This window comes from Mus caroli, unplaced genomic scaffold, assembly GCF_978045245.1.
Source record: "Mus caroli unplaced genomic scaffold, Mus_caroli_1 scaffold_7, whole genome shotgun sequence".
Lineage (NCBI taxonomy): Eukaryota > Metazoa > Chordata > Mammalia > Rodentia > Muridae > Mus > Mus caroli.
In genome coordinates this window covers 107,907,588-107,974,757 of record NW_028227262.1, presented here as the reverse complement: position 1 = coordinate 107,974,757, position 67,170 = coordinate 107,907,588, and the positions used below count along the sequence as shown (strand labels likewise).

General features: G+C 41.2%; 3 protein-coding genes across 7 annotated transcripts; 1 reads left to right on the top strand and 2 right to left on the bottom strand.

Annotated features, from left to right (window-relative positions):
* Nucleotides 1–10,680: 10,680 nt before the first annotated feature.
* Nucleotides 10,681–40,505, bottom strand: Trpv5 (transient receptor potential cation channel subfamily V member 5). Its single transcript, XM_029478297.2, has 15 exons — nt 40,242–40,505; nt 35,969–36,066; nt 35,716–35,838; nt 35,126–35,263; nt 34,289–34,387; nt 33,894–34,066; nt 33,614–33,760; nt 29,853–30,065; nt 19,569–19,655; nt 19,398–19,474; nt 18,994–19,159; nt 18,742–18,808; nt 16,800–17,068; nt 13,277–13,383; nt 10,681–12,001 (listed from the first exon to the last, which is right to left on the bottom strand). The coding sequence occupies exons 1-15, from the start codon at nt 40,349–40,351 to the stop codon at nt 11,704–11,706; spliced, it is 2,172 nt and encodes a 723-aa protein (XP_029334157.1). The 5' UTR covers nt 40,352–40,505; the 3' UTR covers nt 10,681–11,703.
* Nucleotides 40,506–44,096: 3,591 nt separating this feature from the next.
* Sofu1 (sperm-oocyte fusion factor 1) lies at nt 44,097–45,389 on the top strand. 2 transcript variants are annotated; one of them, XM_085839706.1, is made up of 3 exons: nt 44,097–44,142; nt 44,240–44,375; nt 44,916–45,389. In XM_085839706.1, the coding sequence occupies exons 1-3, from the start codon at nt 44,107–44,109 to the stop codon at nt 45,089–45,091; spliced, it is 348 nt and encodes a 115-aa protein (XP_085695832.1). In that variant the 5' UTR covers nt 44,097–44,106; the 3' UTR covers nt 45,092–45,389. The 2 variants fall into 2 exon arrangements, with proteins under 2 accessions (XP_085695832.1, XP_085695833.1); XM_085839707.1 differs by lacking the exon at nt 44,097–44,142 and having other exon boundaries at nt 44,267–44,375; nt 44,921–45,389.
* A 737-nt stretch (nt 45,390–46,126) lies between these two features.
* Kel (Kell metallo-endopeptidase (Kell blood group)) lies at nt 46,127–62,943 on the bottom strand. Of its 4 annotated transcripts, XM_021165250.2 has the most exons (18): nt 62,920–62,943; nt 62,517–62,658; nt 62,056–62,232; nt 61,495–61,619; nt 61,042–61,188; nt 58,252–58,314; nt 57,976–58,164; nt 57,392–57,540; nt 56,389–56,518; nt 50,364–50,474; nt 49,133–49,231; nt 48,870–48,947; nt 48,389–48,489; nt 48,151–48,261; nt 47,935–48,002; nt 47,557–47,726; nt 47,134–47,229; nt 46,127–46,288 (listed from the first exon to the last, which is right to left on the bottom strand). In XM_021165250.2, exons 1-18 carry the CDS (start codon nt 62,941–62,943, stop codon nt 46,127–46,129), a joined length of 2,142 nt encoding a protein of 713 aa, XP_021020909.2. The 4 variants fall into 4 exon arrangements, with proteins under 4 accessions (XP_021020909.2, XP_085695829.1, XP_085695830.1 ...); XM_085839703.1 differs by lacking the exons at nt 56,389–56,518; nt 57,392–57,540; XM_085839704.1 differs by lacking the exons at nt 56,389–56,518; nt 57,392–57,540; nt 57,976–58,164.
* Between the last annotated feature and the right edge of the window lie 4,227 nt (nt 62,944–67,170).

The window sequence follows — 67,170 nt, the reverse complement described above, 5'->3', positions numbered from 1 at the left end:
CTCAATGTCACTTAAGCCCCAGCAGGGGCCCCCTGGAGATATGATGTGTAAAACAAGGTGTCAAAGTCCACAGCCTGCCCCTGGGTGAGCCACAGTCCTACAGGCCTTGTTTTCCCCAGCCCTGCTTTGGCTCTGTTGCTTCCTTCTTCGGCTCTCTTTCCCACCAACCATGAGGTCATCTTCCTTCTAAAACAGAACCTCAATCTTCTTAATCTCACTCACTGTTCTGCATCTCTTTGTCTGCAGAACCAAAGAGAAGGAAGACTGAAGAAGTGTACACAGCACTTGAAGCCAATGAGCTCTGCCAAACTATGCAGCAAAGGTGGGTTGTTAAGGTGGGTTGGCTTCTAGAAGAGAAAAGCAGAGAGAACAATTGATTTTTAGTTGTGGCAGCTTCGATCCAGCTTCAATGCTGTTGGAAGCTTGACTTTGACTAGTCACTGATTTGTAAAAGTAGTTCCTGATTTGTAAAACTAAAGACTCAGTGTCTTAAGGGCCCCTGTTCCCCTCTTCTTTCTCTATATTTTCAGACCACCCCTCTTCCCTTCAACTTCCCCAAGCTGGAATGAAGGCATTTTCACCTGGAGGAGCTTCTTACAAATGGATCTTACCTTCTCTGGTCAAGTCTACATGACTCTATATAAATAACACTGGCAGGTGCTCCACTAGGGAGGGAGACAAAAGAGAAAGCCACAGGCTAAATCAGGGCAAACATGCTTCTGATCACCTTCTAGCTCAGGGTAGCAGAAGTGTAATGATTTCCAACCTTGTCCATTCATAAAATTCTATAAAGCAAAATGGGGGGGGAGGAGACAAGGTGTGTAGCTCCTCTAGTCAAACAAGAGTAAGCAGACTTACTATTATAGGGTAACGTCTGAATTCTAGGTTCACATCTACCATCTGTTTCTATTCTTCATGAATTATCTGTTTACGTAGCCAAAGATTTGGAGATGTGGATGAGGTACTAGGAGTCTAGAAGAAATAGTATTGTTTAGGGCTCAGGCAATGGTCTTGAATTTCTTTGTGGCTGCTCCACCCCCACCCCCACCCCCACTTTGGAAAGGGTGTATTTGATTCTTGTCCGAGCCTTTCAAAAGCACATTTTATCACTGATCTTTCCCCCGATTTGCTCCCACCTGCTCTTATTCTTTTTCTCTCTCCACCCCAAGAAACTCAGTGAAAGGGCAGCCTATGAGGTGATAAGAACTCTTTTAAATTCTATTTATTCAACGCAAGCACTCAGTGAAACACCCCATCACCTCCGTCATAAAACTAAGCAAAATGCCAGACTTGTTAAAGAGTGGGGGTGATTGCTTAATGTGCATAGACATGAAGAAAACTGTGGGAAGAAGTTGCTTCTTCTTTTTAACGATACTAGTCTACGTGGAGGGATGAGGAACAAACATCAGAGAGCAAGAGGAAATGTTCTAGGGGCTGGAGGCATATGTGAGGTTAGGGGAAGATTCTGAGCCCTGGAATCAAGATGCAAGTCCCCATTTCTCACAGGTAGGGGATTACAGTTCAATCTGTGATATAAGGGAAACTGGGCTCCATTGGGAGGATGTTCCAAAAAACAAAGGAGCACCAAGATGGGGCACAAGGCCTGGGGAGATTCTGTGCTGGATACTTGAGCAGGGTGTGGTAGGAGACTGAGAGGAAAGTGAAGAGGCAGCAACTAAGGGGGCCAAGAAAAGGTTACCCAGCTAGGAACAAGGCAGGGCCTGAAGCCAAATAGCACATTCTCTGGGTAGCTGTTGGGCAATTCTGGGTCTACCTAGGCAGAGAATGTGAGGTCCCTAGTCAGTCACTAAAATAACAGGAAATAGAGAGAAGGCGGGGTGTGGGGGGAGACCTTAGTTATTCTGCAACTCCTGCCGGTCTGTCCCCTCCCTGCCACTAGGCACAATTCCAGGACAAGGGACAAGGGACTGCCCCATATGTAGATCTCTATGTATACTCGAATGTGGATGTCTGAACATGCTACCGGTGCTTATTCAGCTTAGGTGTACCAGAACATGTATGGAGCTCTGGGAGCTAGGAACAGAGTATGAGATGAACGGAGGTGAGCTGAGTGAAGTATGCAATAGCTTCCTGATAGGAATCTACTTGCACAGTGCCTCATGCTGTCACTGGGAGACAATTCCCACACAGGGATCCCATTTGCCTTCCTTTGCTCCCTTTCCTTCTTCTGTCTCCAAGGTATGCAGCTATCTAGGCTGGGCCATAAGTCCTGGCCCACAGATCACAGTGTACAAGGGAACCATCAGAACACGGGACTACCAGTGAGAGTTAACATTGAAACCACCACTGTGTGAGTTTTTGACCAAGGGCATCTGACCATTATGGAGGACATTCTCCTAAGGTATATTGAGAGATACACAAGTAGCCCTGAGCTTGGCATTACTTCAAAGTGTCACTGGGTTTCAGAATTTGTCAAGAATGTAGTGTCCCACATAGGTGGGTTGATTCTCCACCTGTCCATATGGTCGAGGGAGATAAGTCTTTCCAGGCGTTCATAAGCCCTGGATTATCTTCCTGCTCTGAACTACTCAGGCCTATGACCTCAACTGGACAGCCTGAGAATTGACTTCCTTGTCTGTAAAGAGGAACATTCATCCTGCCCTGTTAACTTTATAGGGCTGTTGTTAGGATTAAAGGTGATAATGGACATGAAAAGATTTTATATACTATAAAGTAAGGCAGGAATGCAAAGCACTGACATGATCAATGTTGCTTGGATGGGAGTATTTGAAAATGAAGAGTCTTAAGAGATAGCTTTATCTCAAGTTGCATAGCTTACAATGGAAGCACTGGCTTTGAGGCCAAAAACATTTGAGTCATAAAGTCAGATTTGGCTAATTTCTGCTTGGGTGATCTTGAGCAAATTGTCCACCTGTCTGAAACTCAACTTCCTTGTCCACAAACTGAGCACAGCAATAGTCACTTCACCTTTGGCAAGAAACTCACCTTTCTTTGGCCTTTCATTACCTGTTTGTGAATGAGTATAATAACAGTTAACTTATAGGCTTGTGGGAATTAGACATGACAGGTGTACAGGACACCTGGCCACTGTTAAATATATACTAATAAATAACCCATTTTGTTTGATACCTTAGTCTTTGGAGACTATCTTCTGCCCTAGAGCCCTTTTGGAGACTAGCTTAACTTCCATGAAATGGAAGTCCCGTTCCATTTCCGAGGTGAACATATCCAAACGTTGATTCTTAGCACCTATACAGGTAAATTTCTCTAACATTCATTGTAAATGTCTTACCTCATCCGTCCTGTGGAGTGTTTAAATATGACGATTAAATATGACCATAGGTAGAGGAGAAATTCTTTTTTTATTAGATATTTTATTTTTTAATTTTATTTTAATTACGTATTTTCTTCATTTACATTTCCAATGCTATCCCAAAAGTCCCCCATACCCTCCCCATCACACTCCCCTACCCACTCAATCACACTTCTTGGCCCTGGCGTTCCCCTGTACTGAGGCATATAAAGTTTGCAAGACCAATGGGCCTCTCTTTCCACTAGCCTAAGTAAGTCTAATATTTCCCCATAGGCTCTTCTAACCAGATCAGCCCTGTCCAAACTCAAGAGGATATCTTAAGCCAACGGTTCTCAAGCCTCCTAAGGCTGTGACCACTTAATATAGTTCCTCATGTTGTGCTGACCCTCAATGATTATTTTCATTTCTACTTCATATCTGTAATTTTGCTACTGTAATAAATTGTAATGCAAGTATCTCTGTTTTTGAGGATCTGTAAAAGGGTTATTCATTTCCTCCAAAGTGATAGTGACCCACAGATTGAGAACTGCTGCCCCAAAGTAGTCTATACTTTCATCACCAGCTCATTCAATGACGTGTGGCCCAAATGCTGTGCTATCTCCTTCCCACACTTTCCAGCCAGTTCCATCATGTTCCATAAGTCTAGACTCATTGATGATTGTGTGTTTCATCTCTCTTCTCAGGGTGCACAGCGAACTACAGCACAAATGGCTTTCCTACCTTTACCTTTCTTCCACTTTGAAATCCTCCAAGGAAGAGGCCAAACCACAGTGTATTCCTACTTCGCTCCATTAGTGCCCTTGGCATAACGAATGTTGAACTCCATTTTGTAAAAAACAAACTGTGTCACAGAACTTGCAAGTCATTCAGTATGTATATTTACTTTCCAGGGTAAAGTTAGGTAAGTGCAGACAAAAAGAGACCAGAATATGGCAAAACTACTATGGAGAGGTGACCATGGGAGTTGGGCATGTTGATCAATCCACAACCCACATACAAAGAAGTGTCTGGCCATCTGCTCCTGAAAGATTTATTGTCTTGAGGTGAGCAGGGTGCAGCAGATGGGATGAAGAGGGCGGGGTGCATGTAGTAAAGCCACCTGTGTCTCCAGCTACTGCCATCTTTTCTGATGTGAGCTACCCCATCACAGGTACCTCTATAGACCTGTGACAGAGTGATAAAATGTAATCCTTGACCTCTGGTGCTATGGTTCAAGGACTCAGGTTTTTTTTTTTCTATGAAGGAAGAAGAGAATACTGAGAGTTTCATGAAAGGAAAAGAACAAAATAGCCACAGTGGCCTTCTCTGAAATTGTTTTATATGGGCCGAGAGGAGAAAAAAATGAGAGCCTAGGAGAAGGATGGAGACTAAGGAGTCCCTAAGGAAGAGGAGCTGATCATGCACTGGGGGTTATAGTTTTTGACCCTAGATCTCAAGAAAGGCTTTGAAGGACACAACCAAGGACATTTCCCTGATATTTCTTTGATGTTTCACTATTCTTATTCCTTATTCCTGAATTAAGGAGGCAACTGGGCACTGAAAAAGAACAGAAGGAATGAGGACAGAGCCTAGCCCAGGCCAAGACATTACAGTGCTACCTTGCATCATATAATCTTAACCTGCATGCTTTCACACGCATGCTGCTGTTTTGTCATCAGAACTGTGCCAGGTTGACAAGCCAGAAATCAAGATGATCACTGACTTCTGTCCAAGTTCCCTCAGTTAATCCCATTAGCAGAACAAGGGTTTGGAATTAAGTCTAGTCCTTAGTATATGATTCCTGAAGGACCCAGCTCTACATCGGACCCTATAAGAACAAGGAAGGAAGCAATTGTTCTTGAGCTCACTTCGCCTATGTCTACGACCTACAGTGGTCGCTGACCAGAACAATCCACAGTGGGACTAGGAGACGGAGTCATGATACTGTAATGAAAACATTGTGTTAGTCTTATAGTTGACTTTCTAGCTGGGTGAGGAAGGTGTCAGGACTTTGGCCTCAGAAGGCAGGGAATGAGGGCAGTTTGATTGGATAATATTCATCTGCAAGAATCTTTAAGCAGAAGCCTTCTACTTGGCACTGCTTGGGAAGCAGCAGACTCACATTCTATTTCCAGCTGCAGCTCAGCCTTGCATAAGCCTCTGCACCCTCAGGCCCAATTGGCTCTAATTGCCACCTCCTCAATCTTGGTATGACAAAGAAGACGTACAAGAAGAGTAAAGAAGGTGTGTCTAGTCCTTCCCCAGGTGGCTCCTGACTGGCTGCTATGCCAAACAGAGAGAATGGGCCACATAGCCCAAACCTCTCCCACCAGGGGGACTACTTATCACCTGTTCCAAGTGTTTCTTTCCTTGGATCGGTTTTCACCTTTCCCTCATTACCCCTTAAGAAACAAGCATGTCTTGACAAAGAGGTAAATAGTTCATGCCCCTTACAGCATAGTGTCCTCTCAGCTTTTCGAAGCATTCCTAGAAGGGCTAAAGACCCAATGCTTGGCTTTTCTCTCCATCTCCTTTTCTGCCCATCGTCTATGACAAGTCCACTCTACTCTGAGGTTTTATTAAACCAGCCCCCCCCTTCCATTTCTCCCCCATTTTAAATTTGTATCTCTCAATTCTAGTCCGTCATATTTTATCTTGCATTTCTTTAAGCATGCCAGCCCCACTGGTGGTACTCTGATCCCTGGCCTTTTCTCCAAAGACTGAAGACAGAGCCATTATCAGGGGCAGAGTCTTGTCAAATCAATAATATACTTTGCAAACACCTGAGAGGGAACATCTTCTTAAGTTGAGCGACACCTGTAGGAACAAAACATTTTCATCCCTCCCCTGCCTCTGGCCTGTAGGACATGCAAGAGCAAGCATTTCCTGCATTCTCTCAGAAGGAACCAGAAAGGGAGCAGGGCAGGAGAGGCCATACTGGGACAGCAGGGTATCTTTCACTCCATCTTGCACTTGCATCTCCTCTACTGCTGTCTAGGGAGCCCATAAAGCAGGTAGTTCACTCCGTTCCATGCTTTAGCCCTTCAGGTCATGGGGCACTTGCTACATCTGCAGAGCCTTTCTATTTTCTCTCCTCCTCTTGGGCCCTTGAGGATGGACTTGGAAGCTAGTAGCTCAACCAAATGCTTCTCACAGAGAGTATCATTACACATGTGTAGGTTCCAAAAGTTCCATCCAGAGACCTGCTGTGAAATTCTTCTGACTAATATCCCTCACCTTTCTTCTTTTTCCTTTCTCCTTCCCTATAATCCTCTATTTCTGCTGTCCTTTCTTTCTTCTTCCTCCTCGTTCTTTCTTCTCTTAATCATGTGCACATATTCACAGAGAAGTATGTTGAAGTGAACAACAAAATGACCACTAGTAAGTTCCTCATTTTTAAAAGTTCATTCAGGATATTCCACTCATGTTATGTGCATCTTTATTATAACCTCACTCAAAGGCAAGAAGTAAAGAAAAAATTAAACAAAATTAGTTCATGTATGTGGAGGCGGGGGTAGGAGAACTTAAAACAGGTCAATTATTCATAGATTCAGTTAATGAATATTTATTTTGTAATGCATGGTACCATGAATTGTACAAGGTCCTGAGAATACAATAGTGAATAAAATGAATGTTTCCCCTGTGCCACTTATAGTCTAATAAGAAAAATAGATATTAAAGTCCAAGAGAAAATTTAAGTGATCTGGAAACAAAATGGATGTGTTCTAATTTCCCTTGGGGGTAAGGGATTAGATACACACATACACACACACACACACACACACACACACATACACACATATATACAAACACACATATACCCAGAACATACAAACACACACACACACACCCAGAATACACACACACATACACAGATGCAGATACACACACACATATATATAAATTCACACATATACCCAGAATACACTGCTTTTTAAAGGTTGAAGGAGAATGGATTTCAAGGGTAAGAAGATCTGTAGAGTCCTGACAAAAGGAAGAAGTACAATCCAGGAACTAAAAATAATTCATTGGATGAATTACATTAGGAAGGAGAGAGATGCCCATAGAAGCTGCAAAAGTTTAAACAAGGAACTGCTTTACCAAAGGCCATTATTTGTACCAGGGGTTACATTGTTACATTTCATAAACAAATTTTGGATATAGTGTATACTAGGGACTTGAGTTGACCAAAATCACATGCAAACAGAGCGAGCAAGACTATGATCCTGTCATGCAGAAGTAAGGTGTTGGTGGCCTATTTTATGAATGGCAACAGTTTGAAGAGTTGAAAACAAATTTTCATTTTTTGTTTTTTGAGTTGTGAAACAGGATCTCACTTTGTAGCTCAGGATAACTTTGAATATATATTCTTATTGTCTTTGCCATTGTCTCCTGAGTTTTGGGGACTATAGGTGTACACCGTTACACTTGATTTAGGAAGAATATTTTCTAATGTTACAATGATATGAAGTAGTATTCATAACATATCTAATGATTAAAAGAAAGAATTGCTTTTCAAACATACTATACTTTGATATTCTTAAAAGTATAGATACAAGTTCTTTGTCACACTGAAGATATCTTTGGAAGCACATGTAACAAATTTTTATTTGAAATATCACTAGAGGAAATATATAAGGAACTAAGGTTTGTGCTTCATTAGAATTAGTTTACTTTAACAGAAACGTCATAGGCTGTCTATCCATGGGTCTTGAAAATGCTGGATATGAGGGTTGAGACAGAACATTAAGGATAATTCTCAGAACTGTGGTTTTGGGAATCTTGCCTATTATTCTGACACTTCACATGGTTGAGAATACTGGAGAGAAGCAGGTTTGATGATGAAGAAACACTGAGCTTGAGATGCCTCTAAAACATCCCAGTGGAACAAGTCTAATAGTGGAACATCTAAGTTGATCATGTCTGGAGTTCAGAAGACAGATGTGAGATGAAGATAGACCCTTCAAAATCATGAGCTTACATGTGGTGATCTATGGCAGTATGAGAGATCATAAGAAACAAAAAGCCCTGTAGACCAAAAATTATATGTTGTGGTAAAACAAAATCAGCCAGACTGGTAGGAACATGAAGAATCTTGAATAGTCTTTTGTAATTTATAGAGTTCAACAAAAACTAAGATGATTGAGCAGGTTTACCTTCAGGGAGATAACAAGAGTGGAGTCTGTAGCATAGAGAAGACTAGATCAAATCACAAATGGCTGAGAAATCAGAGGAAGCCAGTAGATAGTAGAACCAACTCCTAAGATGTTTGGCGTTGATCAGGGAATAAAAATGATGGGGCAGTTGTCAAAAGGAGTGGCCGTGAAGGAGAGTGTTTAAATAATACAACATACTTGCTTGGAAAGGTAGTGGAGGAGAGTTGACACAAATAAGAAAGGCCAGAAGATGCAATGATAGGCACATCACTCATATCTGAAAATGCAGAGGGATCTGGATCTTGGACAATCTAGAACACTGATGAAGTTTAACTATGCATAAGATGGAAGTGCTTCTACTATGAAAGAAAATAAAACATCATCATGACTCAGCTCTGTCAAGTTCCATACCACCAAAGGTCTGTGCACAGTTTTATGATAGTTCACTATTGGGCATACAGCTTTGAATATGTGAATTGGAATGCACCTGTCTAAAATTTCCCAAATCTTATTTGTTCCTTTACTTACTTAACAGCAACAGCATGTTTGGCTCTCTGGCTGAGGTGATGAGAGCAGGGTGTGTGGAGTATGGTAGTCTCACAATAAAAACAGGAGCCTATGGGTTTTTTTTTTGTTGTTGTGTTTTGTTTTGTTTTGTTTTATTAGATATTTTCTTCATTTATATTTCAAATGTTATTCCCTTTCCTAGTTTCCTCTCTGAAAGACCCCTATACCCTCCCCCTTCCCTGCTCCCCAACCCACCCACTCCCATTTCCTGGCCCTGGCATTGGGGCATATGATCTTCACAATACCAAAGGCCTCTCCTTCCATTGATGTCCGACTAGGCCATCCTCTGCTACATATGCAACTAGAGACACGAGCTCTGTGGTTACTGGTTATTTCATATTGTTGTTCCTCCTATAGAGTTGCAGACCCCTTTAGCTCCTTGAGTACTTTCTCTAGCTCCTACATTGGGGGTCCTGTATTCCATCCAATAGATGACTGTGAGCATCCACTTCTGTATTTGCCAGTCACTGGCATAGCCTCACAATAGAGAGCTATATCAGGGACCTGTCAGCAAAATCTTGCTGGCATATGCAATAATGTCTGGGTTTGGTGGTTGTTTATGGAATGGATCCCCAGGTGGGGCAGTCTGTGGTTGGTCCTTCCTTCTGTCTCAGCTCCAAACTTTGTCTCTGTAACTCCTTCCATGGGTATTTTGTTTCCCATTCTAAGAATGAACGAAGTATTCACACTTGGGTCTTCCTTCTTCTTGAGTTCCATGTGTTTTGCAAATGGTATGTTGGGTATTCTAAGTTTCTGGGTTAATATCCACTTACCAGTGAGTGCATATCATGTGTGTTCTTTTGTGATTGGGTTATCTCACTCAGGATGATATCCTCCAGATCCATCCACTCGCCTAAGAATTTCATAAATTCATTGTTTTTTAACAGCTGAGTAGTACTCCATTGTGTAAATGTACCACATTTTCTGAATCCATTCTTCTGTTGAAGGACATTTGGGTTCTTTCCAGCTTCTGGCTATTATAAGTAAGGCTGCTATGAACATAGTGGAATGTGTGTCCTTATTACAAGTTAGAACATCTTCTGGGTATATGCCCAGGAGAGGTATTGCTGGATCTTCCGGTAGTACTATGTCCAATTTTCTGAGGAACTGCCAAACTGATTTCCAGAGTTGTTGTACCAGCTTTCCATCCCACCAGCACTGGAAGAGTGTTCCTCTTTCTCCACATCCTTGCCAGCATCTGCTGTCACCTGAAATTTTGATCTTAGCCATTCTGACTGGTGTGAGGTGGTATCTCAGGGTTGTTTTGATTTGCATTTCATCAGGAGCCTATGTTTCACCATCAAGAAAGAAAACTTGCAAGGTAGTACCTAAGAGATAGATGGTCCTATAGAAAAAAAATTATTGGGCCATTCAAACAAAGGAAAACATGCCTCACCACTCAGAAAATACATCAGGATTCAAATAAGATGCTAACATGTTAGACTCTGAGACTCTGGAAACCAGAAGGCAGGGCAATGACAAAAACTACTCTATTAATAAAAGAATGAAAAGAGAGACTCAATATCTTTAGTCTTTAGGGAAAGGCAAATCAAAGCTACAATGAGATAGCATTTCACACCCACTAGCAGAAGCAGTAAAATGCTGAAGGCTACTATGGGAAACAGTATGGTAGTTTATCCAAAGAATTAAACCCAGGGTTGTCATGTGACATGTCAGTTCAATTTCTAGGCATATAATTCTTTCACAACACCCAAGAATTAAAAACAAGGGCCTCTATAGACATGCACACTTTTATTTTCATAGCAGCAATATTCCCAATAACCAGAAGATAAGAAAAGCCATTGCTACATGGATGAATAAAATACGGGGTAGGTATATTCAGACTTAAAAAGAAATGAAATTCTGATACTTTTAGAGAAGAGAAGAAACCTTGAAACTACCTTACTAAATAAAACAAGGCAAGTGCAATGGAATGTATCTTGTACAATTCTCCTTAGATAAAGCAACTACAATCAATTCCCAGAGAGGAAGTAAAATAATGGTTAGTGAGGACTAAAGGAAAGGCCTAGTGGAGAGTTACTGTTCAGTGAATGGGAGTGTCTGAGATGAAAAATGGTTGTAGATGAATTCTAGTAATGGCTATACAATAGGCTGAACATACTTTATACTGAAAAAATGATGTTTTATATAATATATAGTTTTTGATATAAGAGAAAAATTAAAGAAAACAGGATAAGGAAATATTTTTTCCATAGTTTTCTACATGGGATTTGCTAGCTGGGAAGAGAATCCCTGGAAGGGTAAGGAGATAGAAAGGATGTTCATGGTATGATGGTTCTTTCCACATTATGCATTATAAAATTAGGCAAGTCTCCTGGCTTGCTGCCTTCTGCCTTCTGTTCAAAGCATAAGAAAGATGGTCCAGATGTCAACCAGAGATGTCAATTAGCCCCCATTTCATATCCTCAGTTGCCAGGCTCTCAGGATATGAGCTTTAGAGAAACTGAAAAGGTACATACAACACTTGATGACCATTGCCCATCTCTGCAAATGCTCAAATGTGAAATGTGAAATATTGCCTCTTAGAGAATCTTTTGTGTATATCATCCAACTATCCATAACCATAGAATTCAGATTCTTGCAAAGCAGCTAGCTCTCTTCTCCCTGCCCACCCTCAACTACCCCCAACCCTCTCTCTCACACCTTGTCCTACCTGGGGCTAAGTCTACAGAAACAGGATTCTCTTCAGAACTGGTAGATCTCCTCCCCATCCCCTTCACCAAGGTCTAGTCCAAGATTCAAATGTCCCAGGGTGTTTCGACGGAGAATTTCCCATCCACGGTGGCTATTGCTGCTTAGGGATGTAGTCCTGGACAAAGGAGGTGTTTGGAGAACCACAGAGCCTCTAGCTAATGTCCCAGTCTCAGTCCCAGAAGGTTGTTTCTCAGATAGCTGCTCTTGTACTTCCTCTTTGTCTGAAGATTTGAAAGCTTCCACATATCGAAGTACTCGATAAGGATTCTGTTCCTGGTGGTGTTCAACCCTGGGAGGAAACAGAAAAGACTCATTAGAGGATGGTGAAGGTAGATCATAGAGAGAAGCAGAGGAGAGCATGGCAGAAATGAGATATTAATAAAAGGAAAGACAAGAAATGAAGCAAGAAAAGCATCTAGGAATGGAAGCGGCAGAAGAGAATGGACTGAAAGCTAACCTAAGAATGAGGTGAGAGAACTAAGGAAGTCAGCTTTGGAGAGTAATGGAATACAGGATGTGCTATATGTGGCAACATGATGGGGGAGGGGGGAGAAAGAGAGAGAGAGCGAGAGTGAGTGAGCGAGAGAGAGAGAGAGAGAGAGAGAGAGAGAGAGAGAGAGAGAGAGAGATCAGAGAGTCATGAGCTTTATATTGGTATTCAATTCAAGGAGTACAAAAGAGGGGTGAGGAAAGTCAAGAAATAAGGAATTATTCACAGTCATCTATAAGATGGAACACAGGGCCCCCAATGGAGAAGCTAGAGAAAGCACCCAAGGAGCTGAAGGAGTCTGCAACTCTATAGGTGGAACAACAATATGAACTAACCAGTACTCCCTGAGTCGTGTCTCTAGCTGCATATGTAGCAGAAGATGGCCTAGTCGGCCATCATTGGGAAGAAAGGCCTCTTGGTCTTGCAAACTATATATGCCCCAGTAGAGTGGAATGCCAGGGCCAAGAAGCAGGAGTGGGTGTGTAGGGGAGCAGGGCCGGCAGGAAGGTATAGGGAACTTTCAGGATAGCATTTGAAATGTATATAAAGAAAATATCTAATAAAAAATAAATAAATAGAAAAAAAAAAAAGAAATAAGGATTACCCAGGCATGGTGGCTCACGCCTTTAATCCCAGCACTTGGGAGGCAGAGGCAGGTGTATTTCTGAGTTTGAGGCCAGCCTGGTCTACAAAGTGAGTTCCAAGATAGCCAGGACTATACAGAGAAACCCTGTCTCAAAGAACAAGGAAAAAAGAAAAAAGAAAAAAATAAGGATTGTCTATGAAGAAAGAAGTTTGAGGCAAGCTCAAAACATTGGAAATGAGGATAAGGAAGTAACATGAGTAAACATGAGTAAAACAAGTGGGACAACCCATATACGCACCTGAGCCTTTACACATACCTTTTCACACACCACTGCCCTGTAGTAAACACAGCTTGCTATTGTTTTCCAACCCCCCAACAACATTGCATGTCTCCCTATCTCTCAATCTAATGCAATCCCATAATGTTTCCTGGTTGCTCTCACTCTCAGAAACTCCGTCTGCATGTTTCACATTCATACTGTCACTCACCGTAAGAACCAGCGGTCTCCCAGGCCGTATTCGCAACCACAGATACCAGAGCGAGGCCACAGGAAACGAGGCATTTTCCTCTCTAGCATCACTGTGGTGGCTACAACCTGGAAGGAGATAAGGTAGGGAAAGATCTCAGAAAGAGCATGAAGAGCAGAGAGAGAGAGACCAAGTCTACCAACAACAGAAACAAAAACCCAACCAGTTCAAGGAAGACCCTGGAGACCAGTTGTAAGGGCCATAGTTCATCTATATCTAAACTTGTTCTACAGCCATGCTAACCTGGCTATCTCATTAAAACAGGACAGAGGATATTTTTGCTTTTAAAAGAACAATAAGTTCTACATTACTATTTATATTCACAGAAAGTGACTCATTCCAAACTAATGTGATTTCCCCTCCCCCACCATAGGAAAACAAACAGACCAATGACATTGACTTAATACAATTACTAAATAGGATCTGTATGATATCAGGAATGAAATGAGGCAGCTCCAATTCAGGGCCTTCTTAGCAAATTAAAAACCCATATCTTAAGAAGGAAATGGTTTGATTAATGTCTGTGTGCTTGGCAAGGAAATTTCTAGTAGCATGTCCCATGCTCTGTCCTTTGTCCTGCCCTCATTAGTTAGCTAGATGAAACAGACATCAAGCTTATCAAATGTGCCTGTGACACAAAACTGGGAGGATACATAATCTGCGGGGTGACAAAAGCAATATAAAGTGATTTCACCAAACCGGAATGCTACTTTGAAGCCAACAACACCAACAGAACAAAATGACTGTGCACTTAGAGTGGGCCAGTTGTCCATCTGGTTGAAAAACTGACTTCATCGTACATGTGGTTGACAATAGGTAGTATGTCTTCCATAAGAAAAAGCTTCTTCTGACACTGGACTGGTCCCACCATATCAGAAGCTATGCTAGCATCAAAAAGATTGTGAGCAGAGTGTGCAGTCAAGAGGGCTAGGGGGAAGAAGACTATAGATGCAAGGAGCTGCCAATCCCTAAAATAGCCAGCCCTTGGTGACACGGCCTTGTCCCTCTTCTCTCCCTTCACTTGGTCCCTTAGTTGTAACAGGTTCTCTTGAACCTCAGGACTTCCAATCACATTGTTCTCTTCTGGGTAGCTGTTCTTCTTTTCTTAGAAATGACTTACGGCTCTTCTTCACTTAGGCTTCCCTTGATCCTTTTGTTCTACCAGAGGAGCCGATGGTTTTCATCCAGATTACCAACTAGTCACTTTCAGTTACCTGGTTATAGTCAGTGGGGCTTCAGAGTTAGTCTCTTCTTCCTAACAGACTGGAGATGAGAGAACATCATCTCCTCACTGCTGCTACTGCCTCCACTATCCAGCCCTTGACTTTGTCTTAAATTAAAAGAATAAGACTTTCACCTATGTTTTGTTACAATCCCCTGGAAATTAAGATGAATTTTCTTGGGTCAAGTATGTTTTTAATTTTATTTTTTGAGGTGTTGGGAATTCAACTTCCAGCCTTGGACATGCTAGGCAAGCAAACTACGATCCAGCCATATCTCTAGTCTAAAGTTGTTCTTCTAAAGCATGCCTGGTTATACAATGTCAGGATGGACCATCTAGAGATTGCCATATCCAGGGATCCATCCCATAATTAGCCTCCAAACGATGACACCATTGCATACACTAGCAAGCGTTTCCTGAAAGGACCCTGATATAGCTGTCTCTTGTGAGACTAGGCCGGGGCCTAGCAAACACATAAGTGGATGCTCACAGTCAGCTATTGGATGGATCACAGGGCCCCTAATGGAGGAGCTAGAGAAAGTATCCAAGGAGCTAAAGAGATCTATAACCCTGTAGGTGCAACAACATTATGAACTAACCAGTACCCTGGAGCTCTTGACTCTAGCTGCATATGTATCAAGATGGCCTAGTCTGCCATCACTGGAAAGAGAGGCCCATTGGTCTTGCAAACTTTATATGTCCCAGTACAGGGGAATGCCAGGGTCAAAAAGTGGGAATGGGTGGGTAGGGGAGTGGGAGGGAGGGTATGGGGGACTTTTGGGATAGCATTGGAAATGTAATTGAGGAAAATACGTAATAAAAAATAATAATAAAAAATAAAAATAAATAAATAAATATCAGCCAAAAAAAAAAAGAGTCTTGAATGGAACTTGAGTCTTCAATGCAACTTGAATGGGACCATTAGAATTGTGTAAAGCAGTATGCTCCGCCCACACTCTCTCAGATGGATTGCACTTCTTAGGTGTTTTGTCAATACAGTGGGGATGATTTACTTTAGAAGAGTGAGTCAGGTTGAGCATGCAGAACATGAATACTGATGGAATGTGTAAGGTAGAGACTGAATTCTAAACAGATATGTAAATCTATTTTGATTTTCTAAACTTCCCAGTTTTAAGAATTAGCTCATTCACTTCAACTCTTTACAAAAAGCTGTTTAGGATTGATTTAGCTCTCTTTGTGGCTGAGCACCTTCACTAATATAAACCCTGACTTGTGTCCTATTCTAGTTCAGCTAGCTAGTCTTACCCATATTTAGCATGTGTCATAAACATTCCTCCTTTGATAAGAGAATTTCCTAACTTTCTACTTAAATCCCTCAGTTTCATCTCTTCTCAGCACAATGCACATTTCTGTATCAATTTTACTTCTATGAGGGTTCAGCCTCCTGTGAAGTGATTTCCTTGGTGTCTAAATTTTCTGTAGCTTGGCACTTCAACTGGAGCAGAGTATGTCTTTGATGGTTGTGTTTATGTCTCAAATCCTAGACATATAATAGGCTTTGAAGACCACTGCTACATACCCACTATATATTTACCTGAAGGGTAAACAATTGTTAGATTCAAATACTTATATAGTATTTATGTGAAAGAATATGTGCTTTCTGATACATACAAGGGAAAAGTCTGAGGCTTAAGAGTAGAATTATAGCAAGATAGGTTTTAGTTCACTCCAATATGAATGCTTCTAATAATAAACTTTTCACAATATAGAAAACTCCTATTCTCTGAAACTGCACTCAAATATACAAGATAATAAGGTCATAATTAGACAAAAGAATATGCTGAATGACTCTCACACCAATACATAATTATGCTGAGAAGCAGCTCAATTATTTCTTAGAAGTATTTGGAATGTAACTCCTAACTCTAGTATTTGATTAGCTTATTGTGATACAAAGAAAAGATATAATAGGGATTTAGGGATTTATACAATCTAATAGAAGAAAAAGTCCAAATTTAAGAGCTATGTTATAAAGAACAAAATATTCTTGTTCCTTGTGGATTCAAAGACTACTAGCTCTGCTTTTTACCTGAAATATATGGTCAAACTCTGTGCTTAGATCTTCCAGTGTATCATGCTTATATCCCTCAATCAATTCACACATACTTCAGGTTTATATAAATGTAACTGAAACGGTAACCTCTTGGGGCTCTTCTGTGACTCTATGAAGAGTGGCTCACAATAAACACATCCTACTGTAATGTTTCTGTCCCTTTGCAGGACTAACACTAATAAACTTACTTGTGCTCTCCAGAGCTCGTCCCTCTCCTGGGCCACTCGCCAATGAGTGTCGCCCATCATGGCAATGAACAAGTTGAGCATGAGCAGTGTGGCGATGATGGCAAAGGTGGCATAGGTAACACTGTACATGAAGGGCAGATCCACTCTGTAATTGGCAGGTCCATCAATGATGGTGAGGAACAGCTCAAAGGTGCTGAACGTTGCTGTGGGGTAGTCGGAGAATTCCCCCAGATTATCTGGATCCTCTGTCTGGAAAATGATATAGAAGGCTGCTCCGCCCAGGAAGAGCAGTTGGGGAATTAAATTGTCATGGTAAGTAAGGCCTTTGTTACCATTAGTTCAACTTCTGATCTATATACATCTATCAGTTTACACACATGCACATACTACTATACATCAATAATGTAATTATCTTAGAACTGGCTTATCCTAAGAATCCTGATTATATCCACTGTTATGGATAATGATAACACTCAGCCATTTATCAAAAAGAATTACAGGTGTACGTATATGCATAATAAGTTACCTAACAGATTATTACCTTTTGGAAAACCAAATATTTGAAAGATAAGTCATTAAAAGAATGTTTTGGATCTAGAATGATTTCAAAGAACGTTGTACACGATAAGACTAAAAGAAGAGTACCCTTTAATCTTCATGACGTCTAGTTAACTATCCATTACTCTGAGACTTGCTAGGCTAGCTTTGACCATCACAGAAAAGTTATCTCTGACTAGTGTATAGCCTACCATATGGCAGATTATCCTGGATTCTTACAACACTAGACCCTTGACTTCTTTCTGTATGGCACACTGAAAAGTATGACAAGGTGATTTCAAGCCCATACAGAGAGTCTCTATGAACCACAAGCCTCCTTAAATAAAATCACAAGCACAGTCAGTGCACCAGCAGTGACCAATTAGAGGATCACAGCTATAATCTTTAGGAAACAACTCTGTTGCTGGTTCTCCTGATAGCAGTCTGCATACGGCTGAGGGAAGAAACCTTCTATCAGGCTTCACAGGTCAGAATACTCCAAACAGACTGTCAGTTTGATTCTTTCTCACTTAAGGTCTTAGTATTTTTTTTTTTTCTAACATTTTCTGGGAAACCTCACTGGCCAGAGAAATTTTTAGAGATAGTAATAAAGACCTGAAATGATGGAGGAGAGGGTTCTTCAGAGATCACTTTTCTTGTGCACCCTCTTCACTACTGGGTGACCAGTTACAGCCATGGGAGATTTAGTTAGATATTCTAAATATCTAGATATTTAGTTAGAAAGTTTTTCGTGAATCAGACCTTAGCCTTCCTCCCACCTATATAAACTCCCTTTGAACCACTTATGCTCCCCCCTGTTCTCTCTGCTGGTCTTTCCTTCCTGTGCTGGACTTTCTCTGTTACTTGACACTCTTCACTATATCTATTTGTCCCCATTCTCTGTCTTTCATTGTCTGGATTTCTCTTTGTCTGGACTCTCTGCCATGTCCCAAATTCTCCAAACTCTCATTCTGAACATCTGTTTTATAAGTCTTTCCTTTATCAATACTTTAAGAGACTATATAGAGAAAGAGGACACTTTCTGTCTTATTACATACCTTTTATTCCTCTTTCTGAACTGTAAAAATAGCACAGTATAACATGGCATTGTTCCTATTTGCATAATGTTTAAAAGATCTACAACTGTTCAGTGTTTCATGTCTCTCTTTTTGCAATATTCCTTTAAGGGACTTGCAGCACAGTTAGCTGACATGAATCTTAACAGCACAGAACTCATTAAGTCTACCTTCCAGGTCAACCTGGGTGGTCCTTTTCTTTGAACTAAGGTGTGTTTTAGACGTACTTTTCCATAGGGAATGACAATAATGAAACCAAGTGAATGTGGGAACTGAGAAGGCAGTTTTCTGAAGAGCTGCATCTAACAGTCTAGAAGTAGTGATGTTACCTGAGGCAAATCCCAGGATGACCATAGCCATTAGCCAGCAGAAGCGCAGTAGGTCTCCAAAAATCATCTAGAGGAAACAAAGTAGAGGAAGAAAGATGAATGTCTCTGTACAGCTGTTGCTAACAGTCCTAAATATCCCGATGAAGCCCTCAGCTCTGCTCTGAGCAATCCTTTTTTTTTGCAGCTATTGTTACCTTTCCATCTGTGAAGGCTCTGAATCCAAGTCAGAGAAACATTTAGGAAAGCACTGACCTTCTGAATCATGATTGTGAAGGGCCCCAGCATCTGGAATCCTCGGGCGAAGTACATGACACTACACCAGCCCAGCACCAGGGCCATGGACATGGGCACTACCTCCCCATTTACATTGGTAAGCCTCATCACCATAGTCAGTAGCACAAGGGAGGCATATGTAATGCTGGAGTGAGAGCAGAAAGAAAAAAGTTAGGTATGAGCTGTCAATATTCTGGATCTACTGTATGATGATGGTGAGCTGGCTGACACCCACACATTCAGGCCAAGTTTTAACAGCTGAAACAAATCAACTAGACAGAAACCCCTGGAGTGTCACCCGATATCTAAGTCTTAGAAAATGAACTGGAGACTTGCAACATTCTTGTAAATGGAATCAGGGCCTATGAGAAAAAGACACTCACATGATGACATGGAATGGACCCCCAAGAACTGTTTGTCCAAAGTAGCGAGAGGCACCAACTCTGAAGATGTCTGGGATCTAGGGGAAGATAATAAAGCAAAAATAATATAGACTGCAATTCAGTATGGGACCTAGGTGAATTGCTTTATCCCGAGACCCCCATGCTCCTCACCTCTAGGAGTAGAATAATCACAGCCCCAAAGACTGTCACCAGCTCCCCGACCAGCCGGATCTTATCCTGGTAAGTCACATATGCTTCCTATGAAAGGAAATCAAGACAAGAAATATTTCCTGATATGAAGAGTTGTATGTAATGGGATTAGAACAGTTGGATTCTTTCCATGGCAGGATCTATCATCACCATCTCCTAAACTCTCTTATTCACTTGGCACACTTTGTTGTTTTATTTTATTTTGCTACTTCATTAGACAGGATTTCACAATGTAGCCCAAGCTAGCCTTGCCATTTGTGCCTACTCTGTAAATCTGTAAAGATGTATGCAAGACAAGGAAAGCTCTTTTATTTTTTCCCCACGAGCACTTTCCCCCCATTATAACTTTTATTCTGACTACCTCTGTGATCAGGACATGAGGTAGGTGTTCAAGGTTTTCATGTGCTGTCTCCTTCATATATGCTGTGAGTAATCATTTCTCTATATACTGAGCAACAGAGAGCACATTTCATAGCACCAAAATGGCCAAATGAACGACTGAGTATGGCGGTACTTGCCGGCAATTCCAGCCTTCAAGAGAATGAGATAGAACAACAGAGCACAAGGCAAAGCCAGTTTGGGGTACACTGTGAAGTCTTGTGTGATGAGGTAGCAAAGTAAAATAAACAAGACAACAAAGCATGTCACGTGAATAAGAGAGTTTAGTAGATGCTGATGATGGTTTCTGTCACGGAAAGACTCCAACTGTTCCAATCTCGTTGTGGCTCCCACACCCTTTTAAGACATCATAAGCATATCTCAGAATTCAGGGGCCACTATAGGCTACAAACTTAATACCTCTGATGAGACCTTGAAACATTTAAAATGTCTGAACTTAAGGGCTCTCATTTGTAAGATGGAAACTGCAATCCTCACCTCCTGGAGATGGTGGAGTTGGAGTGTACTTTAACCAAAAAAAGGCCACAGAAGTATTTATTGTGGTTTTACTATGATTTGGCAATACAGAATAAGGTAGAAATGAACCTAGACACGAGTTTTAGTTTTCTGGAGGGACTCGGATTATTCTGAGAAGACAAGACAGTTCTGGGGTCGAGGTCAGATGAAGGCTATCTTTAACTACTACATCATGCAGATGTGATGATGGAATTCTTCATTAGTGATTCTTACCTAGTTAGAAGTCATGAACTCACTTGAGAATATAAGAAAGTTTTCTGGAAAAAAATATGTACAATTTTAACATGGAATTGTTATGTCTAAGCCTTGGAAATGCTTTGGGGCTGCTTCAGGGTTTCTTGTTTGCTAGTTATATGTTTTCTTTGCTTATTTTGTCCTCATCCCTGGCAACACTTTATCTCTACTGAAATTCAGTACGCAGAATATGTCCTTTTATTTATTTACTGCCCTTGTAGAATCTATCTCTTATTGCAAACCATGTCAATTCATTGTAAGAACTTAGGTAAGTAGAGGAATAAATAATAAACACATTAACTGAGAAATAACTTTAAATACAGAAAGTAGACCAGTCGATCTGTTTCTGCACAAAAATTTTAAATTATTTTTAAAACGTTGTATCTTGGTGAGTGGGTCTAGACCAGTGGTTCTTAACCTTCCTAATGTTGCAACCCTTTAACACACTTCCTTGTGTTATGGTGACCCCCAACCATAAAATTAATTCTCTAGCTGTTTTAAAAACTGTAATTTTGCTACTAGTATGAATTGTAATGTAAATATCTGTTATGCAGGATATTTGATATGAGACCCAAAGAGGTCATGACTGATATAGATTATGTCAACTTTTTCTCCCTTCAGTCTCTCCAGAGACAGAGACAGGAATGATAGTAAACATTTGTAATCCCAGCAATCTTGAGGTAGAGGCAGAAGGACTGTGAATTCAAAGTCAAGTCGTAACAACCAAGAGGTGGAGTTGGGAGGGTTCGGAGTTAAACCCCATTGTTTTACTGCATAACAAATCTGAGTCCTTCCTGGTCAATCTGAGACTTTGTTTCAAAAGAAAGAATGTGGGAGGCTGTAAACACTGCTGACAAAAGAAGTCACAGAGCTCTGAAGACAAGAGTGCCCCTAGAGGTCAGTGCAGCAATAATACCATTTATAGAAAAACAGGGATCCAATATCTCTAGGTTTCCCCACCCTACCCCAGCAACGCCTCTTCTCTCCAGATTTGTTTTGTTTTGTTTTGTTTTGTTTTGTTTTGTTTTGTTTTGTTTTGTTTTGTTTTGTTTTGTTTTAAATATGAAGACATTCCCTTCCACAAATCCAGCAGTCAGATAGGCATCCAGGGACTGCAAGTTTTTGCTTGAGCACCAGGCTGCCCTTTCTCCTAGAGTCTGATCTCTTAAACCTGGCTACAGAATGTGGGGTCTTCTGTGAGCCCACTAAACAAAATAAAGGGTTTTCTTTGTTTTCTTTAAATATATATATATATATATATATATATATATATATATATATATATATTTCTGTGCGTGTGTGTGTGTGTCTGTGTGTGAAATATGTCATAACAATTGTATTAGGCACTTAATGTATTGGCCTTCTTATTGTTTTATTACTGACATAAAACTTTTTTTCATCTAGAATGAGTATTTTTACAGTGTAAAGAAATGGCAGTGCTTTAAAAATGAGAAGAGACCTTAAATTTTAATGATACCTCTCTGATGATCCAGGAAGTGATAGAGATTCCTCTTAACTAATTACCTTAAGCTTCCCCAGAATTAAGCCCAGACAAATAATAAAATTGCCTTTTGAAGATTTAAAATTTTATTCTTTAGGGGTTGTAATCAAGATGTTCTGTCTAAATTAAACATCTCATTCATGCTTCTTTAGATCTGCAGTTCTTAAAACAAGGTTTGGGGATCAAGGTTGTGTTTGGCAAACTATGTTTAAGGTACCACAGCCGCACAGCCTCAGCTCCTGTTTGTTCTGCAGAGCTCTTTCAGTGCTTCACTTTCTTTCATTTAGCAGGACCCAGTGCCTTTAGGCAAATACAAGGCTGTCTGCCACCTTGTTTACCCTTCATCCCTTGATTCTTTTTCCCCTCCAAGTTCTCAGACTAATCTTTTGGAAATGTGAACATTACCACATGACTTCTGTTTATGTCTTCCCTAGCTGTTCAATACCTTCAGGATAAAAATCAGATGGTATTCGACAGTGTTCCCTAAATATTTTTCAGAGGAGAAAGTCACTAGGTACAGTCTGAACACTTTAACAAATAGAGATAGAAGGAGGGACTCTGAAAAAAAAAAAAGGTAAAACCTGTCTGAGCTCCCTGAATGAGAAGCGCCTGGAGAAGAGTGCTGGCCCAGGATGTAATTATCTATCTATCTATCTATCTATCTATCTATCTATCTATCTATCTATCTATCTATCTATCTACTTATCTATTGTTGATGGTTTTTTGGTTTGTTTGTTCTTTGAGACAAGGTGTTACAATTTGGCCCATGGGTGACCTGGGACACAATGTATGGAGCAGGTTGGCCTCAAACTGTTGGGTGATCCTCTGTCTCAACTTCCTGAATGCTAGAATCCTAGGTGTATGCCATCACACACAGCAATGGTTGCTCCTGCTCAGCACTTTTGTTTGATTTTTAAAATCTATGTATGTATATGTGTTCTTTTAATTAGAAGTGCTCATTGTAAGATAAAGATCAAATGAGAAGCCTAAATTAACTATCACTACAAACTCATTACTCTGACCTCTCTCTGCCTTGTTTTTATGCTCTATGTAGGCTGCAGATACGTTAAGCAATGGAGTTGTGTTAACCAGCCCTTAAAGTAGAATATACAAATCTTTCCTTAATAAACCTCCTTAATAAACCTCTGCCACCACATCTGTCTAGTTCACTCCTCCTTATGCTTCAGGATACAGGCCAGGCCAGCATTTTCCTGAGTTGTCCTTCCATGGCCTTCTGCAACTAGCTAAAATGTGCCCCTGTAGGCACCTAGTGTACTCTGATTATAGACCTTGCCTGGAACACTGATATGTCGGAGTACTGCGTATCTCTTAGAGCATCCTGGGGACATTAGCATCTGACACTTTCCTTTGATACACAGTTTATAACATTTTAAGAAAGAAAAGCAAAGAAAGAAGGGGACTGTGGAAGCTGTAGAGAAGCAGCTTTCCCTGGAAGATGCAGCCGAAAGAGGGAAATAAAAAAGTGAATAGAAATGGAGAAGCCTATTTAGAAGGAAACCAATGCAAAATATGGCACTTGCCTACGTTGTTTTAAGACTACCAAAGTCCTTGCTCAAGGTCACTTGAAATGTAAAAAAAAAATCTCATTATACTCTACTCCTCTAAAAAATAAGTATTTCCCGAAAGTAACCAGAATTCTCTACATTGCCACATGGCTAAGAATTCTAGGAATTATTAACAACCTGAAATTTTAGGAGTAGTGATAACCTGTAATTTAATTGTTGCCAGTAATCAGATTGCTTGCAGGGACCAGTCACTCACACTTCACTGAACTATTCTTTATGAGCTGACTGTTCTGGGTAGAATGCTCAGGAGAGTGCATAGTAGAGCCTAAGACACCAGTGAGCTGGAAGAGCTAGGTGTACACTCTCTAGATACAGGCTAGGAATACCAACCTCTCTAGATTACAAAAATAAGTTGAAAAATCCAGTTCAGACTTTTGATTTTGTTCCCCCAATCACAGACTTACAAGGGGCCTGTCGCCAGTCAAAGGAGGATTTCTCTGATTCTATAGTTTGAACAGAGTTTCCTAACAGTACTGTCCACAAGAATCAAGGGATGAGGGTTTAACCGTGACACACCTGGGGAGCAGGATCTCAGGATAGTTTATGTCAACTCATTGCTTTTCTTCAAGGAATCTAACGGTTTTTATGGTATGCATCCAGAGGTAAGGATTGCTGGCCATAGGAAGGTGGGATCCTGTTTCCAGGAAATATTTCCTTCTCAGAGGTTATGACCCAGGAATTCATTTACAGGTGTGTGTGGGGGATACTGGGGGACTGGGAAAGCTGGGGAGAAGCAGCTTTCCCTCAAAGTTGTAGATGGAAGAGGGAAATAAACTAGTAAGTTGGAATGCTTTTCTCAGGAAAATGGATTGAGAAGTTTTTTTTTTTTTCTCTCTTCCAAGAAGTCATTAAGTAAGAGTGGCCACTCCTTTGTGAGTTGTTTTGTAAGGCCTGCACCCCTTTCTCTGTTTTGTTTTACTCTGTTCTGGTATTCTTAGTTTGATATGGTAGGGTGGGCATCTCACTTCATAGCTCAGGCTGACCGGAAACTCACAACCTTGGCTCACCCTGGCAGGTGCTGTCAGGGATCACTTCCCTTTGCCCTTTGTAAGGACTTAGCCCAATCTCTTTTTTTGCCATTTAAGGTCTAAATTGAAATAACACCTAAATTGCTACGTTGCTAACTGCTATAGAACCCAGAACCTCTGGTCATCTTCATTTGTTTTTAGCTTTGAGCATTAAGTATGTGGAACCATGAAGATTACTGATAAATTTAAATTGAAAAAAAAAAAAAAGTAGGGCTGGAGAGATGGCTCAGTGGTTAAGAACACCGACTGCTCTTCTGAAGGTCCTGAGTTCAAACCCCAGCAACCACATGGAAAAAAAGTAGTATCTAAGGAACTACAGAAATTAGGCCAAGAAGGTCAAAATCCATTCCAGTGTTTTAATAAGAGAATAAGGAGAGAGAGAGAGAGAGAGAAAGAGGCAAAAATAAAGACAGAGAGTCAGACAGAAAAACACACAGAGAGACAGAGTCAGAGATTCTGGATGATAAGACTCCATGTAGCACAAAAATTTTACCCAATACAGTATTCTTGCCCTTCCTTCCATACACTTTTATAAAACTCAGTATGGTTCTGAGCCCTCCAGAGAGGGCTTTGAAATTAATAGCTCCCCCACCCCCATCTTCAAGGGTTCTGGGAGCAGTGAATAGAACCATTTCTCCACAATGGTCTAAAAACAATTACCTATTTCCCCCAAAAAGTGAAATTTACTTTATATCTAATAAACTAGGGACATAAGATGATAGTTATGATTATAAAAACTGGAGAATAGAGAGCAGTTCAGCAGCTGGGAGTAGGAGATATTTCATATCTGATAAACTTCCCTCACTTAGGGTATGCTCACCTTTACAAGGATTTCTACATAAAAGGTGACGATGGTGGATCCCAGCTAGGTCAAAGCCTTGGGACATGAAGTTGCCAAGTAATGCATATACAATGAAAAATGACTGGGATATAGCCTTTGATTCTTGAGGGATAAATCACCTGTCTCTATATTTATAATGCAAGTTTGTAAGGTGATGGACACTTTAAGTCTAACATCTGCCTTTGCTAACTAAATCTCTTTGTCAAAGTGCGTAGTATCTTTTAGCTTTGTAGCTGCCACTGTTTCAAGGGAGCTCATTTTAATTATGAATAAGAGCAATATTAAGTGATGTGTTGCTTTGTTGTATAAAAAAATTGATCTAAACAATCACATCATCTTCACCTGGTAGCTTACTAAAAAATGGAACATCTTGGTCTTACTCCAGCTTTACTGATAGAATCTTCACATTAGCTTAACCAGGTCTCCAAAGTATATCCAGGGTGCACATAGTAAGGACTCAGTAGAGGTTATCTTTATCTCACAGGCTCCTTGTTTCTTGTATACCTTTACTTGGCTTCAATTGGGATGCTTGTTCCACAGGAAGCTGAAAAAAAGTTTTGAATAGGGATTGTACAATATTGGAGATCGGATGGGTGTTAAAGAGCTATGGTGCCCTGGGTTGTCTGGAACTTATGAGAGAGAAGGGCATATGGAATCCTCCCATTTTATGTGCCAAAAAGATGATTTCAAATGGATAGGAAACAATGTGTAATTCTTGGCATTGTCTTCCCCTTCACTCTCTATATCCATCACAAAGAAATGATGATTTTCCCTTCATTAAGTCTCCTGATGCCAACTCTTCTCACCACCTCCGCATGAAATCACTATGCCAAATCACCACATTCTCTTGCATGGAAAACTATAATAGGCACCTGAGTGATATCTACATAGCTTCTTAATCCTTAATAGTTTGCTTTGTACCCTAGTGCACTATTTGGCAGGAAGATTTTATTACTGTCCATTATATACAGGTGGGGTGGTACAAGGCCCTAATCACAGGACACAGGAAGCTGAGACAAGTGTCCTGCCAAGAGTTTGAAGCCTCCCTAGCCCATGTAGAAAGTAGTACATTCTGGCCAGGCTAATTTCATATTTAAAATTCTGAGCATTCTTTAACTTTGAAGATGAATATTAACCTTGAATGTGGTCCAAAGTACCCTACCCAATTTGGGAAGGATCTGCCTTCACAGCCTCATCTGTGGCATGTAGCTCAGTTCTCTGTTTCAGAAAATCTTCTTTTCTAGACACTGAAAAGGAATTTCCTGCCTTAGGCTCTGTATATATGCATTCTTCTTGCCTAAAATTTTCTTTTCCCCTACAGTTCATTTTGACTTTAGTTCAAGGCACAAGATTCTTCACAATCCTTTTTTTTTTTGTCCCTGACATGAACCATCCTTGTTTTGTATGCTGTCTATCTTACCACTGTGCCCTTTCTCTTACTCTGGGTAAAGTTTTAATGATAAGCAATTTGCAACCTATATTCTTATGCTAATTTGTTTACTGTATTTCAATTTATAAATTTTTAGTCATGAATTAGGCTTTATTGTGTTTTGCATGAATCACAGTTGTTGAATTTCTAATATCTACACTACTATTGAGCATTAATTTTCATCAATAGAGTATTGAAATGTTTCTAAGAAAAAAAGCAAAGAACTTGACAGAATCTTTTCTAGAAGACAAAAGGGATAGATAGATGATACATACATACATACCTACATACGTACATACATACATACAGAGATATATAGATACATAGGTATCTTGATTAATAGCCCTGGATTGTCTGCTACTCTCTATATAACACCAGGGAAGCCATTTGAGTACTGGGATAATGGCATGCATAACCAGGCTCAGTTGTAATGGTTATGGTAATAAGTCAATATTCTCATGTCAAATAGCCCACTAAAAATCTTAGTAACCCTGTGGCCAGAAAATTAGAAACAAACCTGCAGGATGGAATCTGGTAGTTCTCAATCATAGTTGAATATTAGTCACTTGAGTTCCTTTAAAATACCAAGAACAGGGTTCTACTTCATACATTCTCAGTTTTTAGGTCTGGTTTGTAGCATGAGGACCTGTCTTTTTACTAGCTTCCCAAATCTGTACATGTAGTCTTGTTTAAAATATACAGTTCTAGAAAGCAATAAGATTTATTACTGGCCACACAAGTATTTAAAATCTAAGGAATCTGACTCCTAGGCCTTAAACTTCTCAATTACTTGAAAACTCTGTGACTGACCAATCGAGCACATAGTCATTTTGACATCTCTAAATTTGAGTGAAGATAAATTTACCCCACTCTCATATGGCTCAGTTTTTATATACTTTGTGTTACCTCGTGCAAATAAAAGATTATCCCCCTTTCCTTCCAAATGTCCAGGATAGAGCTGCTGGACTATTATCATAAAATCCCACACATGAAGCTGGAATATTTCTTTAAGGTTCTAGAGCCCAGCAGTTTCCACAGACCATAAAAGATGGACAAAAGCAGTCCTAGAGTGCCACCCCCCCCAAGCCCTGGGTTACCAGTGCTATGAGTATTGTTGACTATTAGTCATTTATTTAAGCATTTTAAATTCATTTATTTAATCAAAAGCTCCCTGGGGTAACTACTTGGTTAACAATTGAATTCAAGTCTAGACAGCATATTTTTATACCTTTGTATTTCTGAGACTTTCAAATAATTAAAAAAAGTAGAAAAAAAGATAATTTCCTATTATTCAAGCAATTTGGTATAATGTAACAGCAGAACAAAATAATTGAAAAGATCAGGAGTTCCTCATGTTATCCAAACTGACTTAGAACCAGAATATTCTAGAAACTCAGGACTAATGCTTAAAGATTAACCAAAGCATAGGGACCATTCATTGATGTTCTTTGTTATCTAAATCTCTTATTACTATATCCTTGACCTTCTTACTCCTTGCCCAATTGCCAGTGAAATAATATTTAATAAGAGCCCTTTATTTTGCCCAGGATAAATGACTGAACCAAAAATGAAAGGACTAAAGATGTTAAGAAGAAAATAATCTGGCTCCCAGAAAAAAAGAAGGATGACTGGGGCATTTAGCTATCATTATGCTATATACAGTCTGGAGGCAAAAAAAAAAAAAAAATGGATCTTTTAAACATAATTTAGACTATCTGGGTCAAGGAAATATGTTTATGCATAATTCTTGAATTATCTGTCCCCAGTGAGAAAAACACATGTGGGACTTAGTCTTATTTAATTGCTCATCATCACCAAAGTGCATTTAGGGTGGAACCTCATCTGCATTGCCAATGTGTAATCTCAGTGTAAGTGTGATACAAAAGTTGGGAAAGAACACTCGGGAGGACTCAGAGGCAAAGATAACGGGAAAGCTTATCTACTCTGAGCTGGTTCATGGTTATATTATATCTCTATTTCTAGTCAATGTCACTCGTCTTTCCTAGCTATTTCTATTGCCTATATTCAGTCTGAACTTTCATGCCCAGATGGAGCTACAGAAAGAAAATTCCTTTAAGCACCTGTGTCTACTCCTGACATGCTGGTGAATGCCATCTTTTATGTTGTGCTTTGTGATAAAACAATCTCTCTCCCTCTCCCCTCATTCACAAATAAAACCCTCAAAGCTGTACTGGTTGACTACATGTGTTCAAAGCTACTCATCAGAATCTATTCTCTTTGTTACAACAAAATGGACATTTGCTCTTTTTGACATCAGTTTTAATCTTTCCACACCTTTACTTGTCCATCTTAACCACCCCAGCCCTCTGCAGGGCATTATAAAATGGCAAGTCCCACAGAGGTGATTCACACTCAACTACTGCCCCTTTTGAGCATCTTTGTGTAGTGTCTCCAACAAAGACATAGATAACCCACTATAAAGAGGAACTCACAAATGAACAAGGTTGGTAATACCAAACATCTAATGAAGCTTTTATGAGAAAATCTGTAGCTTACTACACAAACACTTTTAATGATGAGGCTCCATCTATGGCCCCCTATCTCCTGTCTAATTCCTGTATTACTGATGAGGTATTGGCATCTTCCTAGGCCTATGAACAGTATCTTTCCAGGAGAGCATCAAGATGGTCTGGAGACAACATCATCATCCCATGACAACATTCCCTTTCATCCCTTTGAAGAAGAATTACCTGTAGTGATTTCTGTTCCATGATGGTGTTATCTCGAACATGTGTACGGTTGCCATCTCGGAACTTGAGGGGGCGGTAAACACAGCATGTGGTGAAGCAGACCATGTAGAAGATGTACAGAGCACCCAGGAGGCAGAAATAAGGTTGTCCATATTTCTTCCACTTCAGGCTCACCAGCTCCTTCACTGGGGTCTGTTCTAGAATCTGTCGAGCCTGTCAGAAAGAAAGAACAATATAGAATGAACAACACAATTAGCAGTGTTGAGGTTTGAACGGCATTCCAGGTGACAGGGCAGCAACTATCATCACCATCATCCAAGCACTTATTTCTTTGATAGGAAATTATTCATTTCTATTACATGGTAGGCTTTGTGGTAGTGCTATAGAAGTATTACAGAAGTATTCACAGTGTATACAACAACACTGAGTCTATAGTAGATGAGTAGTAGTTAGGTGAGTGAACTACTGTAGGAAGATTGGAGAAGCCATTGCTCATTTGCACATAAAATGTAGTTGGGACCATGGGAGAATCTGCTGAGACTAGTAGACAGAAATTACATGGGAAAAATAAATGATAAAAATGATAACTATACAGATGCACTATAAATTTTACGGTAGGAAGTTTGACTTTTTTTCTGAATGTAATAGAAAGCAATTGGGAACTCCTAACAAGAAATAGTTCAATTTGCATTGGAAGTATAGTTAGACTGGTGAAAAGCAATATAGGAGATGGCAGAATGGATGGTGCTCTAAGAGAAGTAAATAGCAAGATGCAAAGGAGAGAAGATAGTGGATGAGAGAAAGCATCTGAAAAGAGGCAAATTCAAAGTGAAGCAGACAGGATTAGGCAGGGAAAAAATTCCCTTGAGGGAAGAGGGAGGAAGAAAGTTTCCAGATATGTTCAGCAATCCAGGGCAGGAGGTTGAAGGATCCCCCAACCAGAGAATCTATTTTTGCCATAAAATTAAAAAAAAATATTTTTAAGATGGTACTAAAAGTATCAATTGTTAGAACTATAAATAGAAGCAAGATTGGTGGTGTTAAAGAAAAATACTTGGTACAGGTTGTGTAAAACCCATAGGATAATGCAAGTAACTAATATCTGTTGTGAAAGTGCAAAGGAGAGATAGAAGAAATGGCCAACCAATGACTGGCTCAACTTGAGACCCATCCTATGGAGAGAGCCAACCCAGACACTATTAAAGGTACTTTGCTATGTTTGCAGACAGGAGCCTGACATAACTCTCCTCTGAGAGGTTTCATCCAGTAGCTAATGGAAACAGATGCAGAGACCTACAGACAAACATTGCAGGGAGCTTGAGGAGTCTTATGGAAGGGTGAGGAATAGTAATAAGTAAGCCAGTGGTGTCAAGGAGACTATAAAAAAGACCTACAGAGTCAACTAACCTTGGCCCGTGGGGGTTCATAGAGACTGAACCACCAACCAAAGATTATGCATGGGTGGAGCTAGGCCCCCTATACATATGTAGCAGATAGGCAGCATGGTCTACATGTGGGCCCCCTAACAAATGGAGAGAGGACTGACTCAAACTGTTGGCTCCCTTTGGATCTTGCTCCCTTAGCTGGTGTTGCTTTGTCTGGTCTCAGTGGCAGAGATGCCTAGTTTTTCTGTGCCTTGATGTGTCAGTGCAGGTTGGAACCCATGGGGGATGGGAGTGGGGCTTCTCTTCTCAGAAAAAGGGACTGGGAGGTGAGTGTGGGACTAGGAGGAGAGGAGGGCCTTCAATTGGTGTGTAAAATGAATAATTAATAAATAAAGTAAGTGAAATTACTAAATTACTAAATAAAGTAAGTGAAAAAGAAATAAACTCTATGATTTAGATGGAGAGAGAGGGGGGAAAGAAAGAAAGAAAGAAAGAAAGAAAGAAAGAAAGAAAGAAAGAAAGAAAGAAAGAAAGAAAGAAGGAAGAAAGGAAGGGAAGGGAGAAAGGGAGAAGAAAGGGAGAAAGGGAGAAAGGGAGAAAGGGAGAAAGAAAGAAAGAAAGAAAGAAAGAAAGAAAGAAAGAAAGAAAGAAAGAAAGAGAAAAAGATAGGAAGGAAGGAAGGAAGAAAGAAAGAGAGAGAGAAAGGAAGGAAGGAAGGAAGGAAGGAAGAAGGAAGGAAGGAAGGAAGGAGGAAAGAAGGAAGGAAGGAAAGAAAGAAAGAAAGAAAGAAAGAAAGAAAGAAAGAAAGAAAGAAAGAGAAAAAGATAGGAAGGAAGGAAGGAAGAAAGAAAGAGAGAGAGAAAGGAAGGAAGGAAGGAAGGAAGAAGGAAGGAAGGAAGGAAGGAGGAAAGAAGGAAGGAAGGAAGGAAAGAAAGAAAGAAAGAAAGAAAGAAAGAAAGAAAGAAAGAGAAAAAGATAGGAAGGAAGGAAGAAAGAAAGAGAGAGAGAAAGGAAGGAAGGAAGGAAGAAGGAAGGAAGGAAGGAAGGAGGAAGAAGGAAGGAAGGAAGGAAGGAAGGAAGGAAAGAAAGAAAGAAAGAAAGAAAGAACGAAAGAAAGAAAGAAAGGAAGGAAGGAAAGAAGGAAGAAAGGAAGAAAGAAAGAAAGGAAGAAAGAAAGAAAAGGAGTGTGGTGGCTGAATCTACATAATAGGGTGGGGGGGGTTGTACTCCTAAGAAAACTTGCTCAAACTTTAGGTGTTCCTAAGATTGTTACAGAATCATACAAAGTGGTTCTTCAGTTTTTCTGCTGCTCATTAGTTATAATAAGTCTTTCATGCTTTCTGGTTCTATGAACGTTCTTAAGAAATTGTTATATAGCAGATAGTCAACAGAAACTCAGTTTTACCAATATCTCTAGGTTTCCGAAAGACAGAGCTATTTTCTCCACTCTAGTCTTTTCCTTTCTCTACGCCATTCAGTCCATTGTGCTTCAACTGTCTTTATGTTGCTCCATCCCTGGAAATTTTTATGTGAAAGTCTTATGGTTTTGTCATTTGGTTTTGATTTTTTGTTTTCTTTGTATCCTCAGTGATGAACAACTTTTGGGTGTGGATGGGGGTAAGGGTGGGGAGTACACTTCCTCTCTGGAGGCTTCTCCAGCTTTCTGCCCTGGATTGGCAAGCATATCTAAAAAGTCTTCCTCCACCCTCAAATGAATTTTTTTTTACATGTGGCTAATTATTCCTGCTTAATTTGAATCTGCCTCTCCCTACTTTTAGAGATGGCTCTTCATCTCATTGATTATCTTCTCCTCTTTGTATCTTGCTGTAGATGTTTTATCACATCTATCCAAATTATTCCCACCTCCACTTTCCTGCCCTTATACACAGTGTGTACTGCCAGCACTGTACAGATCAAACTCTACTGAATTTTATGAGAACATTAATCCAAAACTGAAGAAATTGTCTGAAAGCATATGTATTTTTGCCTCTATCTATCTCTTTGGTTTCTGGTATATTGTCTGTGACAAATAGGCACTCAATATGGTGAATGATGGAAGGAAGAAAGGAAGGAAAGAACAAGGAATGAAGGAACATAGGAAGGAAGTGACCCCAAGTTAGAAGGTTCTTTATCTGAAAAATTAGAATGAGATATGTAAAGAGAGAGACTAGAGCCAAGCAGGACGAAAGTAGTCTCAGAAGATAAGTGTTGGATGTTATTTGCACCCATAGTAACTATTTTCTCTCAGAGAATGTTCTCTATCTATTGTAAAGCTCTGAAGTATCTTGGGATCAAAGTGTCTCAGTAGATGGAAAAGCCACATTTCAATACATCTTCCTTCACATGAAGTTTATGGACCTGTTAAAGCATCTATACCTCTTTCTTCTTGGAGGAAACCACAAGCTCCAGAAAGGACAGCTCCTCACCCCAGGAGTCAATCTCTGTGAGGTCATAGAGGGAAGATGTTAGGGGCCCAAAGGACCACTGGATGCGCTTCCGTTTCTGCATTAGATGTTGAAACATCTGGTGAGGGGAGAGAAGATTTGGATGGTTAGTGTGTTAGAAGATGATCTGGAGAACACCCATGGACGAAGTCATTTACCCATGTTAGTGATGGGAAAAATCACTAAGGAGACACCTTAAGGATGGTTCTCACCACTGTGTTGCCTTCCACCCCAGCCAACTTGAAGGGGGTGAGTCCCTCATTGTTTGGCACAAGTTCCAAGGACTTCAGGTGGTCTCCCCCATCATAGGACAGTAGCAGGTTGTACATCTGACAGGCAAAGGTTTTGTTGGGCTGCAGGACAAGTATGTGTAGTACTGTATTTCCTGGGGAGAACGGAGACTGTCATGTGACCATAGTATTAAGAGTTGGTAGAGATTTCATCCTATATCCTAAGGTGGTCTCTCTCTCTCTCTCTCTCTCTCTCTCTCTCTCTCTCTCGTTCCCTCCCTCCCTCTCTCCCTCTCTCTCTTGCACACGTGTGTGTGCTCACCCTCTCCTTATGCTCCTCTTAGCATCCTGGAATTCCACCTCATCCCAGCTCTTACCCAGGGAGTCCTGGGCACGGATGTCAGCTCCATGCTCAATGAGCAGCCTAACAATCTCCTCACTACCCACACAGGCAGCAAAGGACAAAGGGTGTTCTCCTGTGGACACAAAGAAATCCGTAGCAGTAGACACTAGGATCAGATGATGAAAAAACCCACATCTGCCTCCTCCTCCTGCATCTCATCTAGGGGTTTGAGATCACCTACCCAGCACAACCCATGAAGAAGCTAGAGAAAGTACCCAAGGAGCTAAAGGGATCTGCAACCCTATTGTTGGAACAACATGATGTACTAACCAGAACCCCGGAGCTCTTGTCTCTAGCTGCATATGTATCGAAAGATGGCCTAGTCGGCCATCAATGGAAAGAGAGGCCCATTGGACTTGCAAACTTTATATGCCCCAATATAGGGGAATGCCAGGGCCAAAAGAATGGGAATGGGTGGGTAGGGAAGTGGGGGGCGCTATGGGGGACTTTTGGGATAGCATTGGAAATGTAATTGAGGAAAATATGTAATAAAAATATTAAAAAAAAAAAGAAACACAAGATGGTTTTAATTTTCAAAAATCACTAACTAGTCCGGTCATTGCAGGAAACCCCTGGAATCCAAATATTATTTCATATTAGTATGACTTTTATACCTGAATTCGAAATAAAAGATTTTTGTCTCTTTAAAAACAGAAAAAAAAATGTGATGGAGTGTTGTAGAGGGATTGGCCTCTGGTTCTAAGCCTTAGAAGGATTAACCCCTCCCAACTTCTCAAAAAATGAAACCAAGCCAAGGCTACTTTTCCACGCCCCCCCCCCCCTTTTCTCTAGGCCTGCCCCTGGATCTCACCATAGTAGATGAGGTTGTGCGAACTTCGATGGAAGGTGGAGCCTGTAGCTCTGGCAGAGGCACTGGCCCCTCGGGCCAACAGGGCACGGACTAGGTTCACATTCTGGTTCATGACTGCGATGTGCAGTGCAGTCTGACCTGGCCCAAAGAGTACTGTGAACAATAGTTCTGTCTAGAAGATAACACCCCAGCAGCCCTTACAGAAGCCCTTACAGAAGCTCCTGACAGCTCTTCAGACATATTTCTACTGTAGATTGGAGAATAGTCAGGAACTAAGGATAGTTAATCCCTCAAACTCCTGAAACAATGCCACTTTACTTACTTTATTTAGGGGTTGTTATATATATATAATCAGGAGAGAGGGAGAGAGAGAGAGAGAACGAACACAATCAAGCAAATGGTCCGAGGGACTCTGAGGAGACTAAAGAGAAATAGGAAAAACTAAAAGCCAGCCATGGGAGCTAAAACCTAAGGTTGTGTATTTGTCTTGACTCATGAGGACCCTCCACCACTTCCTGAGCCTACCCTATATAGATATAGATAACCCACCCACATTTACTTAGCTTTTAGTTATTGTGAAGCCTCCTCACCTACAAATGGCTCACACAGTGTGGACTCTGTGACCAAGTATGGAGCAGCATCCATCAGCATTATAGCAGCATCCAGGTTATCATAGAGGGCGGCTACATGCAGTGCTGTCTCTCCCAGAGCTCCTGGAATGGAGTAAGCCAAGAGTACTAAACCATTGCACTTCTCCTTCCAGAGAGTCCTAGCTCCAGAAGCACCTCAGCAGCTTCTCCATGCAGCTATTTCCAAATACTATTCCACTAATTCTGATCTCACCTCTTTGCCGGAAGTCACAGTTCTGGTCATGTTGAAGTTTCTTAAGTGTGCACATATCATTTTCCTTGGCTGCTCTAAGCAGCGGAGACTCCCAAATACTGGAAGAAGATGAGAAGAAGCCCATTAGTGACCATCAGAAGCAGGGCTATGATCAGAGAATGCAGAAGCATTCCCTGAGATAGTCACAATGTTCACAGTGTGAAGCAACACACAAACTTTGTCTCTCTTGAGTTACTGGTTGGACTCAAGGGATAAGTAGACCTTGGGAAAAGAGCTTATTTTAAGGCTCATCAGATTTCCTTTGTCCCTCTCATGTTAATTGACCCTATAAAATTAGATGACTTGTGTAGCCCGAATCTTAGCTATGAGTTGACCAACAGATGGGACAATTCTTCATATGTCTGAAGAAACTGAAATTATACATGTCTCAAATTATTCAAGCTGGATTTAACCTGAAAGCCTCTTGTCTGTGGTCTATCTTCCATTGTACCACAAAATATTATGCAAGCTGCCAATGGACAAAAGCAACCAATAGTCCTATCCAGCTGTTGACATCTATGAACCACAAAACTGACTAGAGTAGCAAGTTATCTTTGAAGGTGCAATAGTCATAGTCCTATCTATGTAACCAACAACTGTCTAACTGAACTTAAGGTCCAATAAACAGGAATGAACTCATGCCTGGTACTAAAAACATAACCAAGTACATGGGACTAGTGAGGATATGAATCATAGAAGAGGGCGGATTACTACCAGTTTGCTAGACCAGTATAATTCTTAACAATATTCTAATACTTGCCCCTATACCTACAGTTGGGTATAGCTCTCAATCATTAAAGAATCTCCTGTTTACAGCAAATAGAGACTGTTATAGAAATCTACAACTGGAAACCATGCAGAGATCAATGGAATATGGGGTTACAAACTCCAGTGCATTCATCTTCAGCACTCCTACTCAGGAACATCACAGAAGAGAAGGCAGAAAGATTGTAAGAGCCCGAGGACCAGAAAGTCTGCTACTAGACTGTGTCTCTTAGAAATAGCTGCCTAGACAAGTCCTGAACAGCAACAGGGTCAATAGACATATTAACTTGGAGTGGAGAAAATATCAGAGTCTTATCCCTAGACAAAGGACCACAGACAACTAGTGACTAGAGAGAGGGAGAAACAACCTCTCCCAGAGGTGAGCTCCTTAACTGTTTGTCTAATACAAAGTTATCCACACTGGAATTATTTACACACAAACAATGAAAGTGTATTCAGCATGCTGTATTCATATTTTTACACACACACGTCTGTGTGCTTGTGTGTATGTAAAACCATCAAAGAAAATGAGGCCATTAATTTGAGGGGTGTGGGGAACATGGGAAGGGATGGAGGGAGGAAAAGAAAGAGAAAAGATAATGTAATTATATTTTAATTAAAACATACAAAATTAAAAATTAATTAATTAAACAAACCAATCAGATGGGATAGTTCTTGAGGAAGGAGAGCCCAAGGCCTGCAGTGGGTTTTAGAGTATTCTCATGAAAAATTAAAGACCCTTAGGCCTGGTGGACTTCATGTAAAAGTCAGGATCCTGAAAGTTGGATTAGGAGGAGGAGAGGGAGGAGGAAGAAGAGGAGGAGGAGGAGAAAAAGGAAGAGGAGGAGGAGAAGGAGGAGGAGGAGAAGATATTTCTCTCAGTTCTCCAGGCTCCCAGGCCAGCTAGACGTATTCTCTGTAGCCAAGGTGAGTTTCGAGACCAGGCACTTAAAGGACTCCAGCTAGTTTTAGACCCTACAAATTCATGACCTAGGCATAACAAAACAAACAAACAAACAAACAAACAAAAAAGCTAAGCCCTGGACTCTTACATTTTTCCCCACTCAAGTTCTCACCACTACTTTGTGTTGTTTAAATCCACTTCTCAGCTGGGAATAAAGTGTTTGAGCTGCCTATAGTGTTGTGTTTTATAAAAAGAAAAAGAAGCCAGGGATATGATTGGTGGAAGCAAGGTATGGTATGGGGGAATGGGATGCCTGTGCAGGTCTGCATCTCTTCCTCCTGAGGTACCAGACACATGACCAGTATACTATAGAACAGATACTATAGAATAGAGTAGAATTTATTTAGGGCATGGGGAGAGGAGTTGAGAGGGTAGAGGGTAGTAGAGACAGAGAAAGGCAGAGAGAGAGAAGAGCGAGACGGAGAGGAGGAGGAGGAGGAGGAGGAGGAGGAGAAGGAGAAGGAGAAGGAGAAGAAGAAGAAGAAGAAGAAGAAGAAGAAGAAGAAGAAGAAGAAGAAGAAGAAGAAGAAGAAGAAGAAGAAGAAGAAGAAGAAGAAGAGAAGAGGCTGGGTGATGGGGGTGGGAGGTAAGGGACAGAGTGGGAAAAGGGGAAGAGAACAAGAGAAGAGCAGAAGCCGGGCAGTGGTGGCACAAGCCTTTAATCCCAGCACTTGGGAGGCAGAGGCAGGAAGATTTCTGAGTTCAAGGCCAGCCTGGTTTACAGAGTGAGTTCTAGGACAGCCAGGGCTACGCAGAGAAACCTTGTCTTGAAAAAACAAAAACAAAAACAAAAGAGAGAGAAGAGCAGAAGAAAGTGAGGAGGGGGCAAGCATCCCATTTTATAGTGAGTCAGGAATACCTGGCTGTTGGCAGGTAACTGTGGGGCAGAGCCTAGAAGAAATGCTAACATATAGGCCATGCCTTCCTCCCATATTTAACCTTTAAATCTAAAACTCTAAATACTTTGTTTTCAACCAAAGAGAATTGAGCTCTGGGTTTCTCAGCTGGTTGAGATGGTTCTCTTACAAACATCTCTGTGTTAATCTTTGCTTTTGACTTTGCCTGCATCTAAATGAATTAGGAGATAAAGATGAAGCCAGACTTCCTAGAGAAAAATTGGGCTCCAAAGGCAAATATAAATCTAGCAATTTGGGAGCCATAGGGAAAGCAGAAGAGAGAGCTGATGGTTATTTCTTCTTTATTTCTCTAAGACCCCAATTTTTCTCTTCCCGCGTGTCTTGAGGCAATAGGAGGAAAGAGCGAGAGGAGAATTTTATAGTTAAAGAATTTTTTTATCCCTCATAATGCTCTCAGGAGAATAATAAAGAGGAATAAGTCAAACCCTGCCTTATTTCAGCTAAGCTCTTGGTCTCAGTTGAATCGTGTGGCCCTGACCAGCTTGGAGTGGCTAGGGCTGGATTCCAGAGTATACCCTTTGTGTTGAGGCTACTATATAAAGCTCTTGTCCAATCTAACCCTTGATCCCACTGAAGCTTTGCTGAGGAAAGTTCAGAAAACAAGTGAACTCAAAGTCTACCCTAGTCCAGCTCGAATGCAAGACCTGGAGAAGCTGACCCATTTCATAACCTAGGGTAGAGCTTTGTGAGTAAACAGAGGACCTAGACAGTGGAAGGACTCAGTACAAATGGGAAATGCAAGACTCCTTCACAATTATTAACACTGTCAAGAAGGACAAACTGAACTCTGAACTCAGCACAAGGCTCTTCTGAGCCCTGGCAGGCATTCTGTCACCAGCTTATTCCATGTTCCAGGGGGAAGCAAATCCCACAAACTCTGATGTAGAAGCTCACCCGAGGAAGGATTTTGCCTGGACAGCTTTTTCTACTTCTGGATCAGAGTTCAGTCAAGGAATGATCTACCTGGAGATGGAACAACAACTCTACACTAAAGGCTTTTAGTTATCTCCGTGATTGCTGGCCAGCACCACACTGTTAGAAGGTAGAATTGAAGTTAGCACGCCAATCTCACCTGAGTTGCCTTCAGCTAATCACCTGCAGGCATTTTACAAACAAACAAACAAACCCCTCCTCCCACTTGCCCAGGTATTAAGCTGTCATTCTTCCTGATGACAACTCCGACTCCAAGATCCATCTTTCCTCAAGTCCTCTAAACAAAAGCTCCTTCAAAACCTGCAAGATATCATCCCTTTGCCACAAAAGCAACTCCCTGCATCTTCTCTTGCTTGACCTCCCCACTAACCCACCTAGCTTCTATCTGTCTCCTTGGGTCCCTTTGCTACCTCTTTTCTTGAGGCAGGAAGAGAAGTTTAACTCTTGGCTGTCTTTCTGGCTTTGCTTTTACATTTAAGGTCTCCACATTCAAGCCCATATCACGGGCTAGCTGGAGTAGCATGCTATCTAGGCTGGAAGGGGAGAACACAGGCAAGAGCCTGGCATTGAATTTGAGTGTTTTCTCAGGGAAACAGGCTAGGTACCAAGGGACTTAAGATTCTGTGCAGTAGTGTGGGCACCCTGAAGAGCCTACCTTTTTTGCTGTAGCATATGTAGCTGATCCACGTGCTGGTTCCAGTCTTGGTCTCTGACCCACCAGTTGAGAAGTTTCTGAAGTTGGATCCAAGGAGTTTTTGCCCCCATGTCTTCTTGCACGTACTTACAACTTGTTCAAATCTCATGGAAGGAGCCAGTCTAGGATGACAGAGGCGGACTGAGAAGTCTAGGTCTGTTGGGAGTGAAGAAAGGTTTATATATTCTCTCCCAGTAACTTGAGCATGCTGTGGGTTGTTGTGAGGTGTGAATACATGCATGTGTACTGAACAACTAGCCACATTGCTGGGAGAAGGGGAGGGGACCTTCCCAGAGCTGAGCCTGGGGGCATAAAACAGCCTGGTGTAGGGAGGGGGAAGGGGAAGAACCTGATTCTTGGCAGTGGGCTGGGCAGCTGAGACTGGGAGAGGCTGAGAGGTGGGGCCAAGGTATTTGGGGAGGGAACAAGGCTAGATAATTCTGAAGGTGAAACAGGTACCCTGGGATGTAAATCCTAGAAGATTCCCGAGGAATTCTGTGTAACTCCTGATGTTAGACAGCAGAAATTGAGAATGATTAAAGGACAGAGAAACGTTTCTACACTGAGACACTTTCGACAAGGCAGGAGGAATGGGTTCTGATAAGGCAAATGTTCCTTTATTAAATCATATCTTGCACTGTCTTTATGGCTTTCAGTGAGACATATTACTGTTGTTGAATGTATTCCTTCAACGGACCTGTGAGATTAGTGGAAATAAAGCAAGGGCAGCTTATGAATGAGAATATACCACACTGAGAGCAAGTGTGCTCTCTCATCTCCTGGGCTGGAGACAGCATTGAAGCAGGCTTTCAATTCCTAGGCTTGTGACCTTAGTTTCCAATTCATACTTCTCCCTGTCTTTGTACTTCTTAGGAATCTTTGAGTCATACAGACTTGGGTGGGATATGCTTGAGACGCTCTCCTGGAGAGCCTTAGGACCTCCCCTTCCTTTTGAGGTAAATGAGAGAGTTCTGATCCAGAGAACAAAATATTTTTCCTTTCTTTCTTCCTTCCAGAGCAAGAATGGAAACAAAAGGAGATATAGAAAGGAAGAAGAGCTACACGAGACAAGGAGAAACAATGTTCTTACCCCAGGAGTGGGAGGGTCACCTTGTAGAGCGTTTTTATGCCTCACTGGGGGTTGGGGCAGTGTGGGTGCTAATGGTCTCTGAGACCTGTGGCCTTCTAGTCTAAGGAGATGGAGGGAGTGATAAGGTGGAGGTGGAGGTTATAGATGCGCTGATAAGTAGAGAAGGAGCAGGGCATGAACAGTGCACTTGCCAAGGAAACACTAAGGCCATAAAGCTGATCCTTGAGGGGGTGGGGGTGGGGAGGACAGGGGTTGTGCTAGAGAGGTCTGGCTCAGTCAGAGTCACCAAGCAGGCTCGGTCACTAAGGACATTGGCCATAGGTGTCTGAAGGAAGAAAGGAAGCCAGCACCCACACATCTTCAACTTTTCTTTTCCTTGCTCCTCTTGCCTGTACTCGATTCTTCAATGGGAGAGGTATGGATAAGTTGGATGAGAGGCAAGGTATCCCTTGTCCCATCTCCATCCATCTGTTGGTGAAACAGAGTTTTGAATCTTTCCTCCTCTGACTTTTCTCTCCTTTTTGTCATGTCTGACATGTCACAGTTCTGTTGCCCGTTTTTGTCATCTCTTTCTACTCAATGCTCCTGTCGCTTTCTGCACTAAATGCCACTGCAGCCTTTCTTCCAGACAGCACCTTCTCTTGTAATACTGTCCCCAGCAGGGCAGTTGCATCTTAGGTGCAGGCACGATACCCATTGTTGAGTCCACGGGATGTCCCACCTTTTCTCGGGTGTCTAGGAGGAGGAAGTTAGGGTTTTTCCTTTTTGGTTGTTTCCTTGTACTTTTATATGTTTTCTTACTTTGTAACAAGATTCATATTGAGTAATTCCCAGGTTCTGCATGATTTACTTCTGATATTAAGAGTCAGGCATGTGATCTGGTAAAGAGGTAGAAGTCATTGATGGTGAGCCTATGTTGGCTCTTTCCACTCCAGATGCTCCTCCCACAGCTGCCCTTCCATTCATGTTTACAGAGCTGTGAGTTTCTCAGAGAACCAAGAAGCTATTCCTCCAAATTAACCAGGAGGAGATGTGTGTGTGTTTGTGTGTGTGTGTGTTTTTCCATTCATTCATCACTCTCTGGATCTGCAGGTCAATGGGTACAAGGTTGGGGTAAGCGAGGTTACTGCATTTTTACACCTTTATGCCACCACCATAAAGTGTCCTTCTATATTACCACCCTGTCTCCCCGTGACCAGGCTTGGAGCTCAAGGAAGTAAGAGCTGGGATCTGGCTGGCTTCATGTGAGTACCTGCTAGAAAGGAGGGAGTGAGAAGACAGGGAAAGCATCTCATCTCTCATCTCATCTTCTCATTTCTGCAATTCTTTCTTGCAGGTTTGTGTACATTGCTTGCCCCTGTGCTTGCATACCTGTTTCCAGGCAATGTGTGCATGGTGAGAAAGAGTGACAAACCTTCCCTGTCCCTGGGCCCTGCTGCTGCTCTTGGCCCATGTCTGTTTTTTTTGTTTTGTTTTGTTTTTTTTTTTTTGTGTGTGTGTTTTTGTTTTTCCCCCAGCAAGGACCATTATGCAATCTTCTTTACCCACAACCCTCAAGTCCTCATTGCCACCTAGCCAAAAGGTCTGACTTGTGGAAGGCAAGTTCTCTCCAATTGCACTATTTGGAAGCTTTCACTCCTTGCTACACTGTTTTCTATCCATTGACTTCCGCCCCTCTATCAAGCAAGGAGTTATCAGATACCCTTGAAACAGCTCCTCTGTGTGTGTCAGAGAATACAAGAAGATATACAATAGGGAACAGTATTTCAGCCTAGATGTAAAACAGGGCAAAGTCCTGGAATGAAGGGAAATAACTGAAAGAAGAAAAAAGAGAATACCCTCTGTGCAGAGAGAAGATAACTATCTCTTTTACTCTATTTTATTTTGTGTTTGTTCATTTGTTTGTTGGGTTGGAGATTGCACACAGGTTCTCGTTCATGCCAGGCATTTCACCACTGAGATACATCTCCAGCCATTAAAAAAATGTACTTTTATATGACAGGGTCTCACCAAGTTTCCCAAACTGGCCTGAAGTCACTATGTAACACAGGCAAGTCTTGAAGTTGTGATTTTCCTACTGCTCCCTCCCCTCTGGAGTAATGGAAGGAAGGACTATACCACCAGCCCAGCACTCAGCCTCCATCTCTGTTCATCCCTATGCAGCATGCATAAGTTCTATGTCTCTGTCTCTCTCTGCCTTACTGGGTGTGTAGACTTTTTCACCCTCCCCCATGCCCTTTAGTCCCAGTTTTCAATAGACCAAGTTTCATGCAGAGCATCAGGCATACATATGAGCCTGAGGATACTGATGTGTAGAAAGTGGTTGCCATCATCTGTGCCAACCACTTTGCCTATTGAAAAACTACATGGAATTATAGACAGGTGTCACATCTAGGCTTAAAAACACCAATGGAGGTTACTGCTATGCATACTGATGCCTGTCATCTTGTGTAGGAGATGTGTTTTTCCAGTGACTTCTCATCTAAGTAGTGACTATGAGAATATTGTTGCATTAGAGTATAGGTAGCTATGCAGATCCAACAGTGTAATAGACATGATACTTGGCAACTTTTGGAACCCTTTTAGGTTGTGGTAGATAAGGTGATCCATTATGGCCATCTCAGATGCTTCTGCCATCTCCCACCCTTCTGTCTGGCAATGGAATGGTATAAAGATCTAGAATGTAGGATACAGCCATGGCAGTGATGTCATAGGACACATAGAATCAGAGATCCTATGGAAGAGAAGGAGAAAAAGCGATGCTGTCAAGGGGTAAGAGCTAAGAAAGGGATGGGGTGGTGTTAGTAGCTGGGGATTGGGGTCAGAGGAAGCATGGGAGAGGAAACCCATGACTTCTCTGGGCTCCCAGCTCCACAGAGCAACATTCCTGACAGCTCTGCTGCTACTGCTGCTGCTGCTGCTCCAAGTGAAAGGGGTGAAGACTCTGATAGTGAGTGCAAGTTTGGATGGTGACAAGAGTCAGAAAGACAAAGTGTCTTCTGAAGGTGGGTAGAGGAGAGAGAGGTAGGGGATGGATGGGGGAGCTGGACATAAGGGTTTTCTTGGATTCACATCAGGTTCCAGCAGCAGATTAGGTCATGGTTAATCTGGGGTTTGAATTTTGGGAGATAACTCATGTTCCCTATCACCATAGCATGAAATAATAGCTGTAGGTAAAATTGTTTAGTTTTATAAAGTCTCTTAGCCAGGCCACAGAATGGGGCTACCTATACTTGTCAAAGGCTTCTGAGGAAGTAGAGTGCCTAGAAAGGGCCTCTTTGCCTTCGTGTTTGAAGTTATCTCTCACTCCTTTGGAGGAGGGAACTAGATTGAGACATGGTTATCACCTGTGTTTGAGTTGGGGCTATGGTTGAAGTGAGATTTGAAAAGCCCTCTAGATAAAACTTTCTCTCACTGCGTCAAGGCCAGTGTTATGACTGGCAGTAGTTACGACTTATCTCTCAACGGTCCCCCTCCTCCCCTTTCTGATAAAGACTAGAAGTGCGACTGGAGCTGCCCATCTCTGCCCTTCTTTTATGTTGTAGACCAGGGTGAGGAGGAGTATGAAGAACACTTTGAGGCTTCATCAGAGGGTGAGCAGTGGCAGGAGATAGATATGGTCCAGCAAGAAGACATGATCTCCCAGGCAATAACTCTCCAAGACCACCTCCTTGATCTAGCCTTCTGCTTCAACCTGGCCAGCATCATGTTTTTTTTATGAGAGACTTTGAGGTGGAGGCAGTAGTCTGGATCCTTCATGAGGACTTAGACATCCACCTCCCCTTCCTGATTGCTTACTGACCTCCTCTCCTAAATGCCTCCTCAAAATGCATACCCTGGTCCCTGTCTCTAAGAAGCACCTGACCTTAGGGTATATCAACAGAGCTTTCCCAACTCTCATATCCACCAGCTAATTGCCACCCCAACCCAGAATTTCATGTCCCGGGGCCAAAGACACGAAACCCACACCCTTCTCTCTTAAGCTTTGTCTGACAATAAAGTAGCAATTGCAATAAAATCCTGAAAACATTTGCGAGTGGCTTTGTGCAACTTAAGATCTTGCTTGGTTCTCTAACTGGTCTATTTAATTTCCTGGCCTTTGGCCCTCTGACCGACCTTTAGACCCACCAGCTCCCCAACTGCTGCTTTGCCAGTGTCCATGAAGCTTACTTGGTACTTTCCCCTCTTATTCTTCCTGACTTCTAGGAATAGAACATACCGGGAAAGATGACAGAGTGTACTGTGGAGATGTGGACTAAGTTGTTGCTTCAGAAGTGTAAGCACCTGTGTTTGAACACTTAGAATACACTTAAAGCTAGATGCAGTAGTCCACACAAGTAGTGTCATCACTCTTACAGAGTGAGGCAGATGGACAGGATGTGGAGAGAGAAGAGTCTCTAGAAGCTGGATTTGCAGTGTATGGTATATACACTGGCATGTATACCTGTGCCAAAACAAGGTAGATGGCAAGGACTATAATACCCAACGCTGTCCCCTAACCTCCATACCTAAGCTATAGCACACATGTGCTCACAGTGCCCAGACTGAGTATTTGCACACACACACACACACACACACACACACACACACACACACACACACATACACACACACACACTGAAAAAAAAAAGAGAGATAGCAAAAGCTAAATACACACTTTTATTTGGGAACAGAAAGAAGAAAGACATTTATTTTGACTTCAAGGATGGGCTCACAAGCAGCCCATGCATTTACATCAGTCTCTTTGGTAGCCAAGTTACCAGAGCTTGCAGCGGGCAGAGGGATTCAGAAGGGTGCCACGTGGACAATGAAAATGTTTGGCAAACTCTGGAGTATTGCTCAGGGGCCCATGTATTCGAAGGCTTGGAGGACTGTGAGGGTCCTGAGGGTCTTGTGAGCTCAGTCCCCTACACATTACCTGAGGAAGAAGATGGCCCAAAAGGGTAAGGAGTAGAGAAAGTCCCATAGGGTGATGGGGATGGGTTAGATACAAGGACTAGGAGATCGTAGGTAGAACAAAGAGGATGAAGGGCAGGGAACTCAGGAGAAACATGGATAATATATCACATGTAAATCATTCCATATGGCACTAGCCATGTAGGAAGACCACTGGTTATATAACATTACCGTTTATAATGACCAAAGTGAGGGTTAGTAGTGGAGTTATGTAAATGAACCACTACTGTATTGGAAAATTGTAGACCATGCCTGCTGAAAGAGCACAAGGTCCTTAAAGGAGGGATACCAATTTGAGACCAGCTCCCTGGACTGAGGTCTCTGAGTAGTGTGGTCATATGTTCAGCCTGTTATTGGCTCCTTTTAAAATATCCTATTTCTGAAACATGAGGGAAAAAGAAAGGAAGAAAAGAAAGAAAGAAAGGAAGGAAGGAAGAAAGGAAGAAAGGAAGAAAGAAAGAAAGAAAGAAAGAAAGAAAGAAAGAAAGAAAGAAAGAAAGGAAGAAAGGAAGGAAGAAAGGAAGAAAGAAAGAAAAAGAAAACAGGCTTATGTTATAGATAGACTTGTGGAGAGTCTTTTTCTCTTGGGGATGGGATGGGGAGACAGTTTTAGGATATGGTTAAAGAACCTGTAAACATCTAAAGGTGGTTCCAAAGCAACAAATGATAAGCAATAAAAGTGGGGATTCATAGTGTTAGACTTGCAAGTATGGAACAGTGTAGCAGGGAGCAAACATTCTTTTAGCAACAGTGATAGGGTCCTTAACTGATATGAAGCAAGTATATAGAGAGATGATAGATGTTTACCTGGGCATAGCTTCGGAAGAAAAGTTGATAGGGGCTAAGATCCAGGTTGGGCAGGGTCAACTCCCCAGTGTGCTCTACTATCCTCTTGCTATATGCCTAAATAAGGGTATGGGAAGAAAATTTCTTTTAGGCTTCAAATCTGTAGACATTTAGAAGTCTGACACCAGCTACATAGCATGGTACTCTAATAAGTTCCTAATCCTGCTTATTCAACTCTGCACTGATGTTGTGATCTAAGCCAAGAAGAAATAGTACTCACTGAAAGACCTACAGATGTCTTAGTAGATGGGAGATCTACAACGTAGGAAGAGGGTCCCAAGTTGCCATCTGTTCAATGGGAATGTGAAGGGCAGAAAGCTATGCAACCACATTTCCATGAGGGATAGTGGAAGGGAAAATGGAAAGATAGGGACCTCAGCACACCTGGAATGCAATGGCTACGCCTCCTATGTCTGCAGCATTTTCCAGGAGTGTGTGAGAACCATTGAAAGAGGATATGCTAGGCAAAGGGAAGGCAGCATAATGGCGCTCCAGGCATAGAAGTGCTTCTTGTAGGGCATGGGTGTCACAGGCTGGGCAGCCCCCAGGGAGTACTGTTAAAGATGAAACAAGACAATGAATTGGTGAAGGTCATTGGAATATAAGGGATATCTTGGACTGACCTGGCTGCCAGGAACATGGAACATTTTGCAAACTATCCATCCTCTAGCCTTTGAATAGCTTTCCCCTTCCTTTCGGACCTCCTTTATTGTCCTCCCTGGTGATCCCTTTGGCCCTACCTTCCAATGACTCATTACTCACAGAGTTGGTAGAAGATATGCAACAATTCATGGGCCATGATGCTACCAGCAGCGCCAAAGTTCACAGCTCTAAAGAGATGAGATCTGGTTTTACTTGCAAAATCTTTCAAAAGTATTTACTCCAATTTTCCAACTCCTAGTGTCATCCATCCTAACACCTGTTAATCCCTCTTGAGATCTCCCACCAAAAGACTCACCTTCAGAGAACGGTCCATACCTGGGGTAGCCAGGGTGGAAGAATGGAGGTTGGAGAAGGCCAGCAGGGAAGACCACCATATGGTCAGATATTGAATAGTAAGCATTGACCTCCCAGGGAGATTTCTGCCATCTGTGTGAAGAATACACACAAACAGCTCTATCATTTACTGTCTATGCAAGGCAATGCAGTCTCTGGCTTTGTTTCTGTTATCACTGTCCTCAGCCCATCTCTAGGATGAGGTATCTTGTTCTCATACCTGTGGTAGGGAAAGGGCTGCAAGAAGCTCTGGACATTTCTGGCCCGGAGGGATCGTACACAGCTCAGGAAAGATTGAAGGAAACTAGGACCAAGTTGTATCTGGAGAAGAGGCAGCAGGTCATTTGATGCACAGAAATGTATACAGATAGATGGTATTGGGAATATGTACACCTAAACAGGTAATCCCTGATATACATGCCACTGCACTCTGTAAAATCACCTCACATTTGCACAAAGTTCACATGCATCATCATGCAGATAAACATAGACATATCACAGAATGCATGTGTGTACATGTGAGTATATATACATGAAAGCTCTAGAAAGTTTCAATATTTTGCCTATAAGATCTAGCATGGTGGTAAAGAAGAGGTTGGCTCAGAATTGGCCACAGAAAATAGATTGCTTTGCAGACTCAGTTGCATCAGAGGAGTAAGAAACCAAGGGCGTAAGGGACACTGAGACGGACAAAGACGCACATCATTATATTGCTGTGTAGCTATGTCAGGCTTCACGGCCCGTTTTGGTGCCCCCATCTCCACCTGCAGTTGGGCGAGCTGGAAAGAGACACAGAAATTTGTAAGCTGCCAGAATTCCCTCATAAATCCTCATGAGCCATTAATACTGTCACCCAGATATGTGATCTTTACCCCCTTCTCTTTCTTCTATTCCCATTTCTTCACCCACTAACCAACTATCTCTTAAATGGCTTCAAGTTGGCTTGTAATCATCCTGGCATTACCTTGTTCAAAGCCTCTTTCTGTGTCTCCTCACTTATCCAGGAAAGCTTTTTGAGGCGTATGATGACAGCATCCTTTATCTCAGCAAATAATTCCATGGCCTATGGAATGTCGTCAGGAAAAGGAAAAAAAAAAAACAAAAAAAACAAAAAAGGGTAAGGATTAGTCTGTCCCTAGTCCTTCAGTATTCTGTAAAGAGACCTTGACCCTACTGGACTCCAAAGCTGTCAGAGAAAGGGGAAGGGCTCACAAGAAGGTTTGTTCCCCAGATTACCACAAATATCCAAAGTACAATGATTTGTGCGGTTACTAGGACAGTGTCAGTCTCAGAGAAGGTAATTAGTTGCCCCAAGAAGGGACCACAACAGTGCTTTGGCCATTGTGATAGCTGAGATTGATGGGCACTCTCATTTGGGTCCAACAACTCTCCCGGAAAAGCAGAGAGTATGGGGAACTACTGTTTCCGTCTCTGTTTTCAGGACTTTTGTCTTCATACCCTCCCGCTTAAGTCATACTTCTTCTCTTCTAAGTTCCTTAGCTTCCCAGCAAGTTGCAGTCTCCACAGTGATATGGCCTGAACTTTATACCTCCTTAATTTGCAATTACTCATTGTCTTATGTACATTCTTTCCAGGTGGAAGGAATTGGGTGACAGTTTCAGAAATGACTCTGGCTTCAGACTGACTAGGTTCAAATTTTGACTGCTATTTGGTGACTCCATGAAGTTAAATAACTCATTTGACTACTCTTGGTTCAATCCCTTCTTCCATCAAATCAGGAAAATAATTGTAATTAAACATATTTCATGTAAAATGCTTATATGTTTCCCACTCATTCAGAAGTTGCTTGTTTGTTCTCTATAAGATTACATCATCCTGTGCTTACGGTATATCATATGTTGTTCAAAACTCTTAGACAAACATGGAAATAGCCTTAAAGGTCAAGGAGTTTGTTTGTTTGTTTTTCTTTTTCTTTTTATGGTTGAAGAAACACAATACCAGGAATGTCCAGTGAGGTGTTTAAATTAATTCATGCTGGGAATACTTTGTGTCCTGTGCCTAAATTGCACTTGCCAAAGGGATTGAGCAGGCCCTAGGTTATCTCTTAGTTAACTTTCTTTTCTACCCGATTTCTGCTTTGCACATCACAAAGAAGTACACACTTCACAGAATAGGGCAAGGTGTATTGGGTGGAAAGGTTAGAAGGTTGCAGGCAGGGGTAAGCTCTCACATACAGCACTTCGAATGCTTGGGCCAAAAGCTTCACGAACAAACAGAGCTGCCAGAGTAGGCTCAAAGAAGGCTCCCGTCTGTTCCACACACTTCATCCATCGAGGGTAGGCTGGCTGCAAAAATATACTGGAGTGAGTAAGATCTGTTTAGGCCTCTGTTTTTATCACATTCCAATGCCAGTCATCCCAAAGGATGTTTTCTTTGATAAATTAAAAAAAAATTATTTCCAAGGGATAGGAAAACGACTCAGGCACTAAAGTGTCTGCCACACAAGTACAAAAACCTAAATAAAGGACCCCAGAACCAACATTGAAAAGTCAGGTCTGACAAGTCCATACCTTTGGTAGGATGGAGAAACTGATTGGCTGCCATTCAACCTATCTGAACCAATGAGTTTTAGGATTAGTGAGAAAACTGCCTCAAAAACTAAAGGTGAAGAGTGATAAAAAGACAGATATCTGATGAGGTCTCCATTTGCACACACAACTGCATATATGACATAGACATGCATACACTATACATGTAGACAACAACATATACATACATACACACACCTACACACACACACTTTTTTTTTTATCATTTTCTCTCTCAATTCATACTATTGCTCAGTAGAAAGAGGCTTCCCTTCTCCCTCAGAACCCAGGCTTGTTGCCTATTGATACAAAAGCAAGGCCCTTAGGAGGCATCCCTATGAGGAATAAAAGGCTCCTGGGAAAGGGAAGAAGAGTATCCAATCCTGAAATTGGGTCCAATCTACCACTCAGGTAGCCCAGGAGTTCCATCATACACTCCTTCCTCCCAGACCTCCATTCCTAACTTTAAACCAATGAGAGAAACTCTTTTCTTCTACAGCACCCACACCCAGTCTCAAAGGCTGGGGATCATATGGTAGAACCCTATCGATGAGTAAATGAGGGCTTCAGGCGATGCAATGTTTCCCATTAAAAGAGGTAAAAGCAAACCACTGAGCAACAAGTGCACCAATCACACTAGAATCCCTCTCACCAGGGAAAGTTGGCAGGCACTGCATATGTTAAAGGAATGTGGAAACAGAGGACGGTGGACAGGCTGAAATATAAACGGCGGAAGAAATACTTCCAATGCAAGATAACGGAGCTCAATGGTTTCATTTTATGGCAGTGAAAATGCTTGTATGTCTCCTACAAACCACGAATAATAAGACTATATAGCAATTATAAAAATCAAGAAAGCTCCAAGAGTATGTAAAGATTTCTAGATAAAATTCTATAACAAATTATTAAAGGAATGTTTTTGAAGGCATGGAAAATAATGTGTAACTATTAAACACCATTGTAGGATCACTGGGGACCAAATATGTCAAAATAATATAAAATGTAACAATTTAAAGGGCTCATTTAACTGGGATACAAGACAGACTAGGAGCTACAAACACAGATAAGAGCCTGCTTGCTATAAAAAAAAAGAATTGGGCCCCCAGTAACATAACAGAGTCCCATATCAGAAACACAGGACACAGAGAGGCTGCAGCAAACTGGAGTATGAATTAAGCAAAAATGACCAGCTCCTCAAATAAGTCTGTTTGCTTACACAAATGCACACATGCATATATGTTCACAGACTGTAAATCTATTAGAATGTTTCCTTCTAATTTTTCAATGTAAATTACTCCAAACACCAACGAATCCTGTCTGTAGAATAAATTTGTCCTTAAAGACCCCTACAATCCTGCCCTTACACATAATATCCAGCATTTACAAATGTCAGCTATTAACTTAAATCCATGTACTTTAGGTAGACCAGCTGTACAAACAAGAGAAACGCCTGTTCTACCTTCCTCACAGGCTTGAATATCAGGTGACATAATTCCTTAAAAGCACTCTGTTTATTCTAACTTTCCAGGGAATTTGATTAGCATTACTCAGTACATCCCATTGCCATGCTGATGGCATTTTCTTAACATCAGGAAAGCATCTGGAAACATTGCAAATCACATCCTAGTAGAGGAGATAAAGAAATTGATATGGAATGATGGTGCAATATGAGTGGACTCTTGTCTGATTCAACCATAACTAAATATCACAAGAATGATTCAGGGTTAATTTGACCATTCTGCCCTGCCTATGGATAATCATAACTGCTATTTTTCTTGCATTCCTTTTCTGCATTTGATATTTTGCTTTTGTTCTAACATTACCCAGCACACATAGCTTATTCTCTCTCTCTCTCTCTCTCTCTCTCTCTCTCTCTCTCTCTCTCTCTCTCTCTCTCTCTCCCTCTCCCCCTCCCCCCCCCCCCTCTCTCTCTCTCTCTCTCTCTCTCTCTCCTGAACTATAAATAGTCAAAACATGGACACTTGTGTATTTGGTCCACTGGTACATAATGGGTGTCATAGGAACATGTTTGTATAGTTGGCACACAACAAATGTTATCACGTACTCCACATGCAGTGAGTGATGGCACACACCTGCAATGCTAGCAGCTGAAGGGCAGAGGCAGGAGAATTAGAAGTTCTAAGTTATAATGGTGAGGCTCTGCCTCAAAAAATTTTGAAAAAACATAAAAATATCACATAAATGAATACATAAATCTAGCTAAATCCTGTAACCTGACCTAATACTTTTCTACCAAGATCTTGACAGTTTTGTTGATTAAGAGCTTTTGTGTAAAATTGCAGATAACTTAGAATCCGAGAAAAAAGGTAACTGAAAAGACTTTTTTAAACAAAATTTTCAGTTGTCTAAATTGTGTTGTAGGGCTGAATAATAAATAGTTCTCATTGTACAGAGATAAATGTGAAATCTTGCTTCCATTGTCCCAATTCCAGTTTCATGAGTTTCATAATAAAAATAGGCATTTCCATTGATCATGTTCTCAAAATTAACCAACAAAAAAGGGTCAGATTTGACACTTCTTGATTTTTCAAAATAAGAATATACATTAGAATTCCCCAGAGAAATCAGAAGGCTAATAAACATTGTATGGACCTAAAAAAAAAAAAATCAAGTCTAGAGTCTGGTACTGCCATTGACTCCTCACTACCTCTTATCTACAAGGCAGGAAATTCCACGGCTCATGTTCTTGAAACACACTCTTTTAAAACATAAATCAGATAATTTCTATAAATTTCCTGTTTCATGAAAAGAAAGGCAAGTATCTTTACAATGACTTGCCAGACCTCCTTTCCTCTGAGTTTTACTTCAGAGCTATCCTACTTGCTTATTCAGTTCTAGACCACCTTGGATATACTTCAGCCGTAGCACTGGGCCTTACATGCAGAACCCCATTATTTTTCTCTGCCAGAGTTATGAGGACGATCACACGTGCTACACCAATTTTTACCTAGTCTCTTTCATGCATTGTTCTTGTGAAATAAGGCCAGGCAATATCTTCCTTGATCTAAATATTGCTTCAGTTTTATCTGTTACTAAGGGTTCCTACTGATATTCAACCCTCTCTGATCACCCTGTTTTAGGAGCCATCAAGGCTATCTATTGTCTTAATTGTATTCTTTAGTAGCACAGCTCTGTCTTTTATGTACTAAGACCGTCAAGTATTAGCAGCATAAACTATGTGGAACCTAAAGCCAAATATACTCAACTATCTTGTCCTTTATAAAAGAGTTTGCTAGCCCAAAGCTGTAGCACTCATATATTTCTCAGTCTGGCCTGGTGTGTTAAGATATAGGTTCATGGGGCTAGAGCGATGGTTCAGCAGTTAAGAGCACTGCTGGTGCTCTTCCAGAGGGCTTGGATTTGAGTCCTAGCACCCACAAGACTGTAACCCATAACTGTAACTCCAGTTCCAGAGGGCCTGATAGCTTCCCATAGATATACCATACATGCAGGCAAAATGCCAATGGACAGGAAGGAAAATTAAATAAATAATTAAAAAAAAGATATAGGTTCATGAGCCAAACAGATTTATTTTGGATCCTGATTCTTCACTTAAGAGCAATGACTTGTTAGGGGAGGTTGTCATTCTTTTACCTGTTTCTGAACATGGGACCTAAAACCTTGCGCATTTCTGGGAGGATTAAATAATATGTTTAGTGAGTGGGATACATGGATGACTGATTAACTTTAAGCCTTATTAGATGGTGTAACATTATTGCTCTGTGTCACTTTTTGTTAATTCAGAAAGGTGACACAGGTTTTCCAAGGCCATACTTTATTTTCATAATTCTATATCCCAGTAAAAAGGATGGTGATTACAGGCTTTGTAAGCCTTTCACATTCTTTAAGCATGAGTCTCTGTTTTGACATGTTTATACCTTCTAAGACATGACCTCATGCCACAGTCTTGGTATTTACAGGAAGCTAGTTTTATTTTTTCCAGGAAGTTTGCAGCTGGGGTTTTGCTCTGCTTCATCTGATCAAGAGATAGGTTGCATAGTAGCTTCTTATGAATCTACCCCTCACTGAGTGACCATCCTAGTGGATAATGGTCTAAAATACAATGAAAAACCACACTGACCTTGAAGCCAGACAGTCAGAGAAGATCCCTGCTCTAACTTATTACTATAGTCAGGTTCCTGAAGACTCATATATTTGTTAATCCATCTCTACAATAAACATAAAATGAGCTTGATGTGGTAGAGCACACGTTTCTTCTCTGTTGGGAGACAGAGGCAGGCAGATCTCTGTGACTTCTAAGCCAACATCATCTATATGGTGACCTCCAATGCAGCCACAGCTACATAGTGAGACTATCTCTAAAAAACTCAAAGGATAAATAAATAAAAAAAAACATATAATGATATTATGCTAGATCATACAAATTTGAGATTTAGGTCAATAAATGAAATTATCTAGGCCTTTATATACCATAAATAATCAATGTCTATATGTCAGCCTCAACAAAAAAAATCCTTTACAAATTTGAGGAGGGGGAAATTAATTAGTGCACATGTAGAGTTCAGAAGACCACCTCAGGTGCCAAACTTCGTTTTCCACTATACTTGAGTTGAGACTGGATTTCTTTGATTTGCCATTGTATATACCAGGCTATTGGGACCCTGAATGTCCAGGGGCTCTCTTGTCTCCACTCCATCTTGTAGTAGAACCACTGGGACTACAGATAATACTATTGCAATTCACTTCAAGCTAGGGACTCAAACTCAAGCCCTCTCCCCTGAGTGGCAAGCACTTTAGTCACTAAGCCATCTTCCCAGAACTGAACAGAGATTTTAAGATACCTTTTAAAGTAGAGAAATTATCCATAGATTAATAAGAGCAAAGGTTATTTTCTTTCAAGGCAGACCATAAAGGAAGGTCTTCACTGAGGTAAGGATGTGCCTAATGCTCTAGACGTTTCCACTTGGATTTGAAAAGGTCTGACACAGGATGCCAAGGAACTCTGACTGAAGATCTTTATCGGATAATGCATCTGTCCGGTTAACTGCTTCTACACACTTCTTATATACCCTACTCAGATATATGAAGAGCTGACCAACCATATCCATTTGTAACTAAACAATTTCATAGGATCAGGAATGAACTCTGTGATGCACATTTAAATACTGCCAAATACTGTTCTTTATAATAAATCTTTTTTTTTTAATTTTTCTTAAAACACTGTGTTTTATTTTCATGTTTCATCAGAAGTGGGGAAATCTTTTAAAGTAGGGAAAAACCCAAGAATTTTTTAAAAACAAAATCTGTATCAATTTTCCATTTTCTTAATGTGCCTTCCATTTACCCAGTCACCATTTTCCTATTAGATCAGTACAAGCCTCTGGGACCTGTAGATTTCTTCACAATAAATCTTAAGCTTTAGGGCCAGGTCTTCAAACCATAGAATCCAGGAAAACAGAACATTGCTTAAGAGTAATGGTAAAGGAAGGGTTCTTTCTAAATTTTAGTTTTATGCCAGAACTCTAATGTTCAGTCAAAGGCCACAGAAGTAGCCAGTTAGTATCTTGATTCTAAAGATATACTCTGACTTCCTATCTTGTGTACATCCACGGTGTGGGACCTCTCCTCCTATGCCTTTTTACCTCAATAATTATCCCAATAGAGAAAATACATCGCCTTCTCTCCTCACCAGGGGTGGTCGTTCTTTCAGCTTCCGTAGTTTCTGGATCAGTTCTCTGCGTGCCTCCTGGAATTTAGTGTCCAGTGCTGGTGAAAGCGTATCCACCAGCCCCAAGATCATGTAGCTCTGTATACTCTCCCTGTAGATACAAAATTCCCAACCCAAAGCTAAAACTCCTAAACATGATCATATGAATAATCCCTTCAACAAACTACTGTGGTATACTTGTACATAGCCCCTTCTCCTCTGTATTTATACAAAGAGTAACTGCTATATAAGCAAAACCATCAAGAATAAAGTCTTATTTGATTTGGCTTTGGGAGTGACAGAGGAATGGTGGAAAGAAGCTCTCTTCTGAAGTTACTGGGAGAGGACTTGATTTATCTGTTTTCACACCCAGGAAACCTCAGCTTATCTAAAGGCAGATTTTTAAGTATAACAAACCTGAGTTTTCGGATTCCCTTCATTCTGCTGATATCTACATCTGTCTATCTCTGTCTATCTCTGTCTATCTCTATCTCTATCTCTATCTCTATCTCTATCTCTATCTCTATCTCTATCTCTATCTCTAGCTCTCTAGCTCTAGCTCTAGCTCTCTAGCTCTAGCTCTCTAGCTCTAGCTCTAGCTCTAGCTCTAGCTTTAGCTCTAGCTCTTTGCCTCCCTATAAAGGATTTCTAGACAGTGGTGACACTAGGGTGCTATAGAGACTTACTTTCATACCCTTCAGAGTTGGGCTTTTCTGCATTTTAAATAGTGCACAAACTCTGTAAAGGATGATGGTACATTCCTGGTAGACACCTCATCTATCTCAACCTTATATCCTTGATGTGTCACATGGTCATCACATCCCAAAGCCTTACATAATTCTTGATTTTTATGTTTTCTTCTGTGCCACCCACCCTATCTTTCTGTGTCTCTCCATGTCACAGGTGCCTGCCTCCCACTCACGGTGTCCCTGATACCTCATTCTCATCCCATCCCCAATATCTGTCCAACTCCACCTGGTCAAACCTGTGATTCAGCAGCCCTTCTTCTACAAGTTGTGACATGTTTCTCAAGTAGTCTAGGTCATGGACCACGAGGGTTTGGGAGGAATTCAGTGACATCGGTGTGAATATTGCTTGTAAACAGGATAACCAGTCGATGGCTGGGGCCATTTCCTTAGAGAAAAGACACAAAGCTAAAGAGGAGGACAACAAAAGGAACAGGAAGGAGAGGGAATAGGATATGCTAGAGGAAGGATTGGAGACTAGAGTTAAGGACAAACTGAATTGAAGGGAAGGGGGCAACAAGATGGCAGTGGTTACAGGTACTTGTCACCAGGCCTGACTACCTGACTTCAGTTTCCTAGACTATATGGTAGAAGGCAAAAATCCAAATCCCACAAATTCTTCTCTGGCTTTCATCTTCACACCTAGTCACATTCCTGCCTAAAGTCCCACAGAAAGAATAAATGAATAAGTAAACAAACAAACAAACAAATAATTGCATTTGAAAAGTAAAGGAATTAACACAGTAGAAGAAAGAAGATTTAAAAAGAGAAAAGTTTGAGAGACCATCAAGCACAGAGTCCTCAGGCCCTCAGTTTTTGGCACCTGAAGTTCATCAATAGTAACCACGTGAAAGAGCTTGTCCTGTGCCTGCTGCTGCTGCTGTGGCCTCAGAAACTGGAACAGCCGGGAGGTAAAGACGATGGACCAGGAGGCATGTTGTTGTGCTTCCTGTGGGTTACTCCCCAGTAATGTTCCCAGCCTGTTCAGGTATGTCACATATTCCCGTAGGATCTAGAGGAGGGGAATCTTAGTCACAAAAACTAGAAGGCTTTCACTTGGAGGGCAAGGGGACAAGGTGCATGTTGTGTGGCATCTTACCTGAGCATAGACCTTCTGTTCCTGCTCTTGCTGGAGAAGAATGTCAAACTCCGGCTGGTCTATCTGGACACAAGAGAGACTGGAGAGAAGTGGGCACATAGAGGGTAGAGAGAATAGGCATGGGAAGGTAGGGGAGGTACCATGGAAGGTGGGAAGATGAGAATAAAGAGATGAGAGAGAAGATACCATACTAAGAAAGACAGTGACTGGTAAAAGTCTATGCATTCAAATGTTGACCTTTTCAACAACAGAAGAATACAGATTTGTTTAGAAGATTATTTTGTGCCAGTATAGATCTAGAGTCAAGGGTGTGAGATACCCATGTCAGGTATACTAATTAAAACATATTCAAACTCAGTAACAAAATGTGTTTTTAATACATGTTTGTAAAACACAATTAATACAGAGATTTCATCATGAATAAAACATCAAACTTTGCTTATCATGCTTTTATTTTTTACAATAAATTCTGCAATGTTTCGTGCTTGTGGCATGGTTCTGCAGTAGAGTAGTTGCCTAATAGGATGAGGCCTGAGAGCCAATCCCTAGCACCAAATTTCACAATGTATTTTAACCTATTTTAAAATTGTAATTATTTTTTAGAGACCCACAGTAGTTTTGTTTCATTTCGAGAAACCAGTATATCTTTAGAATTACAAATAAATGCAAATTTGATAGTTTGTTCACTATAGACTTTGCATTAATTTATATTTTAAAATTATTCATATTTAAATACATTTATACTGATACTACGTGTAGAGGACCTGTTAAACTTTGCACCCTAAGCAAGTGCCCGTACCCTAATTTACATTTGATTCTTTGTTTTCAAGTTTTGCTTTCTCTCGTTTGATTTTGATATTCTACTCCTATTCCAATATCCCAATCCCACTGGCCTCTATACTTTTCTTACATCTTGAAAAAAAGTCTTTCAATTACACTGAACTCCACTAATAATCTCTGTGCATTCTTACATTGTGTGTGTGTGTGTGTCTAGCTGTAAGTTTTCAATGGCTCTACTCTGTCTATGAGGGAATCTCTGAAATCCTTCGTTCCTTTCTCCTATCCCTCCTCCCCTTTTCTTTGTAATGCCACCCATGCTGGTCCATCTTCTTTCTCTGTAATTCCTCGTACTCTTCGGTTCCTCCTGCTTCAGCATCTCATGGGCTCCTCTGCATTCCACTCTGTAGCTAAGCTTACTCTAAGAGCCTAGCTACTTACTCTAAGGCAGACTGGAGCTAACTAAGTGACTCAGTGTTTCCTCCATCTCCTTTATTTATTTTTAACTACAGAAACCTTGGAAAGTCTCTGGGACCATCAACAATGTGTTTAAACTGACCATATTCTCACGCTCGGCTCATTTTCCATTTGCTATTATGAATCAAATTCAAGTATGTTAACTTAGATTAAATATGTTAACAGCTGCTTCAAGTTGCCTCCAAAGCTGATTCTACTTGAGCTCTACATAGATCCATGGTAATATCTGAAAGGCTTTAGTAGCTCCTCTCTTTTTCTATATGTTAATATTTATCAACTCTTCTTGATTTTCTGGGCCAATAATCACCAAGCCCAGTCTCATATTTTCCTTCCCACTTTTCTTTCCATTCAAATTCCAGGCCAGCTTCCCACTGATCATGTGCCGAGGCCGCAACATTCCAAGTATTCTCCTTAACTCAGAATTTCCCTGTAACCCCTTTATGGTGTCTTTTAGTTTCATTTTGTCACCTGTATAATTAGCCATGTCCCAAAGCTCCATTGATGTCTTCCTATCTAACTTTGTCCTTAACCACTTTAGATTTTAGTTAATCCTACCAAACCCTAATAGTTAAATTTATGAATGCACATGTTAAAGCCGAATCTTAGAATACCACATACTGACGGCCATGTCTTCTGGATTAATTATTCTGTACAAAGCTGTGGAATTCAGATACAACTATAGAACACTCCAGTGTTTACCACAGGAGTGATGGCTCCTTTCTTTCTTCCTTCCTTCCTTCCTTTCTTTCTTTCTTTCTTTCTTTCTTTCTTTCTTTCTTTCTTTCTTTCTTTCTAAACTCATCCAACACCTCGTAGTGGTCACTAGCTGTTGAGAACTCTAGTCTGTTGAGGGCACAGACTTTCTGATTACTTAATGCTGAGAGAATCTAATGGATGACAGAGAGACTTCGAGCAAATTGTATCTAGCATGTCAGGGAAGACTTACTGGAAGAAACTTCCAGGGCAAACACATAGGAGCCTTCTAGGATTGTTACAGGCAAGAAAGAACAATGAGCAAAGAGAAGACGAATATTTTTGACACTACATGTGAGTAAGAAGAAAACTGAGTATAAAGGACAGACAGAATGGAACAAGAAATAAGGATAGAGGTCAGATAACAAACTTAAAATTCTTTGCTAAGGAATAGGGGCCATATCTTGATGACTGAGTGATCCATTAAAATGATAGGCTCTTAGCTATCAAGTTTAGAAAGGTGCTTTAAGGAAAATAAAGAGAAAATAAGACAAGAGGCATTTTGGAGATAGGATGAATGAAGAGGTCCAGAAGAAATCCGTATATGCAATAAAGAAAGCTGAAAACTTTTACTTCACCCTTCAAAGTGCTGGCTCTGCTCGAGCTTTTCCCCTACCTGGTGGCCCTGATCACTGTAATACCAATTTTCCCTTAAGGAAGGGCTGCTCCCTACATTGTACATGTATCTTATCTCCCAGTCTGAGATCTCTTTTGTTAGTAGTGATAGATAGACTAGAGTTCCAGACTCAGGTGCAACTGTGGTTTTGCCCGTTTATCCCTCACCTGGATGATTGGTGTATGTGGAGGGGATGGATGAGGTCGTAGATAGGCTCGGAAGAATGGAAAGTGGCCATACTGACTCATCAGAAGCCTCAGATTTTGGTTGAAGTCCAAGGAAGTCCAGTTGCCAGTGATGTTCCAGCCTCCAAGCTTCGAAGAAGAGAGACAAACCTGAACCTAGGGATCCATGAGATCAATACCCAAATGTGTGCATCTTTCCCTTCTTCTTATCCATAAGCTCCTTTTTTTTTTTTTTTTTTCTGAGCACCTTGCTGCTTCTAGCATGTCTCCTTTCTCTAAGTCTTGATTCTTCAGAGTAGTTTCATTTATATCTCCCTCACAGAACGTGGAATCTCTAAGAAAGAACCCTATATTCTATAAAATCATGGCAGCCCTCAGCATGCATTCATTGTTCATATGAATTACTTAGAAAGTTAACACCCCAATTTTCCTCACCTCTTCAATAATCTGTATGAGTGGACCAGACCCTGAAGCTTCAATGGCATCTGTATCCATGCAGGAGTTATAAAATTGGAAGGCTTTCTCCTCTTCAGATCCTAGGTGCCAGGACCCTGGGGCCTCTAGAAAGGAATCACAGGAGAATGCAATGAGTGGATACTGTTACAGGGACAAACAGGAGATGGCCACCTCATGGGGATGTTGAGAAAACTTTCCCATAGGGAAGTAGAAGAGGATCAAGCTCAAATAAATAAGGGGAGCTCCCAGTTTTTATGGGTTCAACTTGACAGCAGGATAGATGAGCAAAGAGAAGGAGTGGAGACAAAAAGACAATGAAGACCAACAATGAAAACACAGGAAGGGAAGCAAGAAAGAAAAAGGGTGGAAAAAAAGAAAAAGATTCAGATTAAGTAAGATGTGAATAAAGCAGAATGGGTAGGAGTGGAAGGCAAGAGCAAGAAGGAGGTTTTCTAGATTTGTGCAGAATTTAGAACTATCAAGATCACATGAGATTCAGTTGTGTACTTTCTCAGAGACTCTGCCAATATGTGTCCTCACCCAACAGTCTCCACAGTCGGCTCTTGTTCTCTTCTGTAAGTGCTTGGAAAGAGTCACTGGTCCCATTGGCTTTTTCACAGGCAAAGCTGAAAAAGTCAGTGCAGGGGGCTACGCTTCTGTTTCCAGAGGCCAGGTAATGGTCCAGGAGCTCTATACACACAGGTGTCTCACATGGACCTGTGAAAGAAAAGCTCAGAGCTAGGTAAGAAGAACAAAGTGAACAAGGGCTCCCCCCAGGGGCTGGCAAAGGACTTTTAGTGAGGTGCATAGGAGGGACAGACTTTAGGAAGGACATGGTATGACTTGTTGCCTGCTGTGTGTTGGATTCAGAGAGAAAGCAGTCTAGATCCCCAGGGACCATGAAGATAGGGGCAAGTTTGGCATGGGGCAGGAGTATTAGGGGTATGGACCAAGGCATATGACAGAGGGCTGCCTGGGTCAGGGGTGTTCCATGATCTTACAAGGACCACAGTTCCGGAAGATGTAAAACCAAAGCATAGAAGAACCAAGGAGCAGGCCACAGAGCAGGACAGCTAGCAGCACCCATCTGGCTCTTGTCAACTGTCTGCTCCATTCAGTTGGAAGCCTCTCTTCTGGAGAACTCTAGTCAGGGAACCAAGAGGGGGAAAAGAAAAACATCACAAAGAAGTTTGGGAGGATAGAGAGGACAAGATTATAAGGAGAAGGGGGTAAAGGGGCTAGTGTTATTGTTCCTTTGTATAGAGGTAATTCTGCTTATTCTCCTTAAAAGCCAGCCTTTCTTAGATCTTTAGTGCAGATAGCATTCATTTGATAAAAGGATCAAACAGGATTTGCAGGACTTTAGAAAAAGAAGATATCAATGTGATGGCAGAGGCCACTTACCTCCTGGCTCCAGGGAGGTCCCATTCTGCTGCTCTGGCTCTGTCCCCTCAGCTTTCCCCCTTTTGTCCTTCTCCTCCTGAAGTGACTAGAGGAAGGAGGAGGACAAAGAATCTGGTTCCAAAAGGAAGGATATATTAAAAACAGAATTGTCATGCCACTCTGGCCCTCCCCCTCCCCACATTTTCATCTTAAGGCCATTCCCCAAATGAAGCACTTCTTGGCTGTTCCAGTTTCCCCACCTTCCCTCATTAACTGCCTTGCTTTCCCCTTCTATTCTGGAGGCTTCATACTCCCTCCTCTCTAGCACTTGTTGGGGAGACACAATATTTGCACATAGCCACCCTAACCCCCAACTAGGCTCTGGCTCCAGAAGGGGGTGCTTCTCAAGAACACTTGCCATCTGTCTCTGCTCCTCTCTGGCTCCCAGAATCCTCTCTGGTTCTTTTTCAGCTGCTGTATCTAAAGCATTCAGAAAATGACCTCCCTTTTGCCCCTAGTCCCAGTGGCCCTGGATAAGGGGCAACTCTTCCACTCTCACTGTCCCCAAATGTGTACTGTTGGCCTCTGGGTGGAGCCTGCTTATCAGTGAGGGAACACTCAGGCCTCTCCTCCTCTTTTATCTTAGTTTTTCAGGGGAGAGAGGGAGGAGCTCACTCAACAAGCAATCTTGCCCTTCGTCTGCTCCTTGTGTTTGGCTCTGTAACTTTGTTCATAATGTCTCCTTATTTCTTGAATATCCTTTTCTCCTCTCCTCTCTTTTTTGATTGAAATCTCCCAGATTCTTTAGTTCCCAAGTCAAATGGCACTTGCCAGGGAGAACTCAGCATCACATTAAACACTGTTCCCAAGCATGCTTCATTGCTTTTCCTTGTGAGCCATGGCCCTGTTGGTTGTAGTCAGAGCCACGCATTAAAAAGATCACCCAAGTAGCAGACCCCAATCTGCTAATTATTAGCTTTGTAACAATAAACAAGCCACTTGTACTCTCAGAAAGGTAAGCAAGTTTTATCATCTGGAAAATGAAGGTAATAGTTTCCCATGCCTGCCTCACAGGGTCTCATATCTGCTGGGAAAGAACGAAACCCTTATGAGACTCTTTCTTTACTCTGCACTATATTATGACAGTGTGATCTTCATCTCCTTATCGGTTGAGAACGTTTTATGGTAGGTACGGTATTTCTTTTTCTTCTTAATCTACCAAGATGTTTCATAAATGTTAGTCAGAATGGATGAAATTTTAAAGCCCAAATCCTGCTTTCCATATCACACTGAGCTCCCGTTAGCAGTCGCAGCAAGGCACTCACATTTCTGTTCTCTATATTCTCATCATAGGCAAAATGAGATGTATTAAGATAGTCAAGCTAATGGTATGTATCGGCAGTTTGAAATCACTGGGAGGGGCATGGAAGCAGCAGGGTGGCTATGCAATTTGAAAAGTAAGGCAAAGCTAGAGTGTCACTTGGGAGAAGTGTCATGAAGGAAGGTCTAAACTTCATGCCACAGAAAGCAAGATATTGGGGACAATGAGCCCCTTGAGGGAACGTGTGACAAAATAAAATAATATTTGAGAAAGAACTATGTGATACTGTGATTTGGATAGATTGAAACAAAAACTCCAGAAGGTAGTGGCTACCCTGCCAATGTGCTATGGTGAAGCAAGATCTGGCCTAAGCTGATGGCAGATGAAACGAACATGTAGAAAAGATTTCACAGGAAAATAGTCATGGAATCTGATTTTAGGGCTAGGAAACTGTAAAGGGGTCACAGATCGGCTTTGTTGTTGTCTTGGATGGCTAGAAGAATGGTGAAGCCAGAAACAGAAATGGGATTTTGGTTAAGGGTGGGAATGAAGATCAGATTAAGGGAAAATTGATGCTTCATAATATCAGAAGACCAGAGTCTGGGACCCAGCAAGATGGCCCCATAGGTGACATCTTGTGTACAAGCCTAAAAACCTGAATTCAATCCCCAGAACCCATGGCAGAAGGAGAGAACTCATTACCAAAGGTTGCCCTCTTGGGGCCAGAGGAATATTTCAGTGGTTAAGCAAACATACTTGAAGAGGACCTGACTTCAGTTCCCAGCACCCATATTGGGTGACTTCCAATTCCCTATAACACTGGCAGCAGGGAATCTAACACTCACTTGTAGCCTTCATGGACACATGCACTTGCATGTGGAGTACACACACACACACACACACACACACACACACACACACACACATTAAAGAGTCTATTCTGCTATTCTGCTCTGGAATATACTAAGGTGTGTTCCTTTCTCAGTAAGTCTAAGGCTCTCTATCCATGAGTACTCTGGCTTTCACTCCATTCATTTTCTCCCTCATTTTGTGGCAGCCAAACCGTTAGTTGACAATTCTCTAGGAAAATGATGATAAGGACATTTCAGAGGGGATGAGTGTAAGCTAGCCTCCAGTGCCCTTGGTGACAACATGGTCCTGATGCATGAGAGTAACTTGAGGAAGCAGTGGGCTCTGTGACATTAGCCCTGTGAACAGCCTCCACAGCCTGAGTTTAGCTCCTCCCCTTGTTGGTGAAATTGACTCAGTAATCTTAATGATACGGTAACTATGATGATAGAAACTGGAGTTGACCCTCCTTACCAATATGCTCAGGATGGTAAAGTAAGCACTATTCCTGGAGTTGCTCAGGAGTGAGGCCTCCTTATCTGCCCTGTCCTGCTATGGGTGAGTCATCACCACCACAGCCATGCCCAACACACTCCCGGAGCTGGGCAGTGAGAAGAGAGAAGAGAGCACACACTTCATGCAGCAGTCTTCTTTCTCTCCACAGACAGTGCTGCCCAATGACTATAATTCCTCTCTACCATTAATTCTAATTCAAAGATCATTTCCCTGGAGACATATTAACAGAAGTAGCACTTATGATAAAAGTACTACAAGCAATCTACAGAGTACATGCCATGGGTGAACAGTGTGTAGAATAATTCATTCATCTGTATAGCTCTATCAATGTTCACAGCAGTTCTATGGGAAGAGATAAGAGGTATTAATAACTTGATTTTCAGATGAAAGTGGAGGTATATAGAAGTATGGTAAGCTTGTCCAACTGTTGTAAAATCAACAATCAGGTCTGAGGATTGAACCAAAACCTTAACAATTGAGCTTCTCTGGCATTAGACATGCTTTAGTAAGTATTTTAGTCAAAATTTTGTTTTGTTTTTATGTCTTGATTGGGTGTGAAGGTGGTAATCTGTTATTATCCAAAATTTGGTTTCCCATGCTCATAATCTGACATAGGGCATAGGGTATCAACTGGGCAAGTTTTCAAACACTAATCTATATGCTAGCTATATTCTTCAATTTATTTTTATGTGTATGTATTGTATATGTACATGTTCATATATGTGCATGTATTCACACATGTCAAAATATGTATTGAATCCAAAGGTCAATATCATGTGCCTTTCTCTCTTGCTCTCCTCTTTATTTTTTGATACTGAATTTGGAGCTTACCAATTTAGCAATACTAGCTGGTCAATGAGTTCTAGTGAGCCTCCTATCTGTGTTGAAGACTAGAACTCAGCTCTTTATACTAGTGCAGAAAGTCAACTTTTGTTTTTTTAATCTCCACTGTGATCTCTAGTTCTCAAGTATGCTCTCCACTGAGGAGTGAATAGAGAGTCTTAAACCTGTCAAAAGGAACCTGGGTCTCCTTGTCTTCTTGCCAAAGTCCTCAACACTGCTAGAGGCATCAGGACTAATTACAATCCAATCAGAATCAGGCCTATTATATCTTTGTGAATAGCTTCTCAATTATCAATGTATTTAGATGATCTCAGAATCTCCACTGCTGTATGCACATGAGTGCCACAGTATGGACATAATTGTTCTTCACTTTTGAAACCCTAAGTACTGTAGACTGTAGCTTATTATGGGTCAACAACAAAGATACTGTTTTCAGAAGATAAAACTGAATATTCAAGAAGATAAATTAAATATCCTAATCTCTGTCTGGCTGTCTGGCTGTCTCACTCTGTCTCTCTGTAGCTCTCTTTGTCTGTCTCTCTGTCTCTCTCTGTCTCTCTCTGTCTCTCTCTGTGTATGTTTGTATAGTTGCTTTGGGACAGGGTCTCACTAATGTAGATATGATATTATGCCTGGCTGGAAGAAAGTATTTTGTGAAATCACTTAACTGGCAAATTTTAAATATTTTAATTTTCACAAGCATTTCATTTTATAAATACATTATTAGAGTAACATTACATGTA

Coding starts and splice junctions, on each gene's coding strand:
- Trpv5 (XM_029478297.2), bottom strand. CDS start 40,351: ATGGGGGCAAAAACTCCTTGGATCCAACTTCAGAAACTTCTCAACTGG. Junction 36,067..40,241: donor CATATGCTACAGCAAAAAAG/GTAGGCTCTTCA, acceptor ATCTTCTTCCAG/TATTTGGGAGTCTCCGCTGC. Junction 34,067..34,288: donor CCGTGCCCAGGACTCCCTGG/GTAAGAGCTGGG, acceptor CGTTCTCCCCAG/GAAATACAGTACTACACATA.
- Sofu1 (XM_085839706.1), top strand. CDS start 44,107: ATGGAAGAGAAGGAGAAAAAGCGATGCTGTCAAGGG. Junction 44,143..44,239: donor AAAAGCGATGCTGTCAAGGG/GTAAGAGCTAAG, acceptor CTGGGCTCCCAG/CTCCACAGAGCAACATTCCT. Junction 44,376..44,915: donor AGACAAAGTGTCTTCTGAAG/GTGGGTAGAGGA, acceptor TTTATGTTGTAG/ACCAGGGTGAGGAGGAGTAT.
- Kel (XM_021165250.2), bottom strand. CDS start 62,943: ATGGGACCTCCCTGGAGCCAGGAG. Junction 58,315..61,041: donor CACATACACCAATCATCCAG/GTGAGGGATAAA, acceptor TCTTGTGTCCAG/ATAGACCAGCCGGAGTTTGA. Junction 48,490..48,869: donor CTACACAGCAATATAATGAT/GTGCGTCTTTGT, acceptor CCTCTTCTCCAG/ATACAACTTGGTCCTAGTTT.